The 53,982-nt window shown below is 38.6% G+C and overlaps 4 protein-coding genes across 4 annotated transcripts; 2 read left to right on the top strand and 2 right to left on the bottom strand.

Moving 5' to 3' along the window:
• The first annotated feature begins 13,239 nt into the window (after nt 1-13,239).
• LOC149943769 (uncharacterized) lies at nt 13,240-18,415 on the top strand. The gene is made up of 4 exons (XM_090175325.1): nt 13,240-13,435; nt 14,774-14,894; nt 16,620-16,795; nt 18,103-18,415. The coding sequence occupies exons 1-4, from the start codon at nt 13,385-13,387 to the stop codon at nt 18,223-18,225; spliced, it is 471 nt and encodes a 156-aa protein (XP_090031451.1). The 5' UTR covers nt 13,240-13,384; the 3' UTR covers nt 18,226-18,415.
• Nucleotides 18,416-19,359: 944 nt separating this feature from the next.
• On the bottom strand, nt 19,360-43,227 carry LOC149943767 (serine/threonine-protein phosphatase PGAM5, mitochondrial-like). The gene is made up of 6 exons (XM_090174802.1): nt 43,051-43,227; nt 26,708-26,906; nt 24,828-25,006; nt 22,601-22,815; nt 20,306-20,439; nt 19,360-19,606 (listed from the first exon to the last, which is right to left on the bottom strand). Exons 2-6 carry the CDS (start codon nt 26,863-26,865, stop codon nt 19,459-19,461), a joined length of 834 nt encoding a protein of 277 aa, XP_090030928.1. The 5' UTR covers nt 26,866-26,906; nt 43,051-43,227; the 3' UTR covers nt 19,360-19,458.
• On the bottom strand, nt 28,137-39,649 carry LOC149943768 (serine/threonine-protein phosphatase PGAM5, mitochondrial-like). The gene is given in 6 exon segments (XM_090176190.1): nt 28,137-28,383; nt 33,113-33,246; nt 34,221-34,432; nt 35,239-35,341; nt 35,344-35,416; nt 39,498-39,649. Coding segments are annotated over 6 exon segments (843 nt in total). The 3' UTR covers nt 28,137-28,214.
• A 1,229-nt stretch (nt 43,228-44,456) lies between the features above and the next one.
• Nucleotides 44,457-45,654, top strand: Mob4 (MOB kinase activator 4). The gene has a single exon (XM_090174514.1). It carries the CDS (start codon nt 44,678-44,680, stop codon nt 45,344-45,346), a length of 669 nt encoding a protein of 222 aa, XP_090030640.1. The 5' UTR covers nt 44,457-44,677; the 3' UTR covers nt 45,347-45,654.
• Nucleotides 45,655-53,982: the final 8,328 nt, after the last annotated feature.

Raw genomic sequence — 53,982 nt, 5'->3', positions numbered from 1 at the left:
CAAATCAAGAGCGTTGGCGACGAAATCGATTCTTCAGAAAACAAAATGGTCAGGGGTTAATTGGGGCAACTCAATCCGGTGGGACAAGTGACACCCAACCGGAAGTGGAATTGAATCATTGACGGAATCCAAGGCGGCGAAGTAAGCGGGCGTTAGCGAGAGCGAGAGGGCGGGCGAGAAAGCTAAGGGATCCTAGTTACAAGTTTTTGGACATCGGTTTTCTGAATATTCAAGGCGAACGGAAAAGAGAAACCTGGATAGAGCTCCAGACGTTAATGTTGGATTTCAGTATTCCCGTGTTTTGCGTGGCTGAAACGTGGCTTCGGGATGATGAATATCCGGAGCTATTATCGGGATTCCGCTGGTTTGGAGTTAATCGCTGTAATAAAGAGAAGAGTGGCGGTGGAGTCGGAGTTGTCTATAGAGAAGAGGTTACGTGTACTCATACCAAGGAGTGTGCGGAGCACTGTTGGTTTTCGGTTAAATCCCCTTTTGGAGATATGCTGATTGCGGTTGTCTATTTGGCCACGGGAAAGGACGCCGGTGTTAGGAATGAAACGATACTACAATGTATTTCCACGGATTTGTCTAAATTAAATGTGGCTAATGTAATTCCTACGTATATTGTTGGTGATTTTAACGCACACGTGCAGGAGCTCGACGGTCGTGAGGACTTTACTGGAAGATGCGCTAAAGAGTTTATATTCAAGCATGATCTAGACTTTCTCAACCTTGACTCAGAAATTTGTGAAGGCAGAGTTACCTGGTCGGCGAGAGGTTCGCACTCGAGTATTGACTTCGCTCTTTGTAATGCGCCTTTGAGAGAACGGGTTCGTTCTCTATTCATTGACGAAGATGGAATTATGAGTTTGGGTAGCGATCATAATGCGTTGATTCTATACCTTGATAGTTCTTTAAGAAATGAAAAGCCGATTATGGTTCAATGCCAAAAGAAATGGCGTACTGGTGACCCTGTAAGGATGGAGGCCTATGGTCTAAGGGTTGATAACTTGGTGCGAGAACAAATAGAACTTTCCTACGATGTTTTTCAAGATTGTATCGCGCGTGCCGCTACTACTGAACTTGGGTATACTAAAGTTGATTCCCGTAACCGTCTCCAGAAACATTGGTTTGATAACGAAGTGAAAGAAGCTGTTCGAAATCGTAAACTGGTAAATAAGAAATACCGAAGACTCGCTAAAAGGAAAAATCTCTCTCCGTTGGAGCAAATCGAAAATAATATTTTATGGAAAGAGTTTTTGGACAAAAAACACCTAGTTAAACGTTTGGTTTCTTCAAAGATCAAATCAGTTAATGATCGGATGGAGCTGGAAATTCGCAATGCGGGCAATTTGGCGGCCAGGAAATTTTGGAAGCTGTTCAAAGACGATAAATGTGAACCTCGTGTAATTTCGTCCGGGTTAAAAGATGACACCGGCACTGTTATCACGGACAAAAAGAATATCGCAATCTGCATAGAAAAGTAAGTTTTGGCTGAAGAAACTCGGCTTAATGAATTACACGCCTCAATCTTGCCGTGTGACACGGATTTGTTACCGGAATGTCTCGTATCTGAAGTCACTCTTCTAGACCCCATTGAAATGACTGAGTTGCATGCTGCAATTGGGAATCTCCCCACTGGAAAAGCAGTCGGTGAGGACTGAATCTCAAATGAATTGATCCGTGCTCTACCCGAAGGGTCTCGTCAGATCTTTCGCGAAGTTTTTAACCGTGTGCTATCGACAAATGTTATTCCAACGGCTTGGTCGGCTACCGAGATCCGGCTGATATTCAAGGGTGGGAATAAAGATCCCGAGGACCTGAACGCGCAGCAACCTATCGCTATCTCGCAGTGTCTTTCAAAACTCTACTTATCTATTCTCAAAAGTCGGCTTTCCGGATTTGTTGAGGACAGGAAAATCTTGGGAGAACTTCAGAACGGTTTTCGTAAGGGTCGAAGAGGATCGGACAATATATTTTCCCTTACGCAATTAATTGAGATAGCGCGTTTGGAAAAACGGTCTCTGTACGTAGCTTTTTTGGACTTACGTAAGGCGTATGATAGTGTTAATCGGGATATTTTGTGGAAGAGTATGGTTAATCTTGGTATTCCGGTTGAATTCGTCGACCATCTACGAGCAATATACGCGAATACGTCATATCGATATTGGTTTGGGGACGTGTCTACAGACTGGCTTTCTTCGACGGTTGGACTAAAACAAGGCTGCCCATTGTCGCCGCTCCTGTTTGCTTTGTATCTTCAGCCGCTTGATCACCCTTTCTCGATCTCAAAGCTGGGGTTTCGTCTTTCTTCGTGCGCAACTGAGACCTTTATTTCGGGACAATTTTTCGCCGACGATATTTATGTAGCCGCGGAAACTGTTGCGAACCTCCAAGGACTGTTGAATATGGCGGGTAATTTTGTCTCAGAGTATGGAATGGAATTCAGTAGAGAAAAATGCAAGATTCTTCAGTTTGGTGGTCCCGTTGACGGAATGATCAAACCATTAAATCTTCAGAACTGTGAGGTTCGATTTTCCGATCAGATTGACTACCTTGGTATATCCCTATGTACTGATAAGGAATACTTGGAACCCCATGAGGCCAATCTCAGGACAAAGTCGGGACGCTTGCAAGGCGCTATCAAACATAAAGGTTTTCACTCTTATAACGCGTACTCGGTCACTCGAACCCTTTGGAAATCTGTTGCTGTCCCGAGCCTAACATACGCGAACGATGTAATTTGTTTAAAAGAACCAACAAATCGTCGCTTTGAGCAAACGCAATTCGCTGTGGGGAAGGCAGCCGTCGGAGGTAATTTTTTAACGGCAAAATCAGCGATAAAAGGGGAATTGGCGTGGTCGTCCTTTCTGGAGAGAGAGGCTCGAAGTAAACTTGCGTATTTGGGTCGCGTCATGTTGATGGTGACGGAGTGCATAGCGGCGAAGATCTTCCGTTATATTAAAGAAAAGGGTCATCGAACTCGTTGGTGCAGACGAGTGGAGTATTTGGATCGGACTTACGGAGTTGGCTCAGTGCAGCGAGGTCGAGCTACTACGGCCAAAGATTGGACTAAAATTATTGAAAAAACCGTTAATGATAATTCGGTTGTGAACTGGAGACAGGATACTGGACGCCATCAAAGTTTATCTTTGTACAGCAGAAAGGAAGCGGTGGGCCTTGAGCCGTTTTACAACAATGATAGACCGAGCCACCTCTTGTTTCAAGCCCGCACCGGAGCCCTCCCGACTGCGGCGAGACTGGCTGAGATTTTTGGGGATCCCTCGGTGTGCCCTTTATGTGGCGAAGTACGGGAAGATGTTTCGCATATTCTCATAGTGTGTCCGAATTTTCAACAAGTCAGACAGGATTATTTATACGCTGAAGAACTAGATAATTCTGACGATTGTTTGGCCTATTTATTGGGCTTTGGACCTCACTCTGTGAATTGGTCTGACTTGACTGTCACGAAACGTATCCTTGGTAGGTGGGGTGCATTGAGGACAAATTGGAAAAGCTGAATCGTTCGCCTTGGATTAATCATTAATCATCATTATTCATCATAAATTTTTAGTATCTAGTATATTTTAATATTATCGTAAACATGTTCTAATTCGTGTTTAAAGAAATAATTATAAATTAAATTTCATATGTACTCGCGGATTCATTTAAAAGTGAATTCCTCCCTGATTTAAAAGGGATTTGTTATTTCAAAGAGTCAATAAATATTCATTCATTCATTCATTCATTCAGTGCCACTGTACGGCAGCAACAAGTGTTCCCCATGGCGTTCCCTTTTAACCAGGTAGCTTTTTTGACATACTAAGGCTGGGCAAAAACACGACGTTCTGTTTATAGGTGAAAAGTTTCCATTATTTCCACAATCACTATATAAACAATACTTTGCGGGTCCTGGCTCTCGCAAAAATAACTTCTTGCCGATTCCCTGGGAGGATGATTTATTTAAGGAACTATTGCTGTAGCCAAAATTATATTTCGCGAAGTTGTTCTATAGTTTTGGTTACTAAAGTTAGAAAAGCCCTAATTAAAATAAGTTCCTCCATTTAAACAAATATGTAACGCGTGCTAAAAAATCTTTAACGAAAAATTGCTTGCTGCTTACGTTAGTTAAACCAAAAAAGAGGTAATGTAACCGATCCCCTTTTTCTAACGTCGACGTTCATGAGCGTCGGTTCTATTTTGCGTTGACGTTCGAAGCCCCATGTAACCCTGGTCCATCCCTTCCATAAACTGCAACCTTGTACCTCTTCGTGGTGGAAAGGAGTAACAGGTGGAGGGGCAACCCTTCATGCTGGCCAACTAAGGCTCTGCTTCTTCCTTAAGCTAAGGTGTGAGGTATCGTGCTGAGGGCTGAGTGGTACTGGGGAAGCGAAAATACTGTATCGTGAACGATCCCCTCGGGGAACCAGGCGACACCCCGTTGTATTTTAGCCTTCCGCCCGGACAGAGGATTAAGGGCGGCGACCTTCTACTTTCCTCTTTTCTCGTGGGATCTCTTATGAATTCCAATAACAAAAAAAAAAACAAACAAAAAACCATCGGGCAAAGGTCTGTCTTTGACAGCACCCTGCTCTAGCCAGGGGAAGGGTGTATCTCAGGATACTACCCTCCCTTCCACAAGTTCAGGTCGTAGGTCTGTCTCGGAAGATACCGAGCCCATGGTGCTAGGGTCTGCCTCCGGTAGTACCCAGCATCAGAAGCCGGAGTCTACCGACGAAGGGAAGCAAGGTAAGTGCTTCAAATGCCCGTACTCGCAAGAGAAATAGGCGTCGCAAGACGAACAAGAAGGAGGTAGACGACTCTTCAAAGGGTAACTCCTCTTCAAACAAGAGAACAAGGGAGTCGGACCAAGACTCTCCAAGTTCTCAACAGCAGGCTGCCAAAAGGTCCAAGCCACTGACCTTCAGCGAAGCTGTGGGCTCGACGCGGATGGCCATCATTAAAGAAGGCTTTCCCTCGAACGGCTTAACCGAGGCAGAAATAGGCGCCATCCATCTTGGAGTTCTGGAGAAGATAGACGGGATACCCTCGGGTAACCCTCTCCCTCAATTCCTGCAATTTCAGCTGAAAGGAGGTGCCCTGGTTTACCTGTGCAAGGATGACTTCACAGGTAAATGGTTAAGTCAGGAGTTCGACCGTAACGAACAGGTTCTCCAGGCAACAAGGCTTTTGGTAACAAAGGCCAGTGACCTGCCGAAACCTTTTAAGGTCGCTCTCCGTAGGAGGGACGTCTGGACGAAGGACCCTAAAGTTCTTCTAAGGCGCCTTCAAACTTTCAATGGTGCGCTGAACACCAGCTGTTGGAAGGTTCTGGGCAAGTCCGAGGAACCGGCTGCCATCCGTTGGATTTTTCTGATGGATGGTGAGTCGGTCGACGCTATCAAAGCGGCTGGATTTGCTGCACAGACAGGTTTGGACAGGGGTATCTTTAAGATACTCAGTCACCCAAATCAAACCCCAGTCGTAAGTACTGAAGAGGGTGTGGTTAATCCTACACCCATTAATGAATACCAGTCTAACGACTCGGTTATTTCAGGACTAGAGGACCTAGAGCCTCTGCTCAGCGATTATTCGGAAGGGGATACGCTGACAGAGGACATCAAAAACCTCAGTGTCTCGGACGGTGAAGAGGTCCAAGACATGGTGGCTCAGCCAGATGGAGCAATGGTGGGGGAGACTGGTGGTGCTAACCCAACCAACGGGAGTGGTGTGGTCTCCACACCCCCCGCTGGGGGGGGGGGGCGGAGGTGACACCGGTCAACCACCAATCTAGGCCTGTCGCCATGAGCATTAAGGTGGTGCAGATAAATCGTCATCACTGCAAGGCAGCCTCCGCTGTACTTTGTCGTAGGCTTGCTAAGGAGCAAATTGATGTTGCTCTTATTCAGGAACCTTGGATTGCCAAGGGTAAAATCCTTGGTCTTAATAGTGCAGGTAATGTCTATTATGACTATAATTCCGTCTCACCTAGAGCTTGTGTATTGGTACGCAAGGAAATTCATGCCCTTCCGCTTTCAATCTATCTCTCTAGGGACACTGCTGTGGTCAAAATCATTTCCCCTATCGCTGGTGGGAATGATGAATTGACGCTGGCTTCTGCTTACTTTCCTTATGATGATGCTCTGCCCCCACCATCACAGGAGGTAACCAATCTGGTAAACCACTGTGAGAGGTCGGGAAAGAAACTCATTATAGGTTGTGATGCGAACGCTCACCATGTTATCTGGGGCAGCAGTGACTGCAACGATCGTGGTGATAAGCTAATGGAATATGTGGTTAGTACAAAACTTCATATTCTTAATAGGAACAATGAACCAACTTTTGTTACTCGTAATAGAAGTGAGGTCATTGATCTCACGCTGTGCACAGAAAATGTCGCAGCGCTAATTAATGACTGGCATGAGTCCAGTGAACCATCACTGTCGGATCACAGACACATCTGCTATATAGTCAGGATGAATGTGGTTCCGGTTTATACCGAACTTCGCAATCCCAGGCGAACCAATTGGCCTGGTTTTAGGGATGATCTAAATCTTCATCTGAAGGATGATAAGCCTAGGCTGTCATCGGTGCTGGATTTTGATTTGGCTGTTGATCGCATGCAACATGTCATTATCGACTCCTACCACCGCAACTGTCCGGTGAAGTCTGCCAACCAACCAAGGTTAGTTCCTTGGTGGAACCATGAGATTGGCAAACTTCGCAAAGAAACTAGGAGGCTTTTTAACAAAGCCAAGAGGTCGGGTGATTGGGTTGCCTACAAGCACACCCTCACTGCCATCCGCGAGGCCAAGAGGGACTCGTGGAGGAATTTCTGTGAAAATATCTCTGATATTCCCAGCACGGCAAAGTTAATGAAAATTATGGCCAACGATAAGACTAAACATCTTGACACTATTAAGTTGAAAGATGGTAGCCATTCTTCGTCGGGTAAGGAGACTCTAACTCATATGTTAGATGTACACTTTCCTGACTCCAGAATTACGAACAGTACTGATTCTGACCCCCTTCCCTTTAGGATTGCACGTACCAAAAGGGAGGATTGGGCGGTGGCAAAAAAATTGTCACGCACTCCAGACTTATCTGGGCAATAAAGTCTTTTAAGCCCTATAAGTCTCCAGGGCCGGATGGAATAATTCCCATTCTGCTGCAAGAGAGCATTGATATTATCTGCCCGATGTTGAGTAGAATCTATAGGGCTTGCATTGCCCTTGGATATATTCCTAGCACCTGGAAACTCTCTAGGGTGATTTTTATACCAAAGCCGGGGAAATCTAATTATCTCGAGGCTAAGGCCTTCAGGCCAATCAGTTTGACTTCTTTTTTTTCTAAAGATTCTGGAGAAATTGGTAGACAACTATATCAGGGGGGAGGTTATTTCTCATTCTCCTCTCTCAACGGCTCAGTATGCCTACCAAAAAGGTAAATCTACTGAGACTGCCCTTCATGGCATAACTAATTGCATTGAAAGGGCTATTAACTATAAGGAAATAGCGTTAGCAGTTTTCCTGGATTTAGAGGGCGCCTTCGATAAGGTGTCCAGCGCAGTCATCATGAAGGCTGCAAAGCGCTTTGGCATTAATGACACTCTGTGTCTCTGGATCAAAGCTATGCTGACGAATCGTGTGGTGATATCCTCTCTACTTGGTGAATCCCTTATGATCGCCACCAGCCGTGGTTGCCCGCAGGGTGGTGTTTTATCACCTCTGCTGTGGTGCCTGGTTGTGGATGAGCTTTTGGTGAGGCTAAACAGGGATGGGTGTCACTGCTTCGGCTATGCCGACGATATCGCCATCATCTTTACGGGTAAGTTCCCCAATACTATTAGCGATTTAGTGAGAAGGGCTTTTGCATCAGTAGAAAACTGGTGCAGGGAAGTTGATCTTACGGTTAATCCTAATAAAACGGTTCTTGTTCCTTTTACTCGTAAAAGGCTGCAAAACTCTTTTAATAATATCTCCTTATTTGGGACTATTTTGAGCGAAAGCACAGAGGTGAAGTACCTCGGTGTTATTCTTGACAACAAACTAACATGGAAGCCCCACCTTGACTCTATAGTTAAGAAGGCTAAGATGTTACTTTGGAGAACCAGGAGTGCAGTCAGTAGGTCATGGGGTCTTAGCCCTAAAGTGGTCTTCTGGCTGTACACCATGATCATCAGACCATTGCTCTCTTATGCTGCAGTGGTCTGGTGGCCTAGAGTCCAAATTAAGACTGTGCAGAGTGATCTGCGCACCCTTCAAAGGCTGGCTTGTGTCAGCATTACTGGAGCTATGAGAACAGCCCCAAGTGCTTCTCTAGAAATTCTCCTGAACATTCTTCCTCTTCATCTTTTTATAGAAGAAGCTGCTGCCATGGGAGCCTATAGGCTCAACCAGAATGGTTGGTGGAAGGCGAATATTTGGGTTAATAGCCACACATTTCATGTCAGTTACCTGTCTACCTAATGGGTTCTGATATGATGGCTACGAAGCTGCATTTTAGTAAGTCGTTCAATACTTATTATCCAAGCCGTACGGAGTGGGCCAACCATAGTACCCTCGGGGCCAGAGGAGAAATCGTCTGGTTTACCGATGGGTCTAAGACCCGCTCTGGATCTGGTTCGGGTATGTATTGTCTTACTAGCAATCTCAGCTTCTTTGAAAGCCTTGGTGTTTATGCTAGCGTTTTTCAGGCGGAAATTGCCGCTATCTGCTTCTGTGTTGACTTTTGTCTCAAAAAGAAGCTTCATGGCAAGGTTATCCAAATTTATTCGGATAGTCAGGCAGCCCTCAAGGCTCTCAACCAGTTTCAGGTTTCTTCAAAACTGGTGTTCAGCTGTTTAAATCTACTCTCGGAGCTTGGTACCAACAATAAAGTTCAACTCTATTGGGTTCCTGGCCATCGGGGGTACTATGGTAATGAGAAGGCTGATGTCCTGGCCAAGAAGGGGGCAGAGGCTGGGTTCTTTGGTCCCGAACCTGCCGTTCCTATCCCCTCTGGCATAGTTCGCGGCCTTATCTCTAAGTCCATGACAGACCGTCAACTCAAGCTTTGGCTTGAGATGGATGGCCAAAGGCAGGCTAAAGAGTTTATCTCTGGCCCCTCTAGGCAGAGAGCTAAGGAGCTGCTCTCGCTCTCCAAATCTAGTATAAGGCTGGTCGTTGGCCTACTTACAGGTCACTGTCTCCTTAACAGACCCCTTTACCTGATTGGAATCAGCGATGATCCAATCTGTAGGGCTTGTCAGGTTGAGGAGGAAACCGCCTCTCATGTGCTTTGTAGGTGCGATTACTACGCGGCCCAAAGATTCGAGCATCTTGGTATGCATCAACTGGAAACTTCTGATTTCTACAATATACCGGCCAAAAGGATTCTCCGTTTTGTGTCGGATATCGGGCTTTTTAAGTCTTAAGGGTCGGGGTTGCACAATGGACCTCTGGTCGAAGTGTGCGAATGGGCCCTTAGCCCTTCACCCCTTTCACTAATAATAATAATAATAATAATAATTACCCATGTTGTATTGTTCATTTTGGGCATTGCCTCTCCATTCCTTTGACGCTGGCAGCCAAGACTTGGATAGAAAGCGTGAGCCAACCGTTCTAATAGCCGAGAGTCCCCGTTTCTTTGTAAAGGACTAAATAAAAGGCTTCCCGATAATTGTTGGATTTTTGAGCAACTTTCGTTAGTCAACAAGAATGAGGCGTATGGGATAATTGGATTAGCGATACCACAACAGTTTATACTAACAAGTTTGTCTGGTTTTTTATATAGAGATGTATAATGATTGTCATTCTTGAAGTCAAACAAAAATGTAGAATGCATCATATTAGTTGAAAATTGTAGGAAGAAAAATAACTAGGCTGTGATACGGCAACTCGGAACGTTTTTTGAAAAACCTTGAATAAGGAAAGTTATTTTTAGGTCCATTATTTAGACACATTATCCCAACGTTTCAGCTTTCTAAGTCTATAAAATTTTTAATGAACTCAATTTCGCCAAACGCAGTTTTGCAATGTAACTCCATACAAATTAAGGTAACTCCAAAACCCCTCTCTCTCTAACACGCAAGAAAGAGTATGTATCTCAGTGGCGCCTATCCCATGGGGGCGGCGGGGCCGAAGCCCCCATTGGGAAAAATCAATGGGGGCTCTGCCCCCATTGGTAAAACCGCCGATGTTAAAGGCCATTTACTTTTAAGCATCCGTGGCAAGAAAGTGTTGCCAGCAGCCTCATTCCAAGTTTATTAGTGAGCTTCGGCCCCCATTGGGTTAAAAAGCGATCGGCGCCACTGATGTATCTTAGGTAAATGATTAAGAAGCCGGAACTTACGGCGTCCATCTTAAATCCACCCTTTACTTCCGTTAGGCCAAGGCCTACCACGCTAATACAGTTTTAGTTAAGTTGTTTTATTTAGAATTTCTAACACTATCCTGTGAAAAGATATATTTTTGAGTTATTACTCTTACAAGATTTAATAACACAGTTTTGAATCATTGCTCAACTTTTTATAAAAAACTGGGTTTCAAAATATCAAAAATACCGCTTTCTCGGGTTTCAATAAAACGCGATTACGGACGAGCAGGCCGGCCGGGTTGAACATAAGGATATTTTTTTGTAGTCAGCTTGCCTAGAGACTGTGAGCCTCCTATCTTAATTTATTTTTGTAGTCACTGACTAGGGGGTAAAATGGGGGTATAAAAACAATAAGTACATCCAACATTTTGCTTTACCCGTCAGAATTAATATAGGAGTTTATTATCAATTGAGTTACATTATGTGATTTTTTTTAATTAAATGGGATTGATGAATTTATGATACGCCATATTCGCCATTATTTATGAATATTTCGTTAAATTTTTCACTAGTCAAATTGACTGGGGGGGCCCCCAGATTTCGGTTAATTTTAGTAGTCGGAGCCTTGATATCCTCAATAAATATTCTTTTATTATTATTAGTAGTCAAATGCCGTGACTATAGTGCATTATGTTCAACCCTGGAGATGGCGTTACTGTCGTACGCCAGCTAATGAAAAGCTTAGGCTAAAGCACGGTTTTAATCGCCCCGCACGGAAATAGTATTTCTATGGTACATACCAGCATATGTAACATAATCACTCATAAGTATGCCATAAAAGCATTTTCGTTAATGAAACCTTGTTCACGGGATATGACGTAAATTACGTCACTTACAACTCCGTGACGAAATATGCGTCATCAACTTTACTGATGGGAAACGGAAGTTAGTGAGAATTCCTCGCGCGTTTCTGGCTTTGCCCATGTCAAGTTTAGCTCGTGCCTCGCGATCACATGATTACATTTTCATGGTAACCTTTTTAATAGCGCAAGGATTATAAGAATTTTTGCATTTTTGGGTCCGCTCAATATATGTTCCGCGTGAAACAAGGTCTCATTGAATTTCTTTTCAATGGAAATATTATACAGAAGCATATTTATGAGAAATTATGTTACATATGATACCAGTAAATAACGATAAAATTGATAACAGAGTTAATAGAATGAACTAGGAACACAAAAACAGAAATAATTTGAGTTTTGCTGATCAATAAAAGGGTGTTGACATTCGTTACTTGGCGCATAAAAATTTTGTTTCACCACTTTAACTTAATTAAGCCTTTCTATAAAGTCATTACGCTTGCCGAACTTGTTTTAATGTATAGCTTTCGTCACGAGATACGTAGGAGTTCAGTTCAGTTTTCCAGGTTAGATCTTTATAAAAAGGGCGACTCGTCGAATTTTAATTGGCCCTCATAGTGAAACGTCACTTCTACGTCACGAGTGACGCACCTGATACATCTAAACAAGAAGGCCAATGTTACTTTATAGAAAGGCCTATTCTCCATAAACCCCCCAAAGAATCGAGCCTGGACTCAAAGGTCAGAGGTAATGGAGATGAGCGGCTTACAAATAAAGGGGATGAAAGAGTGTATAGGATCACTGATACGTATTTGAGTAAAAAAGGCGGACATATTCTAGAAAATATCAAGAATCTGATGCCCACTTCTCCTAATATCATGTATTTTGAAATCGCCCATTTGGTCATTGCCCCCCCCCCCCCCCCTTTGAAACGTTATCCCGTTTCATATATCTATCGGTCTATAAATTGTACGATTCTTTACTTTTACGGGACTACAAATGCATCAAATGGCGGGAGGCGCCTAAATTCAAACTCGGTTGAGGCTCAATTAAACATCAGCTGATACGTCTTGTCTTTCCTTTACGCAAGACTGTAGATGCTCGCTGTAATTTATGCACCGTTCATAGATTTTCTCCGTTATTCCAAGAAAACAGGTAACGCTAGTCTCCCACCCACCGGACGCGTCCAAATTAACTTTCACTCCGAAAACTCGTCTCTCCACTTCAGTAGAATGACCCGTGGGCGTCAGGTAGAAAGCTGTTGCTTTCCAACTTAATAGGACCAGTTTTTCCCCTTCGAAGCTGGGTGGGTCATAAACCGGAGCGATAGGGGTCGAACAGTCAGAACCAAATCCTGTGGATTTCTTGATTTTGCATTCCTTGATTTTTCGGAAATCCAATTATATTAAAAATAAACAATGTTTTCGTCAATTTTGTGGGAATTGTAGATTTTAGTTAGAGGTTTTGTATTTTTCCTTGAACTGTGGACTTTTCCGAAATCTAAACGTATTTTTAAAAATCAGCGGATTTGTTTTTTTTTCGGTGGATGTATTTATTTATTTTCTCTGGGATTTTGAGCAGTTATGGAATTTTAACTGGGATTTTGAGCAGTTATGGAATTTTAACTGGGATTTTGAGCAGTTATGGAATTTTATCTTGGATTTTGAACAGTTATGGATTTTGGAAAATTTCTAGCTCGATTTTGATATTTTTGATTTTTCCCAGGTTTTAAAAATCATGTTGACGTATTTTAAACCAAATCAACGCATTTGTTTATTTTTGAGGGCTCGGAAACTTTATCTTGGGAATGACGGTTACTGTCACGAAATTTGTAGATTTGTGGATTTTCACGGAAAAAAAATCCAGGATATGTTTTACAAACATAAAACTTTGCCGGATTTGTCCGTGGATATTTTATTTTTCCGGGAGTGTTGGGGATTACCCTGAATATCCGGCCCCTCGGCAGAGCACCTACAAAGAAGGGGTGCCTGAGCCAGTTCAGGGGGGGGGGGGGATGGAAAACAGCGGGGAGGGGCATGGTGGGTACGTGAGGATTATTTCCGTTTCTTACGTAGTTCCACATTTTACTTATTCTGAAAAATTGTCTGCGGTGATTCTTGGAGGTTAACGCGGTGTTTTGTTTGACTGGAATGAAAGACTGTTGAAAATGTATTAAGTGCTTCAAATTCTTTTCCGAGCTGGTTCCTGCGGGAGTAACATCTCCTAAAATGGCCGAGAGCAAAATACCCACTTTTCTCGCGTACTTCGCTCTAATTTTGGTGAGTTTATTAATTTACCGTTTCTTGTGGTTTTTTTTTGTTGTAAATTGGAGGTCAATAGATGAGGTTCGGCAAATAAATTTTAGGAATGTAATCTTGATTGAATTTATGCGTATGTTGAAAACGTTATTTCGCTTAATGTTTTAAGGACATTTAAGTTTGTGTCGATAACTTATTTAAAAAAATTCACTATTGACGTCACCAAATAAATAATAAAAAGTCGAAGCACGAAACTACTTTATAAAATTATTTTCTTTTAAATGGTAAATCTTAAAAATAATATTTTGGGTTACACTCTTAACATATTTAACTCTAATACGAATAGAGGTCGGGGATGGTTAACTTTTATTCAATAGATAAAGCTCTCAAAATTATTCGTAAAACGTTTTGATCAAGTAATTTATATTTCTGTATTATCCGATTAATTTTTTGATAAATTTGTAAAATTAATCCTAAAAACGACGTTTTTTTCGATAAAAAGCAAATATTTTACGAATAATACATGTTTTTTAATCATTTTCCGAAATATTAACCGGTAAATTTCTTTGTTTACATTTTTTTCTCGAAAAAATTAATTTAAAAATGGATAATGATTAACCGTCCCCGACCTCTAATTACGAAATTTACTTTATTTCATCTTTCCATGGCGAGGTATGCCAAGTCAATTTCGGAAATTATATTTTGATTACATTTTTTGGCTATGTTGAAAACGTAATTCCGCTAGATTTATTAAAGGGGACAAGGAAATTAAGTTACTTTCGTAATAGAGTTAATAATGTTAAGCGTAGTACCAAAAGAATAGTTCTTCAGATTTACCCCTTTTCCATTATAAATAAAATAATTCTTAAAGGAAGTATATTTTAAATCGTAAAATTATCTGCTGTCTCTTATTTTTAACGTATTTATCGCGAATTACCCCAAGGTTCTGTTAAACTCAGAGTCTTTTTGATTTTATTGGTTAATTAGGTAACGACAACAGTTATTTTATTTTAAATCCCAAAACAACAATAAAATTATTTTGATGTTATCAAGAATTGGTTTACTTATTCTTTGGGAGAATCCCACTCATGCTCTAACCGTAAGCTCCTTAATTCCCCCCCTAATTAAAAATAAATCAGCCCGGTATTTCATTGGTTCCCTAAATCGTACGTCTTCCGACACCATTGTAGCACATGCTGGTTTATATTACATTGATAACAGTTTAAGACCTAATTGCAAGGTAAAGTTAGTATCTTCATAGAAGGAAAAGTTAAAAGCAGAGTTTTCCCGGTGGTCGGTTTGCAACGGTTTCAATATAGAATTTATGAACATACAACCTGAAGTGTAAATTATTTCCAGTTCATCAGTGTTTTGTTGCGTCAATGCAGTGGCCAGTCTTTCCGTCGTGACGTAGAGGATAAAGCGAAAGAACAACTTAGGAGAAAAGTCAAAAGTGGATTTTCCACAACTAGAACACAAGGTAGCGCAACTATCTTGGATAATTAATTGACCTACAAACGGTTTTCCCGACTTCAAAAATAAATGAAAATTACACAGATTTACCCACAATCCCCCATAATAATATCTACGGGAAGCCGCCATTGTCGTGATACAGGATTTACTGTTGGAATTGATTTCCCTTATTCAAAGGGCCACACCGGCGTTTGAAAAATCGGTTCAAAAATCGAGTAAGTTCCTCCGCTTCCGTAGGGATTTCCACCACCCACTACGCAGTTTAACCCAACCACCTAGGATGACTTGGGCTTAGGGTGATGCCTTGGATATTAGGGTGCCAGACAAAACTTCTAAGAAAACAAACGCATCCAATAAATTTCTAAAATATTTGATGCTAATGATTCAAAACAGCAAATGGTTCAAAAAGGCTAAATACATAAATAAGGAAGGCAATATTTGCGGCTATTCTAGGTGGCGTAACGGCACTGGTTGCGCCTTTGATCTAACTACAGACAAATTAAAAAGTATAAAGTACGTCTTAAGTAAACTTATCAAAATATAAGTATCATTATTTATAAAGTAAAATTTTCGAATGACGACGAGGAAAAACTAATAACGTCTGCTTTAGCCGCTACTTATCTAGGTTTCAATGGCGAAATAAAGGGGGCGCAGCGATAGTTGTCGGTCGCGAATACCCTAATGAAAAACAAAATCGTGTGCGAAACATTAGTTTTATTAGTTTCGCACACGATTTGGTTTTTCGTACTTTGTAGAGAAAAATCTTCCTACTACCCCTAAAATCGGTTTACCTAATTTGGGTTCTTGTGTTCGTGCGGTAGCCTACTTTTTAGGCGTTTTGGGTCAAACTTTAAAACACTCTAGCGCTTCTCCAATTCGTACACCCTATATATAGAGTGGAACCATTGGTTTAAAAGTAGTTAGCGGCGATTTGTCAACCCCTTTCATCCGATCCCCTTAAACACTTTTAAAAAATAATTTCCGTAAGTTATATTATGCCCAAATATCTACATCAGGGCCCCCACTCAAATCTTCTATTTTTATAGGAAAAATAAGATTATTTTTCTAAACATATTGGACTTTATAGGACTATTTTTCTAAAAATATTGGACTTTATAGGACTATTTTTCTAAAAATATTGGACTTTATAGGACTATAATTAAAAAATAATAGGATTTTATAGGACTATTTTTACAAAATTATAAGATTTTATAGGACTATATATGCTATTTAATTTACTAACTTTATGCATTTAAAATCAAAATCTATATTTAGAGAAATAAATCTTTGATTTTCACTTAAAAAATAGAAACTATTTAACCATTTTATCACAAAAATATACTATTTACTAACCAAGTTAACAATAACAGAAGTATAGACTCCCCTGTAGCACAAAGAGTCAATTTAGGGTCGGGCTTTAGTAGAAAAGTCGCTTTTGGGTCCCCATGGTCCAAATACCGACTGTAAAAGTCTTAAACGTTTTTGAGATAATTTCACGTAAGCACGTTTTTGGTCGCTTTTAAAGTCGGTATGGTGACCTTTCATTTTGGACCACTTGTCGACTCTAAAAGTCTTAAACATGCGGCTAGGACATTTCGACCAAAAAAAAGGAGGGTCGGCCAACGGTCGACCGACCATGCGGCTCGACCCTGAATTGCTACAGGGGCTAGAATGACTTGGTATAGGACAACCCTGCTAAAAACCTCGTTTCTAATTTCTTCTACTTTTCTAGTGTCAATAACTTGTGGATCCGAAGATATTCTAGTGAACCTGAATTTCACGAGACCTTTCAAGGGCATCGTTCATGCTGGTCCAAAAAATAGTTCCTGCCGTGTCGTGGGAGATGGCGGACGACGCTATCAACTTAAAGTGCCATTGAAGGAATCGGCGTGTGGAACGCATGAAGTGGTTTGTATTTTTCTATCAATTTTGGAAATCACTGCCGAGAGCTTAAAATGTCTACCTTTCACGTTTAATTTTTGTCTTAAAAGAAATTAATAAAAGGCTATTCTGTAAAAATCAAAAATGACGAAAAAGACTCGATCCGCATGTGGAGAAGGGGCGGATATCGAAATATCATACTATCGATTGTGCAAGTTCAATTTTAATTTATGGCAGTATGTTACGCAATATCTGGTATTTTAGTCAAATCATAAACTAAATGCTTAAGTGGACGACAAATATCTGTTTATTTTGGGCACCATCGACCGCGTGTCGAAGCATTTCATTAAAACCATTTATGTCGCCATTACAGACCGCCACGATTTTGAATTAGACCAATACTATCGATAGTTTGACATTTCAATACCAGCCTCTTCTGCACACGCGCATTGTCATTTTTGACGGATCATGTTTTTTAGTCATTTCCGATTTTTAAATAAAAGCCTTCCAGGTTTAAATCTCGAATTTATCCTAAATAACAAAATAGTTGCGTTAAAGAGAAACACAAATTTTCCATACTTAAATACGTACTTGTCGTTAGGGATAAAATGATAGAATCTTCGCTATCGCAATCATGGACAACCACAGACAATTTTAATAATAATACACAGCTAGGCTAATAGCCAAGTCACCACCTTATGCCCAAGTTAGCTAGCGACATTTAATGCCTTTTATTCGGGTGTAAAATTGACTTTAAATTAAACTATTCGCTTGTAACACCTTGCGCCCGTGATCCCAATATTAATTTCGAAGATGGGGACTCTTGACTTTATTTTTAATGGGGAAGAATACCGTAAAAAGCCTCTTTTTGGTTCAAGCTGAACGTTTCTGTTTTAACAATTACATAATTAAATTATATTTTTATTATTAGGCTAAACCTTCCTCTAGTGTTTAAAATAATTTTGATAATTATAATATGAATAGTTAACGAGATATAAGGTCCTAACTAAAGGGTAGTTTGGGCCTTTCCCAACTTGTTTAGCTCTGGGGGTCCTAATTAAAACGTAATAACTTAATTACTTTTAAACTTAAAATTGTCAAAATTATTTTAGTCACTAAACAAGAGGCTCTTCTACACTTAAATATTCATTTTATAAGTGTTCAGCTTGAAATAGCGCGAAAGTAAACTATGGCCACTGTAGATTTTGGTTTAGACATCTACATACATTTCTGAAATTGTTCCTTTTTATTGAAAATGGGAGAGGGGTGGTTTGTACATGACATCTTGTCCTTGAAACGGTTGTACAAATAATTTAAATACCTTATTTTTATAGGAACCTTCTGGCAGTTTCGCCAATACCTTAACAATAAGGTTCCATCCATCGTTGGAACTTGAAGGGGACGAAATTAAAACAATCATTTGCCGTTTTGGGACTGGTTCCCTCAATGTAGGCTAAAATACACGAAGTCACGTGGATTGGAATTGAGTAACCGCCGAGTGTAATTTGAGCTTAAGATCAAAATTATTCGAAATAATATAACTGCGCGGCTACAATTTATTGCGTGTAGGCTTCGTCATTGAATTATAAATACAACTGTATTTCCAAATAAAATTTCGGTCAACGATTACCCGTAATGCAACTTTAATAAAATAGTTCCGATACAATTGTTTCGATGTTCTAATTATCAAGGTGCTAACCACTTTGAATTTATCTGTGCACCGCTTACTCTAAGGCACCAAGGCAACTAGCGACTTTTAATTCTTTTGGTGGTCGTTTATTCCCGGCAGCCAACAGCTTACTACACTGCATTCCCTATTACCGTTGTTAACCTTGAAGTGAACGACTACAGTGATTTCTGGGTAATTACGGAGTGAGTACAGGGTGATTACGGAGTGAGTACAGGGTGATTACGGCGTGAGTACAGGGTGATTACGGCGTGAGTACAGGGTGATTACGGCGTGAGTACAGGGTGATTACGGAGTGAGTACAGGGTGATTACGGCGTGAGTACAGGGTGATTACGGCGTGAGTACAGGGTGATTACGGATTGAGTACAGGGTGATTACGGAGTGAGTACAGGGTGATTACGGAGCGAGTACGGGGTGATTACGGAGCGAGCACGGGGTGATTACGAACGAGTACGGGGCGAGTACGGGGTGATTTCGAACGAGTACGGGGTGATTACGGAGCGAGAACGGGGTGAATACGGGGCGATTATGGAGCGAGTACGGGGTGATTACGGTGTGAGTACGGGGTGATTACGGTGTGAGTACGGGCTGATTACGGTGAGAGTACAAGGTGATTACGGGGTGTTTACGGTGCGAGTACAGCGTGATTACGATGTGATTGAAAGGCCATTATGTAGTCACTAGTAGTGATTACTGGTTGATAACAGGACCATTACGGAGTGATTACAGGGTGTTAAGGGAATGATTATAGCGCCATTATGGAGTTATTACAGGGCCCTTTTGGCTAAATGAAGTTTTTGAACTTTTATAAGGTACGACTTTTCATTCGGGAACAGTCTTCTCCCCCCCCCCAATCCCACCCCTTTCGGTGCGTCATTGCACAACCAATACAATCAAGGCAATATTAATCAATTTTTTTATTAGATTTATAAAGTTGTTAAAAATATTTAGCAACTATAACAATGAGATTTGATTAGATTTATCTCAGTTGTGTCTTAGGTTTATCCGGTCATAAGATCCTTTGGCAAATGTCCGCTGTCTCCAACAAAGTAGGTGACCACTCTTCCGTTTGGTCGAATGGCTAACCAGGTTATGCTACAGTGGTGTAGCGAAAAACGTAGCCAAGCTTCAGGAGGAAACTGCATTGCACTAGAAAGTACAAATAGCATGTAGTGGAATTTACGGCACTAAGAACCCGATCCAAGAAGCTGAGAACAAATATTGGGGTATGGTGACGTGATCTACTACTTATTTGTCGGGTCCCGCCTACTACACATTTCATATCGCCCTCTGTGGACTGAAAGGGAACTACATGTCTTTCAACATTTTAAAATATTATGTATTTTACAATTATATTAAATAATTTAAATGTTAAATGTTTAATACAAAATATTTGAGATTAAATGTTAAATATTAAGATTAATAAATTAATTAAATAATACCTATTAAAAATAATATAAATTATATAACTTAATATTATTTAACTATTTAAAATTTGTAATTTTAAATTATTAACACGTAAAATTATATTAATTTATAATATAATTCATACGACTTTGTGTTGACCGACAGATGGCGACTATGATATATTCCTCAATTAAGCCTCGCCCCGAAATTTAGAACACCAACGTTTGCAGATTTGGCCGCTCTTCCCTTTGGCTTTAGAAATGTTTGGCGCTACTGCACAGGGTAATTTGAAAAATTGAAGGGGTCTTCTATAAAGATTGTTTTTCGGGTTATATTCCCTTTAAGTGTTTGTTTGTTCCCAGTTGCTTCGATCTGTTTTCAATAGTATAGATCGATCCAATCTCAATGGTGGATAGCGAACTCATATGTTAATTGATGTACCGACAAACGAAGTAACGAATGACGTTTCCGTGGCAAACGATGACATCATATGAATTTTCTTTTTGACTAGGTTCAGCTCGGTGAAAATATTTACGAAACGCTGCTTCTATCCGGGCACCATCTCGGAAATAATCCTGTAAAATTGTGAAAGACAGTCAGTGTAAATGCGTTAGAATTTTAGCTGGGCTCATCCTTGTTTAGTTTCCCCATTTCAATAGGCCTTTCTATAAAGTAACATTGGCCTTCTTGTTTCGATGTTGCTACTGCGTCACGGGTGACGTATCGATGACGTTTTACTAAGAAAAACCCTGGGCATAAGAGTAAATTAATAATAATAATAATAATAATAATAATAATCAGCTAGGCTAATACCCAAGGCACCACCTTAGGCCTAAGTCATCATGCGACTTTTGAAGCCCTTAATTCAGGTGGCCGGGTTACAATGCGTAGGAGGGTGGTGGAAAGCCCTGCATGCCACGAGATCGAGCCAACAGCTCCCTACACTAACTATTACCGTTAACCTAGACCAGTTTTATGGATTGGACGAGGAACCCGGTTATTAAGCATAAACGTAACTGAACTTCTACGTATTTCGTGACGAATGAGCAACATAAAAACAAGTTCAGCAAGCGTAGCTTATTTTATTGAAAGGCCTATTACCATTCTCCATTTTCAGGCATAAACAATGTAAAAACAATAAGTAGGAAAAATAGCAACATTTTCACCGAACTGATTTTGAGAATTATTCCGCAATCAAGGGTGAGTCAAAGTTGGAGGTGGGTACGATTCCCCAACAGATAGCGTCAGCTAAAACTACAAGATCTCAAGAAATATACCCTTGATAAAGTTTTCGAAATATCGTCTGCTAATTCACGCTACCCAAACTTCTTTAAAAGCGATTGGCATATGCATAAAACAAAGATAATATAAACCTCGTACGCTAGATTCTAAATAACTGCCTCGCGCGTTGTCAATAGCGTTTTCCCACTTCCTACCGGAACTCCGAAAAATTAGCTCTATTGTTACCATGGTAACCAACTATAAATAAGACCATGGTCAACTCATCAAAGTTGGCCGTGATAGAACAATGGAGGCTGATTTTTCGGAGTTCACGTGCCGGAAGTGGGTAAGCGCTTCGTTACAAAACCGTCAATCAGAAAACTCCCGGAATTCGAATCTAGGGTACGGAGTTTTATATAATCTTTGCAAAAAATTAGATAACCCACAACAAATATGAAACTTTGAATTCCCCTTTATTTCGCCTTTAAAGTTTACATATAGCCACGAAGCGACTTAAACTGCTGGATTTTACTCTGCTAATAGCAAATCGTTCGCTTAGGAAACGAAATTCCAGAAGTTTATGAACTTCTCACGTTGGTCGCTACGTGCAGTGTTGCCAGATTGCCAAAGAAAAATTATCATTCCAAAGACTAAATATTATATATTTTCAGTCCAAATTATAGTGCCCAAAACATTCGGCGATAAATTCAAATTTGAATCCCAAAACCCAGCGTAACCAACGCTGAGCGCTATAATGAGTCTGTGAGTCTAGTGATCTTACGTCAAGTCGACTCGTGTGACGTGCAGGGCCGGACTTAGAGATCCTGGGCCCATAGGCAGATAAGGAGTCTGGGCCCCCTTTTCACGCGCTGCATTTACTCTTATCATGAATATATCTAGCTATGAATATCCAACCCTATGATATAGCCCTTCTATCATGTCGATTTGATTTGGGTGGCAACTTTCGAGACCAGTGACGCGTTTTCAGCCAATCAGGAGACTGAAGGAAATGACGGCATGCTCCTCACTCGGTCGGAGCAGATGTGATTGATCACTTGACTAGATAAGCCCAACCCAAATTTTAGCGGGAGGTTAGAGAGGCTATTGCTATTGTATATTCATAGCTAGATATATTCATGCTCTTATCCCTGAAGTCTGAGCTCTACGGTTATACATGTATTACTAAATAAAAGCTCTTAACAATCGTCGACTAAATATGCGATAATTATGCAACATTGCGATTTAAGGCTGCGTCCGTAAACTGCCAAGCAGAAATTTTGGTAATTTTAAAACAATTTTCTACCTAGGAATTTCTCCAATATAAATTACGATTGATATTATAGATTTATGCCTTCGAATACACTGGGGGGCCCCTTCCAAGGATGGGCCTCTAGGCCACGGCCTAGGTTGGCCTAGGCGGAAATACGGCACTGGTGACGTGAAGACGTTGAAGTGTCTATTCTATTCGTCTGGCTACGTGGCTCCACGTACATAAAAAAGCAATTTCTTGAATACCTTTTCTTCGGGGTGATAGTTCATGGCGGGGGGATCAGGGTGAACGGGCGCTCCTTCGCGCAATAGGTCCGTGGCCGCCATTTCCAGGTGAGGCAAGTGTTTGTGGATTATGGTGGCAGTTTCTACGGCTCGAGGCATGGTCGAATGGAAAATCTGTGTATAAGGCAAATCTAGAGCCTTTAACCTCAACCCAGTTACATCCGCTTCTTTGCGACCTGTAAAATATCGTACTATAATAATAATCCTTTTTAGTTTACATAAAGCGACGTAGCAGCCAAAGTGATAAGTTCCTAAAGTGCTGGATTTTCGTCTGCTAAGCAGACGCTTTTGGTATTAGGAGGAAATCCACGAAAATAAGTGTCATTTTCAGTGGATTTTAGTGTATTTCCCCTCTAACACACAGAGCGTCTGGAGACGGAAGCCTAACAAATTATGAATGAAGGAATGCATGTTTATTTTCTTTTCTGAACATACAGATCCCTTTCGTATCAGGGATGAGTCCTCAACCGTAGGACTCTCAGGAGTATTAAGTGTTAAAAATTATTAACAATTTCAACATAGATACAATTTCTTTTAGTGTTGTTAATATATACAATTATTTACAATAATTAAATAGCTCAAAGCTAGTTGTTATTTGGGTGAAATCTTCTTTGGCCCCAGCGCACCAGAATTTCTTTTGATTGTTTAATGGTGTCGCAGTCCAGCGGAGCGGAGAAACCAAGGGAGATAGTCATTGGGTATAAAATGTTGGACTAAAGTGCTTTAAACTCTGTGAACTTCTCGCGTTGTAAAGGGAAATGGCAAGATTTTTTCTTTGGTTTAAGCTAGCAGTGCCACCACACGAGCTCGGGAAATTCATTATGGATGATCGCTTTCTTCACCAGTGACGTAACCATAACTAATTAAAAAGAATTAAAACGTGCGATTACGAAAAATATCGAAACAGAAACCAAAACACGTGGACCAAATTTGAAGGGCAAAAAATAAACAAACACTTAAAAAACTTTATAAAGCGAAAACCAATAATTTATTTCGTGGTGACATTAGAGGGCGATTTAGCATAGACAGTATACAGTGTGCTACGGTTAAGAGTACCGAAACTTTCAATATGCATTCTATGGGTCTCTATGAGTAAAAAATGTCTAATAAACAGGGGTCCTAAAGTACTTCGTTTCAGAGATATGGACTCCCAAAAAACTACCCTAAAAACCGGACACAGCCGTAAATGTGGCAAACAATTTTCTTCCTTGAACCAAATTGTTTTCATTAAACTATCAATTGTTTTTTATCCGTGAGGCGAGAAACTTTAATAACAAGTGGCAAAAGTTCATTAATGTCCTTTTAGAAGTAAAATGAGTTTGAAGACAAATACAAGCCATTTTAATTTATTGATACGATTTTAATTATTTAATCTAAAGATACGAATGTAATAAAAATTCTAAAGGAATGGTTTTAAATTGTCTAATATTGTAGCTAATATGGCACATTGGTCCAGTAACGCTTATTGCACGGACGGGCTCAAGAAAAATGGGTTAGAAGCTCAAAGATTCAACCAGCAGTAGATTCCTAAAAGACTAGTGTCAGATCGACTGGCATTTGAATTAAAATCGAACCAATAAATTAAAATGGCTTGTATTTGTCTTCAAACTCATTTTACTTCTAAAAGTACATCAATGAACTTTTGCCACTTGTTATTAAAGTTTCTCGCCTCACGGATAAAAAACAATTGATAGATGAATGAAAACAATTTGGTTCAAGGAAGAATATTGTTTGCCAGATTTAAGGCTGTGTCCGGTTTTTAGGGTAGTTTTTTGGGAGTCCATATCTCTGAAACGAAGTACTTTAGGACCCCTGTTTATTAGACATTTTTTACTCATAGAGACCCATAGAATGCATATTGAAAGTTTCGGTACTCTTATCCGTAACACCCTGTATATCCTTAAGGGGATGAGAAAACGCTCTGATTTTTAGACCCCACCACAGTAGCTTTGCAGCTAACTCCAAGAGTTCGTATCGATGCTGGCGTCGCCATTGCATAAAATTGCCTGTACTTTAAAAACGGCAGATTTCAAAGACATTTGAAGCGCTTCAAAGTTAGTGTTTGTTCTCTGCTCTTTCAATAACAGAGCGTCGGTGAGATAAACAACGAGGTTAATGCAGTGAAAGGTAGGCGATTTCTCGTCCTCTCGGGGATATATGCTGTCTATGATGCAACTTGTCTATTTACCCAGCTCAGTAAGAATTCTTTCCTGGGAGGTCTTCCCATTCATATTGTACTGTCCATGGCGGACTAGAATTATGTTTCTGGTGGCAGTGGGCTTCTGTCGTTCCTCTTGTTTGTTCAATTTATTCTCATCTTCGACTGTTCTAGCAACACGCGCTTTTTCAGCATTGATGGTTTTACACCTAATTTGGAAAATAAAAATTTTAATTATTAAAGAAGAGGATAGTGACACTGAAAAAAACGTGTCTAAGAGAAAGGGTTAAAGGATGTAGTTGAATATGCGATGCGGTTCCCATTTCTAACTGCTATATCCGGTATTTGCTTGTCATGCAGATAACAGGGCAGACAAAACGCGTTCAGTGCTCTTTATCAAATCTGATCAGATAAAATCTGTCATCTTGTACAGAATTTAGAACAGCATTATGCCGCCTATAGTAAATAAAACATAATAATAATCAGCTAGCCACTGTTTACTTTATGATGTAAATTCAGTGAAAGAAAACGGAGGTATTTTTATGTTTATATTCAGGTTTACTGTGAGCCTGGTAATTATTATCAGCAAATTGTTAAAAATAATCTGTTAATAAATATAACCTTGATACAGTCCAGTTACTTAACTAGACCCCACAGCGCAGCCGTCCGCCACAACGGCGGTCAGTTGCCTATAAGTACAGAGAGGGGTTATTTTATAATCTTGCATTGGGACAAATGTTTCTATCCACGCCACTGATACAGTTGAAGTATGACAAAATAAAAGTTACCCTATCAGTGTTGAATCAGAAGATGCAACAATCAAGCGTGGTCTGATAGGCTGTACTATGTTAAACAACGACAGCTATTGTGGCAATTACCATTAACTTGCGTTTACACCAAAACTTCACCGGATATCCACCGATTGATACCCAATATTCTACGACCTTTTCAGACAGTACGTTGAAAATTTTTAATTATTCAGTGTAAAACTACTACAGTTATTGCGATAAGCAGATTTGAAGACATTGATTTTGACCAGTATAGTAAGCCTCGCTTGCGGAGCCAATAAGGTTCCAATTATAATTTGTCAAATACCTATCTTGAATATTCAATTTTAATTGGGCGACATTTCTTGAACGACCTCACAATTTACATCGCTCCGCACTGTTATCAGTAGTTATTTGAACTATTTAACACACTTTTGATTAATACTGTAATTACAAGTAAATACGCTGCGGCTTATGAGGCATTAAGAATTAAAAACGGGTGTGCGGCTTATCATCCGATGCAGGCATGCAGCCTGTGTACCCAACATTACGGTAGTTATATACTTCTCGTTTAGCCTGTTTGGCAATTGTTTCTATCCATATACATGCGTATCATGTTGCTAAAGGGAGTATAACCTCCAACCTTCAAGGCATTCTTAACGAAAGGTTCCAAAACAATTTTAGGGATTACCCGAGGGGCAGGTCACTTCCATTTTTGCTGCGTCTTAATTATAGTAAAATGATTAAATCAGGGTAATCAAGATTAAAAAACTTAATAGAGATTATAAAATCTAATTACGATTTAATCAATCTAATCACAATTAAAACGTGATTTAATTATTTTAATCATGATCTAATCTTTTAAATCAGGATTTAATAATTTTAATCAGATTTAATCATTTCAATCATATTTAATCATCCAATCATTATTAAATCAGATTTAAACATTCTAACCCAGCCTCGAAAACGTCAAAAGCTATAAGAGGGAGCGGAAAATATTGGAATCCCCTTGAGAAATACTAGACCTTTAAATGTCCACGATAGATTGTTGGTTCTATTTTCGCTACTGCATGGCGACAATTTTTTATACAAACTATCAAATCGTAAAAAAAAATGATGATCATTATAATAAATGGTACTTGCCTATCCCAGTTATCGTCCCAATTTGACTGTATGTATTCATCCGCGGAACTAGACACGGCTTTTTTCCTGTCGTAGTAGTTCATCAATCCCAAACAGGTCGTAGCCACTCCTCCGCCGAACAAACTGTATGCTAACGCACTGAAATACCTTTGAACCATTTTTTTGGCAAAATATCTGTCTCTTCAATTTTACCTTGTGACTGAAATAAACAAGAAAATAAATTTAATAATAAAACATAGTTTTAGAGATTATATTCTAAGTAGAAAAATCGTCCGCTAACACGTATTAGCAATTATTTTAAACGTAGCTAACGCCAGCTGCTGCAGCTCCTGATAAACCTGGTGGCACCTAGGAGCAACAAACACAGCAACCCACACAAGGAAAACGCAACCCGTCAAAAGTCGTGTATTTTCTTGTGTACAATTTTCATTGGTTAGACGTTTTAACGCCTGCTGCCGTCGGAAGGGGAAAAATCGGAAATTGTCTTCCCCCTTTCCGTTCAGCGTAAAGGCTCGTCCAATGAAATTTGTACAGCACACTGCGTTAGCGTGTTTAAAGGCCAGCTGCTTTCGCCTTGTGTTTGTTGCTCCTAGGTGCCACAATGACGCACAATTGTGAAATTCGTTGATTCCCCATAAATATATAATTTTTATTTAAAGCGAATATAGCATTGTAAGTTTTTATTCACTATAAGCACTTAAACAAAGTTACATATAAATAAAAGAAATTAGCACAAGGTTGCCAGGTAATCGGCAAGCGAAGCACCCGGGGGGAACGAGTTAAGAACGGATGCTGCGTTCCCTCTTTGAACCGCAATAGCAATTTAAATTATACTGGTTATTGTTACATCAATTGATAGTTTATACCCGAAGAATATACATTTCGTCTGCTTATTCTGCTAATGTTATTCTCTTGAATAACATTACCTTCGCCGGTTCCCGCTGATTCTTCAAAGAAAGTTTTGGACGAAAAAACGCATTAGGATAGAAATGTTACTCAAGGTCAAGTTCGCCTTGTTTATATTAGATATTTCTTATAATAATATTTTAGTATAAAATCGAGATACACATTTTGAAGGTGGAGATCAACCATTTGGGCGACCTTGACCTACATGTTGTAAACTTTTGTTTATTTTGTATTATCAAGAATGCAGTCAAATGCGGAATATGGGGCAATGGCGTTACCCTCTGGTACCGCACTCGCATACTTCGTAGCGAAAGTTCGTCTGCTTGTTATTCGAAAAACGTAAAGATAGATCGTTCGTATGAAGAAAAATCGAAAGCAGACGATGGGCTTAGAATGTCTGCCTTCTCATATTCTTGTTATCTCAATGCATTCTCATTATTGTTAAATTCAGCATCTTGTGAACTTCTCCGAGAAGGCCGTACGGAATCATAGTATTGTATAGAGTGAAATGTCATTAACAAAATATTTCAAAACATTAATTTATTTGAATTAGAGTGTGAAAGTTCAATAACCGTTACAGCGCTATTTTACCCGTACAATTTTAAATTTTGCTTCTGATTTTTGAAGTGGTCAAAAAATCTCTGGGCAAATGACCGCAGTCCCCGATGACGTAGGCGAACACCTGGCCATTAGGGATGATAGTCACCCACGTAACGCTACAGTGGTGCAGCGAAAATCGGAGCCACGCTTCTGGAGGAAACTGCAACGCACTGGAACGACAAAAAAAGGACGGAAATGAATTAAAATAATCGTTAAACAACTGGACTTGATTAGGTTTTAGGGCTATGATAATATCAGTGCTTCGATCAGTAGTTGTACTGGAATTTGTCCTGGATAGAATCGATATAAGACGTCTCGACTTGAAAACTCCCGCTTGTAACACGGGTTTTATAGCGCGCTTCTTATCTTTTTATATCGAAGAGCCAAGAGTCAAGATATTAATAAGAAATGTGTGTAAATTTTCTTATCGAAATGATTACATTTCTAAAACATTTACAAGGCGACCACATTTTCTATATTTTCAATACCTTCCTATAAATTCCTTAGGTTTTCTCACGTGGTATATAACCAGAAAACAACCCGTCGTCGTGTACGCTTCTTCATCCTATTTAACTTTAATTAGCTTGAAAATTTCTTATTTTGTCTATAAACTTTGTTCTGATAATATGTATGCACGGTTAAACAAAAGCAAAAAATTGATCAAATGTAAAAAAAAAAATTTTCCCCCAATCCTGCTTTTGTTGCTGCAGCCTAAATCAATATGCCTTTCTATAAAGTAACATGGGTCTTCTTGTTTTGATCTTGCTGCTGAGTCACGGATGACGTATCGATCAGTTTCTACTAGGAACAGCCCTGGACATAAGAGTAAATTCGAAGAGGCACCCTGTTTTTAAGCATAACCTGAGCTGAACTACGTATTTCGTTACGAAGGAGGTACATAAAAACAAGTTCTGCCAGCGTAGCTTATTTAATAGAGAGACCTATAGAGTAATGGCACTCCGTAGCTTTAACCATGGTCGCCATTTTGGTCGCGATTTTTTATCTATAGGAAAAAGCGTGGGTGACGTGCCGTGACGTCACACTGCCATTACTCTATTCGTCACACTTGATTGCGAGCTTGATTGTACAGGAATGTCTTCCTCACTTAAAGCTCTAGTTTTATAGCGCACTTTTAATCCTTCTATACAGGATCCTTATCGAGGAGGCTGCCATCTAGAAGCAACAAACGCAAGAACGCAACTAGCCTTTAAACACACTAACGCAGTGTTGTGTACAAATTTCATTGGACGAGCCTTTTCGCTGAATGTTTTACGGGCAGGTGGGGGGGGGGGGGGGGAGACAATTTCCGACTTTCCCCCTACCGACAGCAGCAGGCGCTAAAGCTTCTAACCAATGAAAATTGTACACAAGAAAATGCAAGACTTTTGACGGGTTGCGTACTCCATCATCCGAGCTGTTGAAGTATGGAAATGATCACGCGAATCAAAGACAGCCATTTATGGTATACTAAAAGTAAACTAATAAATTAATTTTGACAAAAATTAAGAGACAAATTTGAGAAATTTTTTTATAATACTAACAATTGAATTTTTGCCCATGGTAAATTCCAATGATAAAATAATAAACAAAGGCAGTTACTACAGGGTAAATAAATATAAATATAAAGATTGGTTAAAATTTTATGGAAATTGTAAATATTAGGTTTTGTTTTCGAAATTAAGACTATGAACAGCCAACTGCGAGTCTACGACCGGCAAGAGGGCAACAGATAAAATTTGTATGCTTCTATTGATGCATATATTTTTAAATGCATTCTAAGCCAAAATATATATAACATATAATTCGTCTTTCGGGGATTAATTGCTATTACTTCCAGGAATATAGTAAATGGCCATCCAAATTTCGTGAAGATCCTAGAATTTATGTCATTTCATATTTACCTTTGATATAAGCGAAACTAAAATTGTTCTACATAGTAGTTAGAGATGAGTCGGGCCGGCTATTTCTAAAACCCGACCCGACCCGACCCGGCCCGGCCCGGCAAAATTCATTAAAACTAAAACCCGACCCGACCCGACCCGACCCGCCAAAATGATTTATTTCGAAAATCCGACCCGACCCGACCCGCCAAAATCCTTTAAAACTGAAACCCGACCCGGCCCGGCCCGATAAAATTTGTAAAATTTTAAACCCGACCCGCCAAGGCCCGATAAAATTGAAACCCGACCCGACCCGATAAACTTGTACCTTTTATTGTTATAGTATAAGATTGTACTAAATGCTAGAGCGAGCTACCGAATTCAAAATTTCAAATGCTATGACTAAACCAAAACTAAAACTTGAAGTCAGAAATTTGAATACCGCATGAACTGTGAACCTCTCAGTTTCCCACAACAACGCTTGTCACGAAGTGAAAAGATAAGAGTCACGTGGGAGACTCGGGAGAGGGGGGAATCAAAGGTAAACCAAATTAAAATTTTGGTCCATTTCAGCGCCACCAAGTGAGGCGTTTTTGAAAGTATGTCTCTCTACGGACATGCTACGGAGTACGGGCGAGTTAGTAGGCTATATAGTCTGTACTTTGTTGTGAAACTAGCTCTCGGTAAAAAAAAATTGTTATGGCAAAGCTAGCGTTTAAACGTTTTTGAGTCTTATCATGTGTACTTCAGTCTGCTGTCGGGAATTTTGCGATCCCTTCAGCGCTTCTAACGTTTGTGCCGCTATAGTTACTATACATGTCTGTGACGTTTACTTGTTGTGTTGGTGTCCAAGGCTCTAGCCGACACCATATCGTGGGACTCTCCAAAAAAAGAGTCTTATCATGTCGCTTTTGTTAACAAGCAATAATTAAATAATTAGCTTTCTGCATGAAGAGATTAGCGGTTGCGAATAGAATAGAAACTCGGAAGGCCCGATCATTAATATATAAAAGCCCGACCCAACCTACTCAGTTTCATGTAAAAAGCCCGACCCGACCAGACCCGTTAAAAAAAAAGACCGACCCGGCCCGGCCCGAAAAAAAATATATAAAATGAAACCCGACCCGACCCGACCCGCCAAAAACTTCAATATCCAAAACCCGGCCCGCCCGAAGGCGGGCTCGGGTCGGGTCGGGTAAGCCCGCGTTTAGCGGGCCCAAGACTCATCTCTAATAGTAGTAAAACCATAAGCCTATCAACCCTAAGTTTGAATCGAAAGGCAGTGTTGGTTCAAGCTAACGACTGTCGAAAGTACAGCGCTAAATCCACCCGGTGGCGGAAAAGACAATAGGTGTTTTTTTTCGCCTGTTCTGGGTTTTTTGAGTAGGTTAGCCCTATGACGTCATTTTACTACAATTCTATCTTGACGAAAAAAACGAGTTGGAGTAAGAAGGGAGTAGGTAAAGGCTAAAGGTTATTTATTTGCCGTAGCAGCCGTAGTTTTGTTTTAAGATGGCGACCGGTGGTGAGGTCATCAATATATGACTCATTTTTCTAATTTATTTAATAATAACAATAATCAGCTAGGCTAATACCCAAGGCACCACCTTAGGCCTAAGTCAACAAGCGACTTTTAAAGTCATTAAATAGCATTTAACTTAACTTTACGTTATTAAAAGCTTACCACATGTGAAGATGTTCAAAACCAGTCATGTTTTCGTGATACGAAAATTAAGCAGATGAATTTTCTATATAAGCTAGATTACTCCCTCTACGCCTCCTTTCGAGGAGGAGTCAAAAGTTTAACCTTTGAGCTCTGGAACAAGCGAACAAAATTCGGGACCGGGTAAATCTTACCCCGAGAATAGGCGAATAAAACGTTTTAGGGTAAAAAGTTTACACTTTTTGTCCTCGGAGAGGCGGAAAAAAAACCACCTTATGTGGGGAACTCTTCATAGTTGGAGTTATCAAGTAAAAGGTACTTTAAAAACCACACCGGCATTTGAATCTTAAATGTTTTCCGCAAGAGTTCCCGAAATAAAAGCTGAAAAATCCAACAATATGATTGGTTGGATATACTATGGTACGAATGGGGAACCTTTAGGGAACCAATGAGATAACGGACAATTTGATTTGTTTAGAGCCGGACGCGGATGGGGAGTAAAGCTAGTCATTCTCCCATGCATTCATTCTTGGACGTTCTTGGTAATATACAAATAAATTAATTAATTAATTAATCAAACATTCATAAAGACTCAAAGTACGTAAATTCCTTAAAGGAAGAATACTGTGACATAATTTTGTGAGCGTGAGGTGAAGTGGGAGCGATGCTAAAAATCGCCTCAAATTAGTAATTATTACTGACGAGGAGACTACCCGAGGTGATAATCACCGATTTTGTTGAAACTAGGTGGGTATGTAGACCTTATCGTAACATGAAATTTCACCAAGGGAAAAATTGCAATGGGCATTAGTTTTGCCATGGCAACCGAAAATGTTTTTTTGACAACACAGTATGTATATTTTATCATTGAAAATAACAAGGGAATCTGAGCACTTCTAAGGGTCCCCCCCCCCTGTGAAAAATTAAAAAAAAATTCAAATTTCAAAACCAAAAAAAAAATAGATCAAAATTGACAAATGAAATGAATTTTATGATATTTTGATTCATTTTGGTCAATTTGATCAAAATATGTAAAAATTGATCCACCTAGTTTCAACAAAATCGGCGATTATCACCTCGGGTAGTCTCCTCGTGAGTATAAATAAAGACATTCTTGGACTCTTGGTAGAAATAAAGCAGGGAGAATGAATATGTCGAGATTATTTCTAGCGTTTCTAAAATTCCACCCGTTGGGGCCCCCGGTAGGCTCCTCCGCTTTAATAAAATCAAATAATACTGCAATCTCATTGGTTCTTAAAAATTACGTTTTTCGACATATTCATTCTCCCCGAATATAAATAAATACATTCTTGAATAAAGTGTTTAGTGTCAAGATGGTGTAAAGGGTTTACGTACCGGCAGACGAAGTAACGAATGACGTTGGCGTGGCAAACAACAATCTCAAACGAATCTTCTTTTTGACTAGGTTTCGCCCGATGGAAATACTTTCTGAAAGCAGCTTCTATTCTGGCGCCATCTCTATAGTAATACTGCAAATGTGAAAGCTTTCATTACTTTTCATTTCAATTACCTCTACTATCTAGCAATCAACCAGCTCGGCAACACCATATGCCCAAGTCAGCTAGCGACTTTCAATGTCATTAATTAGAGCAAATGTGTGAGGAAGTAGTGGAGGAACTTTGGATTTAAATAGTTCTGAACTGAAACTTCCAGCTGCTGCTCAGGGATAATGTTGAATGAGCAGACTGATTCCACACATTAAATTTAAAACTAGGTCGGTAGGTGGCGATACCTGCGACCAAAATTTAAACTAAGCACGAAGCCTATACTTTCTACTCAAAAGCAAAGAGGAGTGATAGTTTTGGGTCGCCTGTTATATAATAGTCTTCCCACTGTCCCTATCTAGTGGTGTGATGGGGTCACTGGAGCCTGTGGGGGGCTCCATACCCGGCTCTCAAGGTCATGTGATCGGGGCGCTGGGTCACTGGAACCTCATGGGTGTTCCACACTCGTCATTCTGTGACCTACTAAGGAGGGTAGTTTGCAGTGGAAGAGGAAGCCACTCTAGTCCTCAGCTGTGCGAGGGTGGGTCTCGGGCAGCCCATGGTGTCGCCTTTTGTTGGGCCGTGATGAGGGCGTTTGTTTGCTATATGTGAGGCGGTCAAAATGGCTGTCTCACTGGCCGAACGTTGTTTCGCAAAGCGCACTTTTGTCCGGGGCTGGTTGTTTTTGGTGGCCGCTGTAGTGCTTAAGGCGGAGCAGCGGGGTACAAATACATATACTTATGTTATATAATAGTCGTCTACTTACTGTGGGGAGCTGTTGGCTCGCGTGGTATGAAGGGTGTGTGTGCTACCACCCTCCTACGTATTGTAACCCGGCGAACATAAATGTTCACGGGACCACCATGGGTAATTTAATCTCATGGTAAACTCGATACCGTGTTAAAGACAATAGGCCACACCCACGAGCAAGCTACGAATAAGCATAATTAATGTCTAACTTTTTCATCGTGAACCCGCCTGGGAGGAGGGTCTGGGCGAATAGGCGCTCCTTCGCGCAAGAGGTCCGTCGAGGTCGTTTCCAGGTGAGGTAAGTGTTTGTGTATTATGCTGGCGGTTTCAACTGCCCGAGTCATCGTTGAATGGATAATCTTGGCGTACGGCAAATCAAGAGCCTTCAACCTCAATCCAGTTGCATCCGCTTGCTGGCGCCCTAACAAAGATTGCCATTGAGTTATTTTCTATTTCATAAGATGTGAAAATGATTCAGCCAGGAATGTATTTAACCTTAGGGAAAAGTGATTATCGAGCAGTCAAGTTTGAAATGATATGAAAAGTATAAATAACGCCCGATAGCATACGTTTCAATAAAACCAAATCAGCAATACGCTACATGTATTAATTCACAGAGCCTAAACGTGCAAGCTACTCTTTGTATGGTCTTCGCCACTTGGGCTTAAAGCGGCGCCAAAAATAAGGGTTGCTTTTCAAAATAAAGGGAAAAACATCAACGCAAAAATCTCAACTTTTGCACGTACAAAAATGGTTTTTAAGACCGTAAACAAAAATAAATTATTACGCGCGCTAGTGCAAATCAAGCGTAAGGCCTAATGCAAGATTTTGCGTCACGGTGTTTTAGTTCTTAAAAAAAATGCAAACCAGCCTTAAGAAAGAAATGTGTCTATAAAGTGAATGTCGAACCTAGATGACTTGATTAGGTTTGAGTATGGATTGTATTTGACTTCTTTGGCTAGTCAGACGAATCTGGTAACCGATCAAATGAAAATATTACCTCTCTAATAAACCTGCTTTGGCTATACAACAGAAACGTATTTATTTAAACTTAGGGAGAATCAGCCCGGCATCTCATTGGTTTAAGCCACGCGAACAAACGATGCCCGCCTATCGTCTATTCTCCCAACAGCATAAATGAATACATTCTAGACAGCGCCTATCGTTGATGATTTATACGTTCTTGAAGTGAAATATAACCAGGAAGACCTAAAAAATTCGGCTTACCGAGTTCAGTTAAAGACTTCTCCTGGTCCGTTTCTCCTTTCAGATTGTAATGGCCATGTCTGATCAGAATAATGTTTCGAGTGGCAGTAGGCGTATGCAACGCTATTGTTCATTGTACTCGTTTTCATCCTGATCCGAATTCAACACTTTCGGTTTCACGGCCAAAGATGGTTGACGCCTTTTAAAAATGTAAGTTACTATAAAGACACTGTAATGTAGACTATCAGTCCCTAGCTTTGGTCATAGTTGAAAATAGGGTTTTTTAAGTTTTTCTATAGCCTAATAGAATAAATACACGTTGTTTAGTTCGATCACGCTGAAAGCGGCGAAATCAAATAATCCATAAATCAAATATGACTACGTTTTCATGGAGGTAGTAAATTCGTGTTTGGTGTAAAGCGAATTTCAAAATCCGTGCTACATTGCATGAAAACGCTTGTGTTAGAGTTACCACGTGTTTCCTCTAACACGGGTAATGAACCCTTATTTTTACAGAAAACCCAATTGTTCTAAGCATGAAACCGCACGAACACGGGTTTGATATATGCTGGGGTTTGTTTTAGTTGGAAATATGGGGTTGTTTATTGAACGGGACGAAACGAAAACGTCTCGTTTTTATCCATTCCTTCACGGAATTTCCCAAAACATTCTCGGAATACACTAGGAAAGGTTTTTCGGTCACAATATTTATCTCGATCTTCCGACTAAATTGCGATAGAAATAGAGCTAGAGCCGTTTTAAACACGATACTCGTATCCATTTTCGGTCTTTCTGCACAACCAGAACTGGACGTCAGATCCTAATAGATTTTGCAGAGATCGAAGTTAGTATAAAACTTCAAAACAGTGGTTTTTTGTTTCGGGCTAAACCCGTGTCAAGGTTGAAAGTGGACTTCATGGAGACGGCTAAGAACGTGTTCCCGCAAAGTCCAGAGCGAAATCGGCATTTTCTGAATTCCGTGTTTCCTACGTCCATGAATACGTAGTGTATTATGTTTACAAGGAAAAAAACTAGTTATTTGATTCAAATGTTATTTTGTTGTAATAGTTTTCGTTTTGGTTTTAGGCCGTCTTTCATTCAAGAGGTTACTGATAATTTTCTTGCACTGATAATGTAGTTAAATTAATCTTAATCATATATAAACACTACTTAATTGGTTCTGAATTGGCATTGCCGAAGCAGCTATTTTTAAATTATCGTAAAAACATTGATTTAACCAAAGATAATATAAACATCGTACCCTAGATGGAAAAAAACTGCCTCACGCGTAGGCCATAACGTTTACTCCTTCATGCCGGAGCTCCGAAAAAATAGCTCCATACAGGGCCGGATTAACCCCAATATCTGCCCTAAGCAATTTCAGAATTTTGGTGCCCACCCCCCCCCCTCATTAGTTAGTAGACGCCGAACTCAGGAAATCAAAATTCTTATTTGGAATCTTGGATAATACTAATACAGATGCATTTATGGTAAATCCGCCACTGAAATAAGGCGAAGCGTCTACAGCTGACATCGGAAATTCGCCAAAACGACTACCTCAGTACCTCTATAAATATATTAGATACCGCAAAACTGGTGGAGATAACAAAATGGTAACACGAAATGTTTTGACTTAACTAAAGTATAATAGATGATGCCAGACTACCATTATTTCAAAATGTTTTCCAAGTTAATAGTTACCATTGTAACCAACTATAAGAAAGGACCACGACAGTCAGAAAGCTCTCAGAATTCGAATCTAGGGTACGGAGGTCCACATTATCTTTAATTTAACTCGCATCTATGGCTGTGCAAGGTATTTGTTACTATTCGATTCGACCAAATTATTTGGCTAAATTTCCGATTTACTATTCACACCGACGAATCGAATTTTTTGTGAATAATATTCTACAATACCAAATAATGAATTTGAAACATCCGATTATTATATATATAAGTTTTGACTAGTTTAATATAGTTAAATTTGAATCCAATTTACCAAACTATCAAATATTCGTCTGCGAGTTCCGCAACTTTTGCCGTGTTTGCGAGAAGGTACTTAATTGTTTCGTGTACCATTCTCTGGTGGGGTGCCATAACCTCCTAAAAAGCGCTAAGTCAACAATGATAAGTTTTTACGAACCTTTGGCCTGACGATTCTAACTAAGAAAGAAGTATCAAAGAACAAGCTAACTTTTAATTTAAGGAATAACATGTTGTGGAAAAGTTAATTTTTGGGAAGAGTGCCATTTATCTATAGCTATTTAGTGCCATAAATTTTCATAGTTAGTTTCTTATACATCTAAAAACTAGTCATAATACAGAAATTAATTTGTAATATATGGTGAGAAGTGAATAATTATTAGTCAAACCTAGGAGCAACAAACACAGCAACCCACACAAGGAGAACGCAACCCGTCCAAAGTCGTGGATTTTCTTGTGTACAATTTTCATTGGTTAGATGCTTTAGCGCCTGCTGCCGTCGGAAGGGAAAAATTCCGAAATTGTCTTCCCCATTTCCGTAAAACGTTCATCGTAAATTCTCGTCCAATGAAATTTCTACACAACACTGCGTTAGCGTGTTTAAAGGCTAGCTGCGTTCTCCTTGTGTTTTTTGCTCCTAGGTCAAACTAAGGTGATCAAATAGGTTTTCGATTATCTGATATATTTAATGATTTTTACACCTATACAGGATGTTTTCATTTGTTCGCCCCAGGCATTTACCTAGAAATGTGAAATTTTCAGGATGTACACTATCGGGGAAGGTCATTGTTATTTGAAAATATCAGCAAAAACATGACGTTTTTGGAATTTGAAGCTAAGTGGGAGACGAAAACTGCCAATGAACAAGTTGTAGAGCATACTCGAAAACCTTAACTGAAATTGGTTTGGTCGGAATAGGTCAATTTGTTACTGAGATATTAGGTCATGAAAAATAACAAGTTGGTAATAACAACGACCTACCCCGATAGTGTACACTCTGTTTAAAAAGTCTTCGACAGGTGAAATTTTTGCCCTCTTTTTAATTCTGCTAGAAAACTATAATAGATAGACCAATTGCAACTATTATTTATTTTCCAATATTTTTCGTTATTTATCGGTTTCGTCCACCAAAAATTAATAGTTTTGGCGGGTACCGTCAAAACTCATATTTGACAACTTTTTAAATATTGGTTCTACGGCACTGACTCGCGCGTTTTTGAATTCACAATGGTCGATTCATATTTAGAAAGTGGAAAAAATTTCCCTCTACAACCAACGGTTGAGAAGTTATCGCGTTTACAAACTTTCGTCGACATTGGGAAACACCTAAAATGCACCAAGCGATTATTAATAACGTAACTTCGACAGCAAATTTTTTTCCACTTTCTAAATATGAATCGACCATTGTGAATTCAAAAACGCGCGAGTCAGTGCCGTAGAACCAATATTTAACAAGTTGTCAAAAATGAGTTTTGACGGTAGCTGCCAAAACTATTAATTTTTGGTGGACGAAACCGATAAATAACGAAAGATATTAGAAAATAAATAATAGTTGCAATTGGTTTCATCGATCTATCTATTATAGTTTTCTAGCAGAATTAAAAAGAGGGCAAAATTTCACCTGTCGAAGACTTTTTAAACAGAGTGTACATCCTTAAAATTTCACATTTCTAGGTAATATAGTTTTTTTGAGCAAAGTGCACTGTATATTAAGGCCAAAACTCGTTTTCTTAGTTGATAAAAAATCTCCATCAAATAATTTTTTTATTTGGTAGAGTAATATTATAAAAAATTGTATTTAGTTAAAATTTTCATTTGGTCGAATTATTTGGTCATTTTAAAAATTCGATTTGACTGTGGTTTTTAAAATTCCGAAGTATTTGATATTTCACAAATAGGCGATTAAATAAATCATCCTCCCAGGAAATCGCAAAGAAGTAATATTTCCGAGAGCCAGGACCCGCAAGGTTTTGTTTATATAATGCTCGTGAAAATAATGGAAACTTTTCACCTATAAAGAGAACGTCGTGTTTTTCCAAGCCTTAATATGTCAAAAAAGTTAACTGGTTAAAAGGGAACGCCATGGGGAACGCTTGTTGCTACCGTAAAGGTGAAAAATTTCAATTACTTGAACATGCACTATATATATATATATATTACTTCTTGGCGATTTCCTGGGAGGATGATTTTTTGAAGCGTCTATTAGGCAACCCTGCACATGGTGTTGGCAGTAAGCCTCAGACACCGCGGTGTCAGTACGAATATAAATGTGGAAAAGAAACTTTCGTAACACTCACCTATCCCAATTGTCGTCCCAGAGAGACGATGGTTCCTCGAAACTGGCTTTTGCGTTCTTCCTTCCATAATAATTGATTAAACCTAAACACGTGGTGGCGACTCCACCTCCGAACAAGCTGTAGGCCAGAGCACTAAAGCCCTTGTGGGTCATAGTTCACGGCCTATCGTATCTGACGCTTATACCACAAAATTCGACTAGTCGAAGAGATAAAACATGGCAATGATTTGCCTGCAATGAATAATATAAATTTGACTGGTATGAACAGCAAAGGTTCGGAGACAGAGGAGCATGTCAATAGACCGATACATATTTCATAAGGTTGAAAATCCTTACACAAGATTCGCCATTCGAAGCCGATTTTTAAATACCCAAAGTCTAAGCAGACCACCCCAACAGTTTTAAACGTGGAAATTTTAAATTATTCCATCGCCGAAATTTGTAACGTGAAAAATCTCTTAAAATGGGGTAAGAAGTGGTTTTTCGTATTAAATCGATTAGTATTTATTTCCTTTTCCGACAAAAAGTTTAAATTGGAGCCATCTAGTTTGAATGAAAGCAATAAAGTTGAACCTCTAAGGCTTAGAAAAAAATAACGTGTATTTACTAATACATAGTTTGCACCGAAGGGAGGGGCCTATGGTCTCCAAGGAAACTGGGAGGGCGATCAAAAATTCAAACCATTTCGCGCGTAGCTACTAAATAGGTAGCCATTTTGTTGGTAATCTCGTCAAAGCTACAAAACGTATTAGATTTATGCTTTAAAATTTTAAATGGGCCCTAAACAAAGCCAGATATGATTCTAAGGCCGGGTTATTTAAATAAAATATCAAATTACGACAGAAATATCTACGAAAAGAAGTTAACAAAGCTTATCAAAGTTAGGCCTTTGCGGTCATCTTTTTTACAATTACCTTCACTATCGAATAAAATAAACAATTTTGGCTCTCCCTTGGTAATTGAACTACTCGAACAATTTTTAACCAGGCAGATAATCATTTTTAACGTGAAAATAATTCCTTAATCATTTGAAAATAATTAAAATCCGCAAACAGACGATTGAAACTGTTAACCCTCCCGTTTTACTAAGAAATCTACACCTTCAAAATGGCGGCAAAGAACCGTTCATTCTTGCTCAAATTAAATATTTATTCTTGGTTCTTATATCTATACTTGGAACTGCGTCATTGATGACGTAGGGATGCAAACCATGTATTCGAAATTAAAAGTCTTAAAACGTTGTTTCCAAATGTACACTGATTAAACACCAAGACTATTCGCGACCGAAACGAGTCTGGGTGGCGTAAGGGCGCTAGCTTCTCCGAGGTAGCACCTATGATTTAGCGTCTGCTACAGACAGATTAAAAAGTCATAAGAACTTTTTCTTAAATAAACTTATCAAAATATAAGAAAACGATGCCAAAATTATATTAAAATGCAACTATCATTAGTTTTGAAGTAAAATTTACGAATAACGATGAGGAAACCCAATAGCGTCTGCTTTAGCCTATACCTATCTAGGTTTCAATGGCGAACCGAAAGGGGCGTAGCAATAGTTTTCGGTCGCGAATACTATTTTTGGGTTTGCTAATCCTCCTAACATATGTAACATAATTACTCATAAGTAAGACACTGTACATTTATTCCATTCAAAAATCTTCACTAACGGTTTGTTTCACCACGAAACAGTAAAAAGTTGGACTACGTTAGATTTTAACCTTTTCATTCATCCTAGTAATTTTGGGATATTTATTTAAGCCAATGGAAACCCTCTAAATTGAGAAGGAATTTTTCACGTCGGAATTTTAGTCAGCCCAATGTAGCTTTATTGAAATTTATAAACTCGCTCGGTTTGTGCGGATGAAGTTAAATAATGAGTAGTTTAGAAGAAAAGGTTTAGGAAAATGACCAATACGGTTCGGTTCAGAGATCACTTTCCGAAAATGGAACAAGTCGTCGAAGTGGGATATTCCACCAGCGTTTTTAAAACCCATACCAAGCCTAGAAGAGTTAGGCTCAAAAGAGTCTGCAAAGACTCCAACCTTGTAGATGCCCCAGAAAAGCTCATCCTGAATTTCAACTATTTTTTCAATAAACCTACTTCTTTTATTTGACAATTCAAATTTATTTCAGAACCCGAGTCTCCGAAAACTATATTAATTGCATTAGCAGCACTTGTTTTGTTTCCTAAAATAATGGCCGTCGGTTTATCAGAAGTAGATCTAGCTAATTGAGCGACGGCATTATCGGCATTTGAGATTCGATGACGTCAAATATTACATCAAATATGACGTCAAATATTACGTAGGGTACGGATGACGCAATATCTGTGAAACAAACCGTTAGTGAAGAAATAGAGCTAGTGGCATACTTATGAGTAGTTATGTTGCATATGCTCCTACTAATGTGGCTTAGGTGAACCAAGGACGAGGTGAGGGGAAATTCATGGACAAAGCTAAGTGCCATGCGTAGGGATTTTACGTGACTTATATGGTAGTACATTTACATGGATTAATCAAGTGCGCAAATAACCCTAAGATGCATTTAGTATATCGGACCGGTTTTGTGCTTAATATTAAATTGTCAAATGAGGAACATGTGTGTTATAAAGAGCCAAAATTGTTATAGTCCTTGTTCTATCCCTTTTTTTGCGAAGTCAAAAGTCGTTTAAGGTCCCCATTAGGAAGAGAGTACCCAGATATCCACAAAGAATTCGAAGTCCAACCGAAATGTAGAAAACCTTAACTAAGCCCCTCCTCTCACTTGGAACTCCTATAAATAATGTTAATAGAGTCGCCCCATCTTAATCGTTCTGTATGGTTTTTAAAATGTTGTGCTTGAAATTAGGAGCCCCCCAAAATATAAAAAAAAACATGATATCAGAATTAAAGTTGCCAGTTTAGAGTATATATTAAATTGTAATATCAAAAGTTTTAGGGTTTGAGCGTAGGAAATATAACGCCATCTACCTTATATCCGTCAACTAAATATGTGAGGAAATAGCTGCAGTGACTTTTGAATTTCGGTTTTTCAGTTGAAATTTCAGCGGCTGCTGTTGTGCAGAGATAATTTTTAACGAGCAGGCTTCGCCTTTCTTATATTCAATTTAAGACTCGGTCGGTAGGCGGCGATACTTAACCAAAATTTAAACTACGCACGAAGCCTATTGTACTTGAAATTGTTACGTGTATTATCAGCTATTATCCAACGTACAATAGTTTATTGGTCCAAGGTCTGACAAGTGACAACATAAAAATTTCAGACGCATGAAGGTTTTGATTACTAATCGACAAAGCTTTTTTTCAAGCTATAAGTATCAGAATCGCTCACTCAGCAATTTAAGAAATATCATTGACTGACCGATATATTGTTATTTATAATTATATAATTCTATTACTAAAATTACTACTGTTTGTGCAAGAGAGGAAATGTTATCCGTGATAGAATAAAAACTTATTATCGGCACTTGTTTGCCAGTTTATTGGCTAGTAGCAGGTTCTGCTGTAAAATAATTGTAAGTAATACAAAAGCAAGGCTTTAAAAAATGTACTTACTTAAGAATTACGATTGGCAGTTAATCTCTTCCACACAAATTAATCACTACTTATGTTAAAGTCTAACATGGAAATAAAACGTATTTCTTAGGGGCTAATTAATCTCTAAAATACGAAACCCGTACTTTTCATGAAGAAACTAGACTAAAACTTACTGTCTGGCACACTCATCGGGAAATTTCTTTTCGATAAATTATGACCTCATTCAAAGGTGTCCGCTCCAGACCTCAGGCACCAATAATAAATATATTGATATACTTCCAAATGAAATCACCACGAAAAAACACAGAAATGAAAGGAATTGTCCCTTTTTCTTCTCGACATTTAAATGCTTAGTCATTCTTAAAATAAAATAATGTCTTCTGTAATTTTTTAATTCCATTTAACGTTCGGGTCGTTTTCATCACAAGAGCAATCTGAGAATGGAAAAAGGAATTACTTCGAAAGTGATTGTCACACTGGGAGATATTTTGATAGTTTTTGACTGTGCCAAAACTTCGTTGTCTTTAGCTAAGCTACGGATTGGAACCAAAATTTGCATCAACTGTCAATGATTTGTGTTTTATTTCATAGCGTTTTTCATTGAACTATTAGAAATTAACATCGACAATATTGAACTCGCCTTGATTGAGAGATAAATTGACCAGGTTTCGAAGTTTCAACCTCTTAAGCATGTTCCTTTTTCAGATCCTATAATAAATCTTCCTGAGCTGAAAGGCAACACGGGGAAAATTTGCTTCGTTAGAGATCTCGATTCTTATATATGTCCAAATTGGCAGATTGGTTTCGACATAGGTGTACATTATTGTAACATTAGTGTGACACTTCGTATTCTTCACAAGACAGTCTGCAAAGGGCCGTTTTGCATCAGATTACTCCCGCGTCACACGTAGCTTTGACAGCGCCTCGCTAGGGGGAGATTTTCTTCTTGTGATGACGTCACTCCGTTACTAGCTCTCAGTAAAATATTCCCCAAAGCAAAAATAATTTAAATTCGTTCCCTAGATTCGAAATCACTCTCTCGCGCGTTTCCAATAGCGTTTACCCACTTCCCACTGGAATTTAGAAAAAAATCGCTCCATGGTTTGCGCCTTACCGCAACCGATGGAGCCCAATTTTTCTGAGCTCACGTGCCGGAAAAGGGTAAACACTTCGTAACAAAACCGTCAATGGGAAAGCTCTCAGTATTCGAATCTAGAGTACGAGTTTAAATTATCTTTGCCCAAAGTGTCAAACTTATGGAACAATATCATAGACTTATGGTTTTGAGCAATCTCGGAGCATTCAATGGCAATAGATTTATCACACGAAATAAATAGTTATCGGAGAAGGTCCGAGCCCTCAAATGGAATAATAAATCTTGACCGGGGAGCTCTTGAGAGCAGTCAAATAGAAAACAGTACGAAGTTTAATCGTTAAAATTAATATTTTTGATATTTTTTATGTGGTGTCTAAGGTCTTGCAGCAAACACCAATGGTTGATAAATAACTGGAAAAAAAATCTTCTAACTTGTGCCCTAGTTTCTTTCGTATTGTAATTTGTTAAAACCTTCTCCTTAACCAATTTTTTCCATTTCGTTTCTTTTAAAATAAAAATTACAAACATCAATTTTCATTCTAAATAACCATGAAGATGGCCGAGAGTTCATGCATTTTACGGCGAAATCGCCCAGGAACAGCGTCAGCAAATTTCAGTAATTGGCCAGAGGAACCCTTTGAAGAAATGGACAGTACCCTTGCTGTACATCAGTTTATACAACAAACCATACGTAAAGGGTGTGTTAATGTGGATGAAATTTTAACACCACCAGAAGGACAAGATGAAGGGGTTTGGAAGTATGAGCACTTGAGGCAGTTTTGTATGGAATTAAATGGACTTGCTGTTAGTCTTCAAAATGAATGCAATCCAGAAACTTGCACGCAAATGACTGCGACTGAACAGTGGATTTTCCTTTGCGCCGCTCACAAAACTCCCAAAGAATGCCCGGCCATAGATTACACTAGACACACACTTGATGGAGCTGCCTGTTTGCTCAATAGCAACAAATATTTTCCAAGCAGAGTCAGTATCAAAGAGTCATCGGTAGCAAAATTAGGATCTGTCTGTAGACGAGTTTATAGGATATTTTCCCATGCATATTTTCATCATCGATCAACATTTGACAAATTTGAGCACGAAACTCATCTGTGCCGAAGGTTCACAGTTTTTGTGACAAAGTATAATCTCATGTCAAAAGATAATTTAATTGTTCCGATCTTAGAAGATGAAACCAACCCTAATGAAAGTGAAGCATAAAAATCTTTTATCCAACTCTTATTTTAAAGACTTGAACTCTTGTGTGCTCCGATTGTGTATAACATACTGGTAATGTGTTTATTCTTAATTTTCTCAAATGTCTACTAAAAGACAATGTTAGGTGTGAGCCTTTTTTTAATTTGACATTGGGCCCTTCTAACAGCAGATACTAGAAGTCAGCATTAATGCTTCTAGAAATGTAATGATGACTTTCTAGTCTTATGTATTTCTTTTAAACGTTTATTTCCAAGCATTATTAAAATAAAAGTTAAATGGTATATGCATTGTTATCAAGTTATCATTGATCATACTTCACCATATGTGCAACAAAAATCACTCGGTGTGCCTTATCATTAGAAAGTGGTGTTGCAATAAACATTCTATGAATTTCTGTCACTGTAGGTTACTCCAAAAAGTAGTATAACTTCATAATCTTGAAATTTGGGGGCCAATTTTTTTTGTATATGAAAAAGAATGGGTAGCGTTATGCAGTAAGGGCTGTAGGATTTTTCGGGATAATCCATAAAAATCATGAACGCATGCTACTTAAAACTGCCATAGTAGGTGAAATGGACATATTTATCACTTCTAGATCCTGAAATCTTAAGTTTTATACTGTAGTTTTACTAATTTTTGCAGTACTTTAATAAATTTAAAGAAAATTAAGCCATTTTATCAAATCCTTGGCCCCCTTTAGAAATTCCAGGTATTCTATAGCTTATATCTCAGCCTATCCTTAGTGCTATTACAGGCCATATTAATGAACTCAGCTAACATCCTTTATTTACTAGAATTTTTGTACAATACACTATGGGTCATGTTTGTCAGTTTCATGTGGACCAAAAATACAGTTTGGAATTGTATCTTGCATAGTTTTGGTTCAAGCATCTCTTGGTATGCATCAGCTGGAATTATGAGGTTTCTGACGTTTCCGTTTAGCAGATACTTTGGTTATCTTCTGAGATATGGCTCTTTGTGTTTTAGGTTAGGCATGGCACAATGGACCTCTGGTCGAAGTGCTTGGCTGGGTTTAGTCTGCCTCCACCCCTGTTAAACATTAGTTTTAGATTCTTCAAGTGATCATCCCAGAGACCCAGTAAGATGAACTGCTGAAGGTATCTAGGACATAATCATACTATTCGAAAAATAAATATATTTTTCAGAAAAACACCAAAAACTATACTGCAAAGCGCAACCTACATCACTTGACCTACATGTATGGTTAAAATTAAATTATTCAATTTAGTAAAAGAATCTGACTTTTACACAATTAAACATTACTGATTTACCAACACTATATGATATTTAGTGTACCCAAATCGTCATCAATAAGTTATAAAAATTTGCACAGTATCAGGTGAAAACAGGTTTTTTAAACTCCAAACATTTTAGGTAGTTTTTTGCATTATAGAATTTGTTCCCTTTTCTATATTTAAAACTAGATTGTTTTTTATGTTTTTCTCTTCCCTTACCAAAAAATAAGTTGATTTTTAGTTGATTTTAAGTTGGTTTCAAGTAGGCTCAAGTTGCCAGCATATTTCAAGAAACTAGTTAAAGGGGTAATAAGTTGGTTTTAAGTTGGCTGGAAAATACTTATTTTTTTAAGTTGGTAATTAGTTGGTTTTTAGTAGTCAGAAAATTACATATTATTTTTAAGTTGGTTTCAAGTTGGCTTTAAGTTGTCTCCATTAAGCGAAAAAAATATATATAAAGCCATTTAGTAAAATGTTATTGTTACTATTGAGATAATAGTTCAATACACGATTCTAGCATAAAATATTCTAGGATGAAGATAAATTATTTTTTTAGTTCCAAAATATTAAGTTGGGATAATAAAAGCAAAATAGTAGAATTTGGGAAAATTCTTTGGGTTATTGTCCAGATTGATTAATATACTAGATTCTATCTTAAAAACTATTATAATTAAATAAAATCTTATCTTTACGTTTAGAATATTTCATTTGATCAAAATTCTAAAACCCTTACCAAAAAATAAGTTTTATTTTAGTTGGTATTTAGTTGGTATACACATTTTAGTTGACGTTAAGTTGGTTTTAAGTAGGCTCAAGTGGTCAGAATAATTCAATAAACTAGTTAAAGGGGTAATAAGTTGTTATTAAGTTGATGGGAAAATACTTTAAGTTGGTTTTCAGTGTTCAGAAAATATTATTTGTAATTTGGTTTTAAGTAGGTTTTAAGTTGGTATTTAGTTGGTTTTAAGTTGGTATTTGTTCCAAATACCAACTTAAAGTATTTCCTAGACCACTTATTTTTTGGTAAGGGAAGGAATATTTTAGAATTTAATTAATTGTAAGGGCAAGAGACCAATATACTTGAAATCTGTAGGTCTAGATAAATCTCTTTCATTTCAATTCTTAAAGAAAAAACTAGAATTTAGTTAAAATACAAATTTTTTGTCAAGAATATTCAGCCATTTCATAAAAATTTAAAATAAATTATAGAATTTAGGGAATATTATTGTTTACATTTCAGATTATAGACTGGATTGCACGTAATTATTATTAATATTATTAGGGGTTGGGTCAGGCCGAGCCTAGCACTTCGACCATAGGTATATTGTGCCAGTGGCGCAGCCATAATTTTTTTATGGAGGGGGCCCGGATTGATCTAATGAACGAAGTTGGGAAAATTATAAGACTTTTAATGAAACATAAAGACTAAACGTTTATTTTTTTCATTTCGTTTTGGGGGGGCCTTGCCCCCCCCCTTGGGTGCGGCAATGTATTGTGCAGCCCCAGCTAGCCTTTTAGACCTGGAAAAGCCCAGTCTCAGAAACAAAGCGCAAGATCTGCTTCACTGAAATATTGGAAAGATCTCGTTTCCAGCCTGTGCATACCAAGATGCTCAAACCTTTGAGCCGCATAAAAATCACAGACACAAAAAGACAAAGGGCTCCCACTGATGCCAATTAAATGCAGATGCCTATTTAGCGGGAAATGACAGCAATTCGGTCGCCCTTTTCTTAGAAGGCCCAGGGATAAAATCCTTGACCGGCCTCTGACCATCCATTTCAAGCCAAAGTTTGACCTAGCTGTCTCTCAGCTATAGTGCCATGCACATGCAAACCAGGCCATTGCGTATTGGAATAGTAGGTTCAGCACCTAAGAACCTAGCCTTCGCACCCTCCTTGGTCAGAGTGTCGTCCCTTTCATTACCATGATGCACCCTATTACCAGGCACCCAATAGAGTTGAGCTCTATTAAAATGTAATAATCAGATAAGCTAATAACCAACGCACCAAACTAGGCCCAAGTCATTGAGCAACTTTTAATGCCTTTTAACAGGTGGCCAGGTTACAATGCATAACCCTTCATGCCAACTGCTCCCTACACTCACTATTACTATTAACCTCTACAAGTTTTTATAGAAAGGGGAAACTGAAGAACTCGAGGGAAAACCACTATAATTAACCAGTAGGGAGATAACTTGCAAACGCAATGGAGAAGGAGTGGTTCCGAGTTTTCACCCAGTGCCACAAGGTGAAATTAAACCCGGCTCCTCTTGCTGCGAGGCGAAATTGATAACCACTCCGCCACCCCAGCCATCCCACTACATTATGGATGCCCATTTCTGAAAGGAGATCCAGACCGCCAGGTCTGAGAAAATCTTAACAGTCTTGCCCCGATACTTTTTCTTAAGACAGAAATCTACACCGAAGCAAATGGCAGAGATCACTGCCTGTAAAACAATGGCAAAAATACCCAAGGCTCTCAAAAAAGCCAAACTTCTTAATTAGTTTGACAGTAAACCCCTGCTCGATATATCCCACTCCACTAGTGAGTCTTGGAGCCATCCGTGAATTAAACAATTTCACCTTTGGTTCCACAAACTGTCCAGTCTAAACGACATGATAGAAAGGATTCTATAATCAAAAGCATTATAATGAAATAAATTTAAAAAAATGCTCAAGGGTGTTCCATTTCGTACTAACTCTAAGAGAAATTGTGTAGAATTCAGGTAACTTTTTTGGTAACTTCAAAGATATATATAGGTTAAAGGGGTTCCAAAGTTCGGTGAAAAAAAAAGAAAATGAGCATGCTTTTCCTTCCCCCCAACCCCTCACTCGGCCTTGGCAGAGTTAACCGTAAATTTCGCACTTTACTGACTTTACACACATTTTGCCACCGAACTTTGGAGCCCCTTTAATACACTTGATTCTATTATAAAACATACAGGCGCGGTTCTAGAAAATTATTCTTAGGTGGGCCCATACTTCAGGAAGTAATAGGGGGTCAGTGAGGAAATCAAATGGAAGTTTATATAAATCATAAAGTTTTGGGTGGGCATGGGCCCACTGGGCCACCCCCTAGAACCGCGCCTGCACACATATAAGAATAACTTATATCTGCTTATATTCTATTAAAAAACAATAGCATTTTTGGGATATTTAACCATTAACTATTGAGATATCATAACAATTCACTTGATTCTAATAAAAAAATGTTTAAGAATTAAGTGGAATTATTTTTCGGAGCTAAAAAATTTAAAGTTATAGAATTTGAGCAATATTTTGGGTTACAGCTAGGACCGTAGTAAAAAAATACTTGATTCTAATATATTTTCTTAGAATTAAGTAAAATTAGGCATTTGGGTTAGTATGCCTGATTCCAATATAAAATATTTAAGAATAAAGTGAAATGGTTTTATAGTTAAACATATAAAGTTAGGATGAGTACTGTAAGCAATGGGCCAAATCTGTATGACAATAGAGAATATTTTTGTCCTCAAATGTTTCAATTCCATCCCATTTCAAAAAACCAAAAATTGTAGAATATATGAAATTGTTTAGGTTATCAAAATATTAGAAGAAGGTAAGTTCTAACCTTTAATCCTAAATATATCCAAAATTCTAAGAGAAATATTGTAGAATTTGGTAAAATTTTAGTGTGACTTTAAAGGGTTGCCACAATATTTTCTTATTCAAATTCCCTGTTTTTTCCATTATATTTCTTTTTTTAGATTTTCCCTTTTTAAGGTAAAATTTGGATGATTTCATTATCATATTCTACTTTTTCAGGAGTAAATGAAATTAATTTAGCTTATATTTTAGTAGAATAACTTAAAAAAACGTTTCATTGTAACTTGTAATCTTTGCATTTTTACAAATCCCTGACCCAGGGCTGTTTCAACCAAATGTCGGGCCCTCCCTACCAGAGTTGCAGACTTTGCTCGTTGAAATGGTAAAATGCACACTCAATCCTGGATCTAGTAGTTTTTAAAACTACTTTATTGAGATAATAGTACAAAACGCATGATTCTATCGTAAAATAGTTTTGAATTATGCGATACTATTTGTTATAGTTCCAAATGTATAAGTTGGGATCCAAAATAGTAAAATGTGAAAAAAATTTAGATGATAGACCAACAACTTTGGTTCGGTTTTAAAAAATAACAGAGACAAATACCAACTAAGTACTAACTTAAAACCTACTTAAAAACCACTTAATACCAACTCGGCTGTCCCATGGCAAAACCTTTTAACCAACACGACCGTAATTTTGAGATATTTTACTTTTTCAAAACCTAAGTTATAAGATTTTAACGTGGTTTTTAATGCGAAAATTATAATATCCAAAACCATTTTTTAAGTCATAAAAAGTTAAATATTTATGACTTTTACCTGAAACGTTTACTGTACTTTTGTACATCCCTTAGTAATACTGATGCGTAAAAATCTAATTTTTCAAAAATTTGTTGGTTATAAGGTTTTGCCATGGGGCAGCCGAACTAGAAGTAGACTTAAAACCAACTCTGATTTTGCTTAATGGCGGCAACTTAAAGCCAACTTGAAACCAACTTAAAAATAATATTTAATTTTCTGACTACTAAAAACCAACTTAAAAAATAAGTATTTTCCGGCCAACTTAAAACAACTTATTACCCCTTTAACTAGTTTCTTGAAATATGCTGGCAACTTGAACCTACTTGAAACCAACTTAATATCAACTAAAAACCAACTTATTTTTTGTTAAGGGGTTCCCCCTATGGATAGTGGAAAAGTCTCTGTATTCTATGAGTTCTAAAATTCTTTTTAGGCTTTAGGGATAGAATTCTAAGAATTCTTAAGATTCTAATAATTATTTTTAGTATGACCATATGTAACATAATTACTCATAAGTATGCCACTAGCTCTATTCCTTCACTAACGGTTTGTTTCACAGATATTGCGTCATCCGTACCCTACGTAATATATGACGTCATATTTGATGTCATATTTGACGTCATCGAATCTCAAATGCCGATGATGCCGTCGTATAATTAGCTCTACGTCTGATCACGGCCAACTTTGATCACGTGCTGTTCGCGCTACTATATACGGTCAACACATTCGTCGAAATTCCGCGAGCAAGGATTTTCCCTCTATAAACTGTACTATAATGTGTAGGAGGTCAGCGCCACGCTCGGTGGTTATATTCTTTGGTTGAGCTTTTCTGGCGCATCTACAAGGTTGGAGTCTTTCAGTCTTTGCAGACTCTTTTGAGCCTAGGCCTAAACTCTTCTAGGCTTGATTTGGGTTTCAAAACGTTTAATAACGCTGGTGGAATATCCCACTTCGACGACTTGTTCCATTTTCGGAAAGCGATCACTTATTGGTCATTTTCCCCAACCTTTTATTTTTCTAAATTACTCATAATTTAACTTCATCCGCACAAACGAGGCGAGTTTATAAATTTCAATAAAGCTACATTCGGCAGACTAAAATTCCGACGCAAAAAATTCCTTCTCAATTTCGAGGTTTTCCATTGGCTGAAATACATATGTTACTAGCCAATAGTGTGACTCCCAAAATTACTAGGATGAATAAAAAGGTTAAAATCTAACGTAGTCCACTTTTTTACTGGTTCTTGGTGAAACAAACCGTTAGTGAAGATTTTTGAATGGAATAAAGGTACAGTGGCATACTTATTAGTAATTATGTTACATATGGTATGACCCTATAATAGAAGCTTAATAACTTTCCGGGGCAAGGGAGGTCATTGGACCATATTGAATTTTTATGAGCTAAAAAAGTTCACAGATTTTTCTAATACCAACTCAGTATCGAATGAAGTAATTTTGGGAAAATGTTTAGTTATGTCTATTATCCTGAAAATCACTAGCAACTATTTCGATAAAAAATCCCAAAAATATTAAATTTGACGCGTTTTCCGTAGCTCCAGTTCTTCCCCCTCCTGAATAATACTGGCTTGCTCGTAGACTTGTAAAAGAAAGAGACTGTGACAGAAGGCCACGTTAATTTATATAAAAAGAACTATTGGAGGCGAGTTGTGTAGCAACCACAAGACTATAGCTAATGTAAATAGCAAATAAATATGTTATGTTACCATTTAAACCGTTAGAGACAACCTAGTTATTGTTATAAAGTTTATGAAGTAATATAAAATAAGTAAAATTGTTCACGATTGATTAACATTGATTTTAAATAATTTAAAATATTCCATGACAGAAACTTCTTAATTTCCGACTGTTCATTTTCAATCCATAGATTGAAATGATGCTGTAACCATGGGCCAAATAATGATAAATCATTATTTGGCCCATGCTGTAACCAATCAGTCAACAGAATCTCTCAACTCCAATATTGCGGACTTATTTTCATATCTATGAATTTGTTCAGACTGTCAAAAATTGTGGATAGAATTAACAAAATTAGGTCTTCCACCACCCTGAGATACAAATCCATTTGGTTTCTATACCAATATCCCTGAAAGATTGCACCAATAAGTTTCACTGCCCACGAATTAATCACAATGATCAGAATTATTGTTATTGAGAGAGGGGGCGGGGAAGCATGAATAGGTCCATTGTGCACCCCTAACCTATGAAAAGTCCTATCTCTGACACAAACCTTAAAATACTTTAGGCCGGCATTTTAAAGAAGTCGTTAGTTTCTAATTGATGCATCCCAAGATGCTCTAGCCTTTGAGCCACATAAAAATCGCAGCTACAAAGAACGTGAGAGGCAGTTTCCTCCTCGGCCTTACAGGCCCTACATAGTGGGTCATCGCTGATACCAATAAGATTTAAATGTCTGTTGAGCTGGTAGTGACCTGTAAGCAGGCCAATAACCAACCTTATACTAGATTTTGAGAGCGAAAGCTGTTCTTTCGTACTTTGCCTAGAGGGGCCAGGGATAAACTCCTTAGCCTGTCTTTGGCCATCCATCTCGAGCCAAAGCTCAAGTTGACGGTTAGAATGTACTTGGAGACCAGGCTGGGTATCAAGCCACGGGGGATAGGGACAGCAGGTTCTGGCCCACAGAACCCAGCCGTCACACCCTCCCTGGCCAAGATGTCAGCCTTTTCATTCCCATGATACCCCTTATGTCCAGGGACCCAATAAAGCTGAACCTTATTAAGCGTCCCTAGATTGGGAAGGAGATCGAAGCAACTAAGCACCAGTCTGGAAGAAACACTAGACTGGTTTAGAGCTTTTAAAGCAGCCTGGCTATCCGAACAAATTTGGATAACTTTCCCGCGATAGTTTTTCTTAAGACAGAAGTCAACACAGAAGCAGATAGCAGAAATCTCTGCCTGAAAGACACTTGCATAAATTTCAAGGCTCTCGTAGAAGCCGTACTTGGCCGTTAGGCAGTACATCCCTGTGCCCGCACC

Source organism: Leiobunum rupestre, chromosome 5, assembly GCF_980474605.1.
Source record: "Leiobunum rupestre chromosome 5, qqLeiRupe1.1.hap1, whole genome shotgun sequence".
NCBI lineage: Eukaryota > Metazoa > Arthropoda > Arachnida > Opiliones > Sclerosomatidae > Leiobunum > Leiobunum rupestre.
The sequence above is the reverse complement of the archived record's forward strand: the minus strand, read 5'-3'. Positions and strand labels throughout refer to the sequence as shown.

Excerpts from the sequence above, each read along its gene's own strand:
- LOC149943769 (XM_090175325.1), top strand. The coding sequence starts at position 13,385 with ATGGCCGAGAGCAAAATACCCACTTTTCTCGCGTACTTCGCTCTAATT. Across the intron at positions 13,436-14,773 it reads CGTACTTCGCTCTAATTTTG|TTCATCAGTGTTTTGTTGCG; the intron begins GTGAGTTTATTA and ends AATTATTTCCAG. Across the intron at positions 16,796-18,102 it reads CGTGTGGAACGCATGAAGTG|GAACCTTCTGGCAGTTTCGC; the intron begins GTTTGTATTTTT and ends TTATTTTTATAG.
- LOC149943767 (XM_090174802.1), bottom strand. The coding sequence starts at position 26,865 with ATGGTTCAAAGGTATTTCAGTGCGTTAGCATACAGTTTGTTCGGCGGA. Across the intron at positions 25,007-26,707 it reads TGGGACGATAACTGGGATAG|GTGTAAAACCATCAATGCTG; the intron begins GCAAGTACCATT and ends TTTCCAAATTAG. Across the intron at positions 20,440-22,600 it reads ACTATCACCCCGAAGAAAAG|GATTATTTCCGAGATGGTGC; the intron begins GTATTCAAGAAA and ends ACAATTTTACAG.
- Mob4 (XM_090174514.1), top strand. The coding sequence starts at position 44,678 with ATGAAGATGGCCGAGAGTTCATGCATTTTACGGCGAAATCGCCCAGGA.